This window comes from Gossypium raimondii, chromosome 12 (assembly GCF_025698545.1).
Source record: "Gossypium raimondii isolate GPD5lz chromosome 12, ASM2569854v1, whole genome shotgun sequence".
NCBI classification, from domain to species: Eukaryota; Viridiplantae; Streptophyta; class Magnoliopsida; order Malvales; family Malvaceae; genus Gossypium; species Gossypium raimondii.
Window position 1 is genome coordinate 13,551,865 of NC_068576.1, and position 72,089 is coordinate 13,623,953.

General features: G+C 34.7%; 3 protein-coding genes and 1 non-coding gene across 7 annotated transcripts; 3 read left to right on the forward strand and 1 right to left on the reverse strand.

Moving 5' to 3' along the window:
- Positions 1–15,869: 15,869 nt before the first annotated feature.
- LOC128035811 (small nucleolar RNA R71) lies at positions 15,870–15,975 on the forward strand. Its single transcript, XR_008192358.1, has one exon. It is a non-coding gene; the product is annotated as a small nucleolar RNA R71 (small nucleolar RNA).
- A 5,587-nt stretch (positions 15,976–21,562) lies between these two features.
- LOC105761995 (uncharacterized) lies at positions 21,563–22,808 on the reverse strand. The gene is made up of 2 exons (XM_012579921.2): positions 22,661–22,808; positions 21,563–21,891 (listed from the first exon to the last, which is right to left on the reverse strand). Exons 1-2 carry the CDS (start codon positions 22,806–22,808, stop codon positions 21,563–21,565), a joined length of 477 nt encoding a protein of 158 aa, XP_012435375.2.
- Positions 22,809–40,404: 17,596 nt separating this feature from the next.
- Positions 40,405–43,313, forward strand: LOC105763352 (zinc finger CCCH domain-containing protein 62). Of its 2 annotated transcripts, none has more exons than XM_052625112.1 (9): positions 40,405–40,641; positions 40,719–40,837; positions 40,944–41,061; positions 41,208–41,269; positions 41,368–41,419; positions 41,534–41,639; positions 41,874–41,972; positions 42,055–42,195; positions 42,281–42,586. In XM_052625112.1, the coding sequence occupies exons 1-9, from the start codon at positions 40,514–40,516 to the stop codon at positions 42,443–42,445; spliced, it is 990 nt and encodes a 329-aa protein (XP_052481072.1). In that variant the 5' UTR covers positions 40,405–40,513; the 3' UTR covers positions 42,446–42,586. The 2 variants fall into 2 exon arrangements, with proteins under 2 accessions (XP_052481072.1, XP_012437015.1); XM_012581561.2 differs by having other exon boundaries at positions 40,414–40,641; positions 42,055–42,169; positions 42,281–43,313.
- Positions 43,314–43,988: 675 nt separating this feature from the next.
- LOC105763351 (hypothetical protein) lies at positions 43,989–56,405 on the forward strand. Of its 3 annotated transcripts, none has more exons than XM_012581558.2 (25): positions 43,989–44,323; positions 44,432–44,595; positions 44,731–44,840; positions 45,675–45,840; positions 45,949–46,049; positions 46,551–46,623; positions 46,712–46,847; positions 46,962–47,122; positions 47,227–47,351; positions 47,432–47,561; positions 48,214–48,310; positions 48,514–48,565; positions 48,708–48,809; positions 48,897–49,043; positions 49,114–49,276; positions 49,381–49,623; positions 49,706–49,860; positions 50,552–50,680; positions 51,248–51,365; positions 51,475–51,670; positions 51,859–51,970; positions 52,056–52,210; positions 52,803–54,228; positions 54,541–54,735; positions 55,495–56,405. In XM_012581558.2, the coding sequence occupies exons 2-25, from the start codon at positions 44,460–44,462 to the stop codon at positions 55,969–55,971; spliced, it is 4,905 nt and encodes a 1,634-aa protein (XP_012437012.1). In that variant the 5' UTR covers positions 43,989–44,323; positions 44,432–44,459; the 3' UTR covers positions 55,972–56,405. The 3 variants fall into 3 exon arrangements, with proteins under 3 accessions (XP_012437012.1, XP_012437011.1, XP_012437014.1); XM_012581557.2 differs by having other exon boundaries at positions 44,436–44,595; XM_012581560.2 differs by having other exon boundaries at positions 43,990–44,323; positions 44,436–44,595; positions 47,432–47,531.
- Positions 56,406–72,089: the final 15,684 nt, after the last annotated feature.

Here is a 72,089-nt window from a genome sequence, read left to right on the forward strand (position 1 = left end):
ATGTGATTTAGTTGTATCACACTATATAGTTGATTCTTAGTAAATTAGTTACCTAAAACAACGATATTCTATATTAGTTAAGATAGATGATTCTTAGGAAATTAGTTACCTAAAATACTGATATTCTATATAGTTAAGATTTTGCATGTCCTAATTTATAGGAGCCTATCAAGGTTATATGTAGAGGATCTTATGTGCATATATAGGGATTTATCTTCACAAAAATAGCAAATGAAGCATTTTTCACAATTCTAACAAAACTTCATGATATCCAAGCTGGAGGTTCATAAGCCTTAGCCTTCCTCTCATTTTTCTTGAAATCATCTCTTCATGACGGAATTTGAACAAACATCCAATGATTCATCTACATTTGATCCCTCTCTCAATACTCCCGCAACCTTTCGGCCAACTTCTATTACCACTTATAAAATAAATGGCCACAACTACCTTCAATGGTCTCAATCAATGATGATGTTCATAAGCGGGCAGAGCAAAGATGAATATCTTACTAGCGTTATCCCAAAACCAAATTCAAACAATGCTATTTTTTTGAAACTTCTCAACCTGGTAATTCTGCTCCATTTAGTAAAGAACAATTAGAGCTTCTCCAGCAACTCATACAAAAGGCAAATAACCCTATACAAAGCTCCAATAATTTTGTACTACATGCAACCAAGTCATCTTCCTCGTCTTGGATTATAGACTCAGGTGCACCCAATCACATGACAGGTGACAGATCACTTCTCGCAACTTATTCATCTTGTAACAACTTTCAAACAATGAGTATTGCCAATGATACACACACCAAAGTGGTTGGAACAAGAACCATTTGTATCTCCAATACCCTCATTCTCAAATCAGTTTTCTTTGTGCCTGAACTTGACTGTAATATCATATCTGTTAGTAAACTAAACCGCGACCTAAAACTAAATTCCTTTCTAAATCTTGTATTTTCCAAGACTTGAGCTCGGGGAGGACAATTGGCAATGTTGATTTTCATTTGAGCCTCTATGTTCTAGATGTCAACACTCCTTCAATGCATTGTTAGTCATCAGTATTCATTGAGTTATAGTTTTAAGTTTGATAGTCATTCTAATAAGGAAAGAGAAATCATGATGTGGCACTTTCGTCTAGGTCATCCAACTTTTCTGTATTTAAAATGTTTGTTCCATCCTTATTCATCCATAAAAATCCCAATTTATTTTATTATGAAGTTTGTCAATTGGAAAAGCATACTCGAAACACTTATTCACCACGATCATACAATCCAACTCACATTTTTTCTCTCATTCATGGTAGAATTTGGGGGCCATTTTGTATTCCTAATATAACTGGTGCTCGATGGTTTTTATTGTTAGTTAATGATCATACTTGATTGTGTTAGACGTTTCTTATGAAAAAAAAATCTAAAACCAAACACATATTTCAAAATTTTCATGTCATGGTTCAAACCTAGTTGAAAGCCAATATCCAAATCCTAATAATTGGTAATACCAAAGAATTCTTCAACTCAAACCTTAGTCCTCATCTCCAATCTCATGGTGTTGTTCACCAAAGTACTTGTGTTGACGCACCACAAAAAAATGGTGTCATTGAACGTAAAAATCATCATGTTCTTGAGGTTTCCCGATCTTTACTTTTTCAAGCCAATGTTCCTAAAAAATTTTGGGGTGAAGCCATTCTCACGACAACATATCTTATCAACCGTATGCCTTCTCGGGTTTTCAAATTTTACTTGCTTTTGCAAACATTTTAGGGTCAATTTCCTACCTCATGTCTTGTATCACAAATTCCTTTCAAACTTTTCGGTTGCACTGCTTTTTTTCATGTCCATTCTCAATACCATGGTAAACTTGATGCTTGTGCACTTAAGTGTATCTTTCTTGGATATTCATGGCTACAAATGTTTCTTTCCCACTACCTGAAAGTTTTATAATACCATGGATGTTACTTTCTTTGAAGAAATTTATTTCTACTCCAATTCTACAATTAGGGGGAGAATAACACAAAAGAATCACAGAATTGGGATTGGCCATGACTCATTGAATCAAATTCTTAGAATCTTCATCTTTCCTCTATCTTATCTTCTCCCTCTAATACTCCAATTTTGCTTCTCGTTTTAGATTCAAGTTTAGACTTGATCCAACATGTCTCCATAAAATTCCATGCATGATCAATTGGAAACACAAAAATATACACATACTTTTTCATGCCCTTTTTAACTCAAATTCATCCAGTTTCGGTAAAATTCTTGTCGAAAAATATATAATAATTATAAAATAATTAAATTGCACTCAAATTATGAACATGTTGAATTTTAATTAATTTTATATCAAATTTTGATTAATCTTGATTATTTTCGATAGATTCGCACAAAGGGCGAAAAACGGCTCGACAGACACTGCTAGAAGCACAAAACCAATAAGCAATTTTGAACCATCAAGGCGAATTTATTTTTCAGCCTAAGACAGTCCAAATTATGTGGATTAATTCATAATATAATTAATTTTAATTTTAATCTAATTTAATTTGGGTTAAATAAATTATTGTTAATTAATTATGAAAAAGGGTCCAGTTGAGTTGAACCGAGAAAACTGATCCAACTGAGCACTAGGCAGCCCAAAATTGTCCCACATGCTGACCCAATCAGCTTGTTTGGTTGATTATTTGGCTTGAAAAATGGCTCTTGAAGACATTCAATTTGCATTCGAACCCCTCAACTATTCATGCCTCTCAAGATTTGCCCCTACCTAAAAATAGCATGTTTGAAATCTTCAAACATACCACATGTGTGGCCGGCCATGGGGGGAGTCTTTGACTGCTGATTTTGGCTATTTTTAGCAGCCTTCTCAACCAATAAATACCCCCTTGGCTGCTCACTTCAGACACATCTCAAACCTATTAATTTCTTCACTTCTCTGTCACTTTTTTCTCTTTATTCTCTTCCATTGTTCTTCATTTTCTTCCCCTATTCCTTTGCTGGTTTCACCTCTTAAAAAGAGTCATTCAACCACCATTTGGAGTAGCATTCAAGTGTTCGTGGAAGCCTCGATTCAACAAGAACAAGCAGAGAAGGAGGAGCAGAGCATACTAGTCAAGCCTCGAAAAAACACCGGATTTGCTTCTTGTTCCCTATCTTTTTAATTTTGTTGTTGTTATGATGAATATGTCTATAAATTTTTGTGATGTTGATATGTTTAATTTAATTAATATGGCTTAAATTTAATTCGTGTTAGGTTGATTGCATTTCGTCTACTTGAGTTATTAAAATTGTGTTTGTGTCGTTATAGGCCTTGGTAAGATATTTGATTAAGTAAAACCATGACTAAGTTATTCTTGCATTACAATTATAAGGTGACTAATGAATTAATTATTTAAATGGATTGAAATTGTAATTAATTGACACAATACTTAATCAGTGTATGTTTAATCATCTAAGGTAGCTGAGGGTTAAATTAGCAACGGTATCTAACGATACATTAGCCTTGCATAACTTGCAAGATTATTGTGATTAAACTATTTCAAGGTAGAAATACATTGTTACCTCACGTAATATGTTATGTGCTTATGAGATTGAATTAATTGTTTGAATTGACGAGAGATATGTATAAGAGATTATTTTAATTTCATAAGTATGTATCTACATTAACACATTTGCTTATTAAAATTTGTTTAATCGGTTGAATTGACATAGAGATATAGTCAAGAGATAAATGGATTTTGGTAGGTAAGTATGTTCATAAGTTAGCAAATTACCAAGTTGCCGTGAATTTATTTGTAACAACATAAACATGAGTTTAATAATTCTAAGTTAAGAAATGTAATTAATCTAGCACAATTATGTCATCTTGATTAAAATCATCTTTTGAAATCTTACATTGGAACTTTTATTTTATTTTTATTTATTTTACTTAGTTAAAATCCTAGTTTTTAATCACCTCCTCAAATCAAAATATTTTTCTTCACCAAAGTGTTTTTAAAATTGCATTCATAAATAATTCTTTTCACAGTCCCTGTGGGTACGATAACTCGACATTTACTTGTCACTTTATTACTTGTTGTGATTGTGTATACTTGCACATTTCTATCATTCCATCAATCTCTCATTGTTTATCATAAACATCTTCTACTTCCTGATGATGTTATAAAAGTTTATGGAAGAAGGAAAAATCTTGATTTCCCCGTACCAAATCAACAAGGTCAAGAAACTCTCCTGAGCCAAGTCGAACTTGAAAGAATACAAGATGAGACAGATTCTAATCCTTAGTCAAGTTCAAGTTGTAACACAAAGTTGGATCTTACTATTGTATAGAGAAAAGGTTCAGGTTGTGACCCGAAGTTGATATCGGATCTGGTGCCCTAAGTGTAGTATTTTCATCAATGTACAGTTGTAATTTTTTCGAACAGATTGGTTAATAAAATTTTTGATGAATTACATTAATACTTTGTATAATATTGTCATGTGGTTTTTGCACTCAAAGCAAAATAGAAGAAAATGTTCATTACTGGTTGTTTAATGTTTATACTAATACTAAGTGGAATTATGTGGTTAGATCGTAATACGGAAAGACAACTTATATTAGTAGATGAACCTAAACATGTCTTTAGTCTAATCGAAAATGAGCAAACTGATTGAAAGACTAATATGTTGTCTATCAAGTCCGATTGGGGAGATGCTTTGTCTTGAGCATCGGAGCGGATGACTCCCAGAAGATAGAGACATAGATCTGAGAAGAGATTTTTTGTTTTCACTTTAAAGAAAAGAAACCTGTTTCTAGTTCTATGTTTTGTTTCAATTCGTTCGAGCCCACACTCGAAACAGTTCATGTTACAAGAATAGCGAAGAAGATCATTTAGTTGAAAGCCGGAAACAACAAGGGTCTGCCTATCCAAAAACACAATTGCAAATTCAGTTTAGGGTTTATTGTTATAAATATCACAAACTCGGTCGGTTTTAAAAATTTTTATTTTCCGTTGTGTAAGAAAACCATCTTTGAACTGGATTTTTTCCAACAATTGGTATCAAAGTGTCTTGTTGTGCTATGTTTATAGTTCAAATCGAAACCAAAATTCTCTTTCTTCTTCATGTATGATTATATTTGATAATATATGAAATTCTTGTAATTGTATGCATGTTTAGGGGAATGTATGCGAATGAATGTATGATTATTTTATTATTATATATGATAAAGTATTTTTACCAAAATTGTGATTCCTAGAAAATTAAATGTAATTTATTATTTTCTAAGGCATGTATATTTTAGATCGTGGACTATCACCTCCACGTAGGGTTTATTTTATTATTTATTTAGAATAAAATATGTGAGCCGAAAATGAACATAGGTATTTTGTAATATTTTTCTCAGCGAAACCTGGAGAACCGAGATGTATATAGACCGATCGAGAAGAAGCAAACCCAATCCAGTCAAACAGACATGAAACTAACTGTGGCCTCGACATGTCTGCACCAGGTCTTAGAGTCAACACTAAAAGAAACAATATAAGTGTTGTGTGCTGCAAGTGTAACAGGTCAATTGTAATATTTGTAATGTTTCAATGGAACACCCAAATTTTCCAATGACTGAACCTAAGATGCTTTTGAGACTAAGTTAGTTCTAAAAAATTAGCATGTAATCAAAGAGGTTAGATAACTTCTCACTAAGTTTTATATTACGACAAATTATGGTTGAGATTAATTGTGCTAATTACTATCTAATGCTAAAGAGGACTAAATTGTAAAATAGGAAAAAATACAAAATTTGCAAATTAATAATAAACAATGATTGGTTGAATTCTATGTGGCTAATTAAGTTTTGGATTAGGGATTTAAACCACTTAAAATTCTAAATTGGTTCGATTTTACCTCTTAGTCTCTATTTTACCAACTTAGACAAATTAGTCCAGTTTATCTTTCAACCTCACCAACTAATTCGGGACTATCGAATTTGTGCTAAATAAGATCTCCTCGTAGTCTTACTTATCTAAATTTTCTTTAGGAGGTCAATCTTAAGTTTTGAAGTTTATTTGATTTAGTCCAATTTTTGCATCCCTGAACCTAAAATTAACTAGCCAACATTTACCAACCACCTAATATTTAGCTACTCATGGTCATTTTCAAAAAAGCAATCATCCAACATGCAAGCAACATAATCATCAAAGTGAAACACAAGAAAAAGTTGAGAAAAGCTTTGGCCTTTCTTGAAAGAGCTTGAAGTAACAACAATGGCAACAATAGTGGTGAAAATAAACTCAAAAGTTAAGATTTTTATAAGAAAAATTAGAAGAAAACTAAGCTCTATTAGGGCTAAAGATTAAACTAAAAATAAAATAAAGTTTGAAGGACTAAAAAGAAAATAGGATAACTAACTAACTAACTAACTAACTAACGAACTACTGATTTAACTTAACAAAAATTAGAAAAAGTCTAAATCCTAGGAAAATGAAGAAGACAACTCAAAAAAACTAAGCTAAAAGGATGTTAAAAAATGATAAAGTGAAAAGTCTCCCCTCTCTTTAGCCAAAAAGAGGCTTTTCATCTGACTACAACCTAATTTTTGTGACCAAAATACCCCTAAGCGTCTAATTTTGATTGGTGTTGAGGTTGGACAAGGACGACCCTTGCAGTCATGTTTTGTCTCTACTCGACACTAGTATTGCGATACCCATGCTTTGGTATTGCGATACCCACGTTAGTCTTGCATTGAGGGGTTCTTGGGTATCTCGACATCATGATACCCATCTTCATTTCGGCATTGCCAGAGGTATCACGACTTCCATTCTTCGATATCGTGATACCCCCTCTTGAATGGTATTCTCTTCATGCTCAGGCCATTATCGACTCCCTACAACACTCAATCAACTTGTTAAGTTTCTTATGGTGCATTTAGCCAACTCGAGTCTCAAAATAACATAAAACTAATAAAAAATGATTTATTAGTGATAAAAATAAAACTTAACAAAACCATATAAAAGACACCTAAATTGCTCAAGAATGAGCTCTTCAAGTATAGTGGAGAGTGTAATTTGACGTATCACATTACGACAGATCAAAAATCGACAATTGTCTAATAGCAGGAGGCTGCTGGTGGTCCGACGGTGATGATCAACGGCAAGGGGCCGCCGATGCCGAAGGTTGTCCGACGATGTCAAGAATGCCTTTTTAAATAGAAACCTAATCGAGGAAGTCTATATGGATATACCTTCTAGCTTTGAGACTAAGGATACACAAGTGAAGGTTTGCAAGCTGAGAAAAGCATTACATTGACTTAAACATCCCCCTAGAGCATGGTTTGAAAAATTCACTAAGGTCCTTAAACATGATAGATACTCCTAAGCACATGTAGATTATACTCTATTTGTTAAACACTTAACAGATGGGAGAATCATGGTTTTGATAGTGGACATTGATGACATAGTTCTCATAGGACATCATGAAGGATAAATGAGAAGGCTTAAGATGCAATTGTCCAAGGAATTCTTGAATAAAGACTTAGGTTTTTTGAAATATTTACTGGGAATGGAAGTGGCATAAAGTATTCAAGGAATCTCAGTCTCTCAATGCAAGTATGTTCTAGACCTCTTATGTGAGATCGACATGATTGAGTGTAAACATGTTGAAACTCCTATGGACCATAATACCAAACTAATGCCTCGAACTAATGAGTTGGTAGCCAATAAGGGGTGATATCAATGCTTGGTGGGCAAGCTAATTTATCTAACTCATACATGTCCAAATATAAGTTTTGTTGTCAGCATTTTTAGTCAATTTCTCAGCTACCCATCAGTAGATCACTTGGAGGTAGTGAATCGTATCCTAAGATATTTGAAGAAGGATTTTGGGAAAGGACTTATGTTTAGAAAAACAACCAATCAAATAGAAGAAGTTTATACTAATGCTGATTCAGAACCTCTTTGTGACAGAAAATCTACATCAAGATATTACTCATTTATTTGGGGAAATCTAGTGACATGGCATAGTAGAAAACAACCAATGGTAGCACGTAACCGTGACGAGGCTGAGTTTCATGCATTAGCCTTGGGCATCTGTGAAGGATTTTGGTTACAATATCTGCTGAATGAACTTAAGATTGGAACTTCGGATCCTATCAGGATCATGTGTAACAACCAGTCAGCAATTGCAATTGCTAAAACTCCAGTCCATCATGATCAGACTAAGCATGTGGATATTGACAGACAATTCATCAAGAGAAAATTGAAAGAAAAAGAATCTCACCAAACTATGTTCCATCTAGGAAAAAAATTAGCAGATATCTTAACTAAAGCTCTATTTTAGCTCAATCTCATTGGGCTAAGTACTATACTTGGTTTGGAGAACATATATCGCTTAGCTTGAGGGGGAGTGTAGAAAATCAATCTAGGCATGTGATTAGTTGTATCACACTGTATACCTGATTCTTAGGAGATTAGTTACCTAAAATAATGATATTCTATACAAGTTAAGATAGCTGATTCTTAGAATATTAATTACCTAAAATATTGATATTTTATATTAGTTAAGACAACTGATTCTCAAGAAATTAGTTACCTAAAATATTGATATTCTATATTAGTTAAGATTTTGTATTTTCTAATTTATAGGAGTCTATCAAGGCTATATGTAGAGATTTTATGTGTATATATAGGATTCACTTCACACAAATAAAAAAAAGAATCATTTTCACAATTCTCACAAAACTTCATAAAATTTTAAAATAAAAAATAAAATTTTAAAAATTATAAATCATTAAAGTTATTAAAAAATAAACAATATATTTTTATATATTTTATAATTTTAAAAATAATGAAATGCTCACATTGTTGGATTTGGTGCCTTAAGTGTAGTATATTCATTTGTATACTTGTATTTTTTTTCGAAAAGATTGGTTTGATAAAATTATTCATGCTTTAAATTAATACCCTTTGTATATTGTCATCAATTGTTTTTGCATACAAAGCAAAATATATTGTCTAATGCCTAACTAATACTAAGCGATATTACGTGGTCGATCGTAATACGAAAAGATAACTTATATTAGTAGATGAACCTAAACATGTCCCTAGTCTAACCAAAAATGAGCAAACCGATTGAAAGACTAATATGTCTTCTATTAAGTCCAATTAGGGAAATTCTTTGTCTTAAGCATCGGAGCAGATGACTCCCAGAAGGTAGAGATATAGATGTGACTAACGGGACTGAAAGTACATTAGACAAGACCTGAATAGAATAGATCCAGAATCCGTTTATGAATTTATTCACTTGTGAAGTTCATAGTATGATATACCTTAATCCTGAGTGGATGATGGACTATGTATGCGTGACTCGTATTTTTTTATGTAAGTAAAAGCCTAAGTTTAAAAAGATAAGAATCGAAAGCTAGTGTATTGGGTATACGAATTTTGTGGTATGTAGCATCATTCACAATATTGGAATTCATAGCCCAATACATGGTAAATGATATCTTCTCATTGGTATTACATGATAAATTAAAAGTAAACATGGTCACAAGTCATTTGTTTTTTATGATGAATTTATCCCAAAGAGATTAAGGATATCTTATAAGTGTAACGAACTTATGACAAAGTCATTGGACAAGCATTGATCGAGTAGCTTTCGTAATGGTATGTAGTTGGGGAGAGCTTAGTCACGATACTATAGTGGAATGACTTCGTGACTAAATGAGTTTATAACTAATAAGCGAAAAGCTGGAACTTAATTATAAATCATTTGACCCCTAACCACATTTGTCCAATCGGTCCCTCTACTAGCTCGTTGAAACAAAAAATGAATTGCATGTTGAATCAAATGAACATAAATTGATAGAAATGATCAAGTTAGACAAATATGTTACATAAGGAACTGAATGTGATTTCTCACTAAGTGTAGAAAAGACCTGAGAATTAATTTAAGGTTTTTGAATTATTAATTAAGTAAATAACTGAAGTTCGAAAATGGAATTAAATTAATTGGTTGTTGTGAATCCATTAAATGTAGAAATTAAATATATTTTCTCATAGATTCTTTTATGGTAAAGTTGCCATATCTTTAACGAAATTAGAATTGGGTTGAGACAATTATTTAATTAGAAAATTGATTTATTTAAATTTATTTAATAAATAATATTTACTTTGAGAAATAGAAAAACATGTGTTGGGTTGGATTAAATTATAAAGTGCTGAGTTAAAAGTTCAAGAAGCACATATAATTGGACCTGATATAGGAGAGATCCAAAACCCCTTTATAACAAGTATGATGGGTGGCAACCCTAGTAAAATAATTAGGGTTAACTTCCCCTCTCTCTTTTAATTCAACAAGGAGATTATTTTTATTTGTATTCTATTGATTCAACTAGGGTTTCACTTTTTCTCCCTATAAATAAATAACACTGGTAGGGTTAAAAACACAAAAATTTGAGATATTGTTATTCTGCCTAAAAGTAATAATTTATTTCTAAGAATAAATTCTATTTTCTGAGAATAAAAATTCTATCGTGTCTATAAGAGAGAGATTTACTTTCTTACTGAAAGTAAGAAAATTATTTCTAATTTTGTGTTTGATTCGAAATTATTCGAGCCCACACTCGAGGTAGTTTGTTGTATGAGAATAGTGAAAAAAGCCATTCGGTTGAAAGTCGAGAACGTCTAGGATTTGTCTCACTCAAAGTAGAGGTACTATTTTGGGAAAATTCCTATTTCTATAAATATTACAAACCGACTCAGTTTTTAAAAATTTTATTTTTTTCGTTGTGCAAGAAAACCGTTTTCGAATCAGATTTTTTCTAACAATTGGTATCAAAGCCAGATTGTGCTATGTTTATAGTATAATCTGATACCGAAATTTTCTCTCGTTGTCATGTTTGATTAATTTTTTTGATAAGATGTGACATTCTTATAAGTGTTAGTATGTTTTGGGTTATGTATGTGAATGAATAAATTTTTATTATTTTCTTATTTACATGATAAAGTAATTTTGCCAAAATTGTAATTCCTAGAAATTAGATTGTAATTATTTTTTATTTTTTTGGGATATGTAATTAGATCGTGGACTATCATCGCCATCTAGGAATTATTTTATTTATTTATATTAGAATAATTCATGTGAACCGGAAACAAACATAAATATTATGTAACCGAGTTTTTTGACAAATCTCGGAGAACCAATATGCATCTAAGGCTGATCGAGACAATGCAAACCCAATCTAGCCAACTGAAAAAAGGCCAATAGTGGTCTGATAGAGAAGGCTGGTGGTTGTCTGACAATGGTGATCGGTGGTAATGGTCAACGAAAGTGGTCGCTCATGGCCGACGGTGGTCGAGGGCAGCCCGATGGTGGCAACAACGACGATCCATTGACGATGAATTCAGTTGTGATGTAAATGGAAGTCCATGGTGGCCATAGTAGTTCAATAATAGACCCCTTTGATGTTTTAAAAGTCTTTAGTGGTTTTGGGGGAAAACCCCAGAAATCATGATATTTGGCTTTCAACCAGAAGACCCAAAGTATGCTTTGGGGTAAACATTGTGATTTTATTTTATTTTTACTTTTTCTAAGATGGAATCATGAAAACTTTGGTTTGTTAAATTCATTTAATTTTATGCTTTTCTATGATAGCATGATGATATTGTTGGAAAAACGAGTTTGGAAAATGCAGCGGAAAATAAATTTAGGGAAAAACCAGAGTTTTAAATTTTTTTCCAAAACAAGATCTTGGTTGTGATATCTAAAGTAATAAACACTTAATCAAAATTGTACGTTTTTGATTCGTCTAGGATGAGCGCTTCGACCTAGTAGTCTTCTCCACTATCCTTAAGCTCATGTCTACCAAGTGTGGGCTCGCTTTGAATCAGAAAACTTTTCACAAAAATTGCCAGTTGGGTAATTTTGTAATTTCTCTAAACTTTTGGGTCAAGTTGTAAATTAGAAAAATATATCTAGAAATTTTCTGGAATAATCTCTTTAGAGAATTTTTTCTCTACAACTTTCTCTTGAATTCAAGTGTGTAAATAATGACCTATTGCTCGCTTTATATAGGGAGAGTTTAGAGAGTTCAAGTATGATTAAACTTAATCACTTCGATTTTCCAAATTAATTTTTCAAAAAAATTCTGTAATCAAATTCTCTAGTTGAACAATTCTTACGAGCACTTAATTTAATTTCACATCGAATAAATTGACTCAATTAAATTATTCTCAAAGTCGTAGAATTTTTTTCTGATTCAAATGCAGTCTGATTGAGCTTTTGTTGAGCTAGCGGAGGGACCAATTAGCAGATATAATTAGGCTCTAGTGATTGCAATTATGTCCAGAAGTATAGTTCCGATAATTCGCAATTACTTAATCATAGAGTCCATATAGAAGAAGTACCATGATTTAAAACTACTTATTGTATACTCTTTACAAAAGCAATTCATCCAACTGCTTTGTACAATGACCTTGTCATGTGTGTGTTACCCTCATATGATATCCTTGATTCCTTTGAGTTAAATCCGTTCACTCAATACAATTCTATTTTATATCATTGTCACCATTATGTTTTCTTAATGATTAATATGATCACTGTCAACAAATTGCTGTGATAAATTGGTCGGTCGAGAATAAGCAACCCGTGGCCACGTTCCATATTTATCAATCCACACAATGCCAATGAGAGGATATCATTAAATCTTTAATTGAGCTATGAATTCCACTATTGCTAGTAAAGCCATGCCATACACAAGTCATGTATCCAACATACTTGCTATGGGTTCGATAATCTTTAGAGCATAAGCCTCCACTTATATCAAAGCACATGAGTTGCATACGCATGGTTAGTGACTAACTCAGGATTTAGGTAAATCACACCATGAACGTCACAAGTGAATTAATTCACAAACGGATTTAGAATGAATTCATCTTGGGTCCAGTCTAATGTATCATTCTACCAATGAATATATCTATGTCTCTACTCGTGGAATCAACTGCTCCGATAGGCAAGACTAGCTATCTCCCCAATTGGAAATGTAGACGACATAATAATCCTTCTTAGTATTTGAATTAAATTCTCACTTTGATTCTTTTACGGGATTACAGACTCATTTAGATTATCTACTGAAGTAAGTTGTCTTTCTCGCAATGTAAACATTCTTTACAGTGCCACTTATCTTCAGTTTGAACTTTAGACAATCAATGAGCTAATATTTGCTTGTCACAATTTCGCTATGCATGCAAAATATAAAAGACATAATAGTAAAATGTCAACTTAAATTTATTTATTCATCGTTCAAATAAATAGAAAAAATTACATCTTTACTACAATATGGGCACATTTCCCAACATATATTTGACTATAAAAGTATGTTCATGCATATATATGATAAGCATGCCATATAGTTTAGGAAAAGAATGCCACATGTACTTTTCATGCATTTATTAATCATTCATGATTGAAACTAGACATTAAAAACCTTACATGTTTTTAAAAGATAGAGTGGAAGAAGGTCCTAAACAAGACCTACGGCTTCCATTAATGGTCTCTTGTGATGACATGATAATTTAACTACCCAACGATAAGATTGTCTTGTGAATTTCACTGAGGAGATTTCCTACAAGAAAGAAGAATTATCTTGTAATTGTATGATAGTTGGTCGGTTATATGGTAAGTTTTATTGTCTCGAAGTTATTCAATTGAGGTGCAAGTATACATAATCGTTGACAAGTAATAAAATAGTGAGTAATAGTTATCGTCTCTACAGGGATAGTTTATGCAAATCAAGTATTGCAAAATTAATACTTGGAAAATTGGTCGGTGGTGAAATAAATTAAAGTGTGATGGATTTATGATTATACTAAAACTAACCTAAGTATGCATAAAATTAAAATAAACACAAAAAAAGCATGCACATTTTAAGAGTAATCACAATGGCATGCATGTGTTAGAATAATTTTCCTTCCTAACATAGAATCATTTAAACAAGGTTAAAAGATGTTACGGAGATTTCGTGGCATATTGATAATTTACTAACCCTGATTTTACGAGTGTATCAGCCTCTCTCAAAGGCCTAAGCTTAGCCTTTTGGTCTCCTTGCATGTTTCTATGTCAAGTTCGACTTCAAGATTACCTTTCCAGGAATCGTCTAAGAAATCACTCGTATTAAATATTTAAGTTTATCTACCATATGTCTATGTGCAATCAAATTAGTATTTTGATAAGCATAAATTATATTATGTGAGGTAACAATAATATTTCTATACTAAAACAGTTTAATCACATTAATTTTAGGGTTATCCAAGGTAATAAAGTTCTTTCGATATTATTACTAGTTTGACCTAATTTCATCAGAAAAAGATCAAACTTGCATCATTCATATATTGTTTCAATTAATTAAAATATTGTTCTGATTTAATAATCAATTCAATTGCATCCCTACATTTATAATGCATGAATAACATGTTCATGATTTTATCTGAATGAATAAATAGATCAAATGCATAGAACATCTTTAACAACATTAAATAATCTAAGCTACAAAATTTAAATAATTCTAACACCAACAAAATTAAGCAATCATGGTTATATTAAAAGCAAAAAACTCAGTTGCAATCATGTCTCTTGAATTGAACAAAAGCAGAAATGCTAAGCCGGTTCTGGTGGTTCTCAGAGGCACAACTCACTTTGCTCCTCCTGCTTTCTTTTCTTCTTCCCGTGACTACCAAGCTTAAAAGCTCATAATATTTCTGAACGGTGCTACTCTCAAAGCCTCGCAAACACTCTTTGAAGAATGGAAAATGGAAAGTGAAAGAAGAGGGAAAAGAGAGAAGATATGATGAGTGAGTGATGAATGAAATGGAGAGCAAATGCCTCTCTATTTATACTAGTGAGGAGCCCCTTGAGTTTGTGATTTTTAGCATGATAATCCCCCTTTTTTCTCTCATGCATGGTTTGCTCTTATATTAATCAAGTTAGGTGGATGATTTTACTAAATTTAGCTAGCTCATGTATGATTCATGGAAAGGAGTTGAACTGTCACATGGGAAAATTTTTATGGCAGATTTGTTATATTTTACCAAGTTTTTGGTGCCTAAATTAATTATTTTTATGGACGGTTGGACTTCCTAAAACCTAATTGGGCCATTTCCTTCTTAATGGACGGTTTGGGCTTCAAATTTGGCAACAGACTTGTCCACTTCAGAGAGCCATTTAGGAGTTGGGTCAAATTGAATTTAAAAGTCCAATAGGTTAATTTATAACATCCCATGTTGATCAGCCATTTAGCCACGTCTGCATGGCCTTTGTTGCAGGAATGCTATAACATTGAGCATCAAATAGGTGAGCATCAAAACTAACTTTTCTTCCATTGCACAAAACAACTTCAAATTGGCAAAAATATGTCAAAGTAGAATGTAAAAAAGTCAGATTACAAATTTATCTTTAATTTTTTCGTACTTTAAAAATTTATAACGAGACTACAAAATTTGCTATCAAAATACTCATAATTTCCCATGTAATGTTTTAACTCTTAATTCAATGAGAAATTTTCAAAGAAATGACTATCACTATAGTATACACAAGAAATATTCTCAAACTGGCTTGGCTGCTGACTTGTCAAATTACCATTGAAACCATTAGTAGTAACGTCCTTAATAATATAAGACATAAAAGATACCTGGGCTGCTAAAGAAGTAAGTGTGTCCACTCCATGTACTCTTGCCACTTTTTTTCCTGTGGTTGCTCGATTAAATGGCCATTGAAATTATTGTTAGAAATCCTTTCAGGAATTTCGTAAGCTTCATTGTAAGATTTTAAAAGAAGGGCTCTATTTGTAGAGGCATCCACCATCATTCTAGTATGAGCATTAAAACCAATATAGAAAGTCTCCATTTGAATGCAATAAGGAATGTCACAATGAGGGAACTTTTGTAATAAATCATTGAACCGCTCCCATGCCTCATATAAAGATTCTTCATCAAATTGCTAAAATGAAGTGATTTATTTCAGAGCTTGGCATTTAAAAAGAGAGGAACGTATTTCATTACGAAACATTCAGTCAACTCTTGTCATGTAGTTACGAAACCGGATGGTAGAGAGTTCAACCATGCTCGTGTTCTATCTCTTAAAGAGTATGAAAACAATTTTAGTCTGAAGGTGTCCTCAGCCACCCCGGCTAATTTAAATAAGTCACTCACTTCCACGAATGGTCGAAGATGAAGATGCGAATCCTCAATAGGCATCCCACTAAATTGATCCAGAGTTTGCAACATTTGGAACATGATTAGTTTTAGTTTGAATTGTGGTGCCTCAATTTCGGGTCTCAGAATACCCAGATTGAGCTCATTGAATAGAGGAACGACATATTGTCGAATAGCGCAGTTTCTGTCATTGGCAACAATGATCAAATTTTGAGCATTATAAGCAAATGCTCCTCCTTGAACATGTTGTAGAGGATCCATTATAACATGAATAGTAACAAAAACTATTAAAGTAAAAACAAATGAAAATTGAACCAAATTGTAAGATAATTAATTTCACAAATAATTGACTAAAATAATAGTCCCAGACAACAGTGCCAAAAACTTTTCTCAAAATTATTAGATTGATGTGCAAGTATACACAATTATTGACAAGTAATAAAGTAGTGAGTAATAGTTATCGTCTCCACAAGGATTATTTATGCAAGTCAAGTATTGCAAAATTAATACTTGGCAAATTGGTTGGTGGTGAAATGAATTAAAGTGTGATAGATTTCTGGTTATACTAAAACTAATCTAAGTATGCTTAAAATTAAAAAAAAAACACAAAAAAATAAGTATGCACATTTTAAGAGTAATCACAATAGCATGCATGTGTTAGAATAATCTTCCTTGCTAACTTAGAATTATTTAAACAAGGTTAAAAGATGTTACGGTGATTTCGTGGCATACTGATAATTTACTAACCTTGACTTTACGAGTGCATCAGCTTCTCTCTAAGGCCTAAGCTTAACCTTTTGGTCTCCTTGCATATTTCTATGTCAAGTCTAACTTCAAGATTACCTTTCCAAGCACCGTCTAAGAAATCACACTTATTAAATTATTAAGTTTTTCTATCATATGTCTATGTTCAATCAATTTTGTACTTTGATAAGTAGAAATTAGATTATGTGAGGTAACAATAATATTTCTAAACTGAAACAGTTTAATCACATTAATTTTAGGGTTATGCAAGGTAATAAAGTTCTTTCGATATTATTACTAGTTTGACCTAATTTCATCATAAAAAGATCAAACATGCATCATTCATATATTGTTTCAATTAATTACAATATTGTTCGATTTAATAATCAATTAAATTGCATCCCTATACAAATAACATTTTCATGATTTTATCTAATTAAATAAATAGATCAAATGCACAGAACATCTTTAACAACATTAAATAATATAAGGTATGGAATTTAAATCATTCGAACACCAACAAAATTAAGCAATCATGATTATATTAAAAGTAGAAAACTCAGTTGCAATCATGTTTCTTGAATTGAACAAAAAAAAAGATTAAAGGGAAAAGAAATGCTAAGCCGTTTTCAGTGGTTCTTGGAGGCACAACTCACTTTGCTTCTCCTTCATTCTTTGCTTCTTGTGATGACTGCCAAGCTTAAAAGCTTCTAATATGGCAGAATGGGGCTGCTCTCAAAGCCTTGTAAACACTTTTGGAAGAATGGAAAATTGGAAGTGAAAGAAGATAGAAAAGGGAGAAGAGATGGTGAGTGATGTATGAATGAAATGGAGAGCAAATGTCTCTCTATTTATACTAGTGATGAGCCAATTGAGTTTTCTTTTTTTAGCATGATAATCCCTATTTTTTCTATCATGCATGGTTGATCGATTATGTTAAGGAAGGAAGGTGGATGACTTTGCTAAATTTAGCTAGTTCATGTTTGATTCATAGGAAGGAGTTGAACAGTCACATGGGAAAATTATTGTGGCTGATTTGTGATATTTTAACAAGTCTTGGGTGCCTAAATTAATTATTTTTATGAACGTTTTGGGCTTCAAATTTGGCAGCAAGCTAGTTCACTTCAGTGACCCATTTAGGAGTTGGATCAAATTGAATTTAAGAGTCCAATAAGTTAATTTAGGACGTCTCATGCTGATAAGCCATCAAACCACGTCTGCATGGTCTCTACTGCTGGAATGCTACAGCATTGAGCATCGAATAGGTGAGGTTCAAGACTAACTTTTCTTCTATTGCACCAAACTACGTCAAATTGGAACAAAATATGTCAAATTAGCATGTAAATAAGTAAGATTACAATTTTATCTTTAATTTTGTCTTACTTTAAAAATTTATAATAAAACTACAAAATTTGCTATCAAAATATTGAAAATTTGCATGAATTATTATTCGAAGGTGCATTAACTATCTATATAATTTTGAGTTATCAAACCCCAAAACTTAATTCATTGCTAATATTAAGTAATGATATATGCTAACTTACAATATATCTCAACGAGTCACTTTTGCAAAAATCCCTTCAAAAGAAATCAATCCTTCTCATAGTTATGTGTTTAGAAAAATTATTCTCAAGAATAGAAAATTTTAAAACATGCAACTTAAGTACATATAACACTCAATTATTTTCAAATTTTAGTATGCTAACAAAAACATGTACTAAATACCTTCCCTTAACAAATGTATACTTCGTACTTCCCTATAACACCCCTAACCCATATCCATCACCGAAACAGGGTTACAGAGTATTACAAAACTTTACGAATTAAATACGGGCATTCCCCAACATTTGTTACACATATTAAGAATCAATCATATAACACACATACTGTCCCTTAGATGGACCCTCGAGGCCCAATATTCACCACCTTAGAAGTGAATCGAGACTAAACCAGATACTCAAGGAATTTTTCCAACAATCTCAAAAATTTTCTTAGAAGCAGGGGACACACGCCCGTGTGGCCCACACGGCCAAGAGACATGCCCTTGTCTTAGGCCGTGTGGGTATTTAATATAAGGCACACGGTCGTGTCCTTACCCGTGTAACTCTCTGATTTGGGTCACACGACCAACCATACGCCCATGTGCTAGGCTGTGTGCAAGGTGCAGGGCTCACACGGCCAAGCCACACCCCCGTGTGCTAGGCTGTGTGTACAAACCTGGGTATTCTATTTTAAAATTCAAGGTGTAGGGGACACACGGCCAGACTTCACGCCCATTTTCCAGGACGTGTTTGACACACGGCTGAGACACACGCACGTGTCTCTGCCCGTGTGGACGAAAATAAGCCATTTTAAAGCCACTTTTCTCACCCATTTTGACATTAACTTGCACTCAACATTCACATACACGAATATATCCCAACCAAGCAATGAAGACAAGCTAAAACATGTTCTTAACATGTCATAAAATCACAAATATTTCATTTACTTATACCTACCTATTTAACTCATTTCATTGATTTATCAAATTCTACTACTAATTACATACATACAAATATTTAAGATTCACAACAACAATTCAAAGTATTTCATTGACAAACCAACCATATACATATCATATAAATAAAACTTTACAATGCAAAAACTACTACAATAAACTAGATACTCGTAGCTTGATGTGTTGATCAAATCTTCCGACTACACGTTAATCTACAAGAACATTAAATAACACGAGTAAGCTTAATGTAGCTTAGTAACTTCAATAGGTTAAATATTGATCTTACCAAAATTAATATAATAAATTAAATTAAATTGTAATTAAATCATATATTTTCCCTATCAAATACAATATAATCAATAAACACACTTCCTTCAGATCAATATCAATAATAATCTATAACTTTTTCAATTCAATCACATAAGTCTCTTGCCAACTATGGTCTTACACATGCATTGTCATGGCCCTGCCATGATCTTACTTTTGTAGTGCTATAACCCAGTTATGGTCTTATCATCAGAATGTCATAGCCTAGCTATGGTCTTACATATTTATCTATACTGCCATGGTACAACCATGGTCTTACATTCAAGGTGCCATACCCAGTTATGGTCTTTTCATTAAAATGTCATAGCCTAGCTATGGTCTTACATTTAAACATTGCCATGTTCCAACCATGGTCTTATCCGTCAATTCATTCTTTGCCACGGATGATTGTACTCAATCTTGCGTTCTACTCGTTTTAAACATTCAATTCAATTTTCACACTTCTAAAATAATCTTAATTTCAAAAAAAATATGAATAAATATATTATACCATTCCTAAATTAACAAATAATCATGAAAGTTTAACCATATGAACTTACCTGGGTTGGATTGTAAAATTGGTAGTAGTTCAGAGACTACTCGACTAATTTCTCTTTTTCTCGTTGATCTACGAACTCTTGATCTAGAATGTAAAATTTTTCATTCATTAGCATATATTTCAATTTCAGTCTATTTCACAATTTATACCCTTCAAATTTTGAAATTACACAATTACCCTAACTTTTACAATTTTTGTAATTTAGTCCCTTACCAATTAACTCATCAAATGAGCTAATTTTTCTTAATTAACACTTTATCTAAATATTATAAGCTATTAAACAACATTTAATAAATAAAATTTAATACCAAACCCTAAGATTTAATCTTTTTCACAGTTTGGTCCTAAAGTTATTTTCTATTGAATTTACTTGATAAAATCTTCATATAACAAAATTAAAACTTCAAATCCATGTTAATTCATCATAAAATCCAACACTCATCAATGGTAACTTTCAAAATTACTCATAGAATAAAAAAACTAATGAATTAGATAGTTGGACCTAATAAAAACAAAAAAAATTACAAGAAAAAAGAAAGAATTGAACTCACATGATGCAAAAATATGAAAAACCAGCTTAGAGGACCTTCAATGGAATTTTTGGACTGAAAATTAGAAGAAAAATAGCCTAGAAAATTTAGAATTCAATTTACTTAAGTTAATTTTACAAAATTTATAATTTTGCCCTTTAATCACATGATTTTTTTTCCTTTTCTGCTTATGCCGCCTCATGCCTTTATTTTAGGCGTAATTGCTCCTTATGTCCTTGTTCATTAATTAAGCCATTTAATCACTATTTCTTTAATTAGCAAGTTTTGCACATTTTTCAATTTAGTCCCTTTTAGTTAATTAACTATCAAAAAGTTAAAATTTTCTAACGAAAATTTAATACTACCTTAATGACACTCCGTAAATATTTATAAAAATATTTACAGTTTGATTTATAAAATCGAGGTCTCGATACCTTGTCTTCAAAACCAATTAATCTAACAAATATTTCTAAAGCATAATTCACTAATTCATAAGCCTTCATAAATTCACAATCAACTCATAAACACTATAGAATAAAATTTACAAGCTCACTTGTCGGATTTAGTGGTCTCGAACCACTGTTTTCGACACCACTAAAATTTGGGTTGTTACAACTCTCCTCCCTTAACCACTGAAAATTTGTTACGTGAGATTAAGTTCGGATACTGTGATCTCATCGATTCTTCTGTTTCCCAACTAGCCTTCTCCGAACCATGACGGTGCCATAATACTTTAACTAATGATACTCATTTATTCCGTTGTTTTTAAACTTGTCGAGCCAAAATTCTTACCGGTTCTTCCGAGTACGTCATATCCGGTTGTAGCTCAATTTCACTATGAGTAATTACATGTGATGGATCTGATATGTACCGTCTCAACATCGATACGTGAAACACGTTATGAATTTTCTCAAGTTCCGGAGGCAAAGCTAATCTATAAGCTACAAGGCCAATTCTTTCAATAACTTCATACGGTCCAATAAATCTTGGACTCAGTTTCCCTTTCCTACTGAATCGTAGTACTTTTTTCCAAGGAGAGACTTTTAAAAGCACTCGATCACCAACCGCAAATTCTATATCTATTCTTTTCAAGTCTGCATATGATTTCTCACAGTCAGAAGTAGCCTTCAAACTATCTTGGATGATTCAAACTTTATCTTCAGTTTCTCGGCTTAAGTCGACTCCCACTAACTTGGATTCACTCAATTTCGACCAATACAATGGTGTCTTACATTTCCTCCCACAAAGAGCTTCAAACGGTGCCATTTTGAGACTGGATTGATAACTGTTGTTATATGAAAATTTCCCAACGGTAAATACTTTTCCCAGCTACCACCAAACTCGAGTATACAACATCTTAACATATCTTCCAAAATCTAAATTACTCGTTCTGCCTGCCCGTCAGTCTGAAGATGAAATGCTGTGCTAAAATTTAATTTTGTACCCAAGGCTTCTTGTAATTTACTCTAAAATCTCGATGTAAACCTCGGATCCTGATATGAAATAATAGATGTGGGAACCCCATGTAACTTCACAATCTCTGATATATACAATTCCGCTAACTTTTCAATCGAAAAGTCTGTTCTGACTGGGATAAAATGTGCCGATTTAGTAAATCTATAAAGAATCACCCAGATTGAATCTTTCTTTCTCAGAGCCACAGGTAATCCAGATACAAAATCCATCGTGACATGCTCCCATTTCCACTCAGGAATCATGACAGGTTGTAACAAACCGTTGGTATTTGATGCTCTACTTTGACTTGTTGACAAATCAAACAGTTTGCCACAAACTCACAAATCTCTCGTTTCATACCCGGCCACCAATACATTCTTTTCAAATCACAATACATTTTCGTACTACCCGGATGAATGGAATACATGCTACTATGAGCTTCAGAAAGAACTTCATTTTTCAAATCTGAATTATTCGGAACACAAATTCTATTGCGATAACGCAACATACCATTATCATCAATGGTATACTCTGAACTCAACTTGTCCCGAACCATTTATCGTTTTAACACCAATTTTAGATCATTATCTTGCAACTCCTGAATTCGTTGAAGGAACATAGGTTTCGTTCTCAATTCTGCTAATACAGAACCGTCTTCATTATGAGACAAATGAGCGTTCATCACTTGAAGTGCAAACAATGACGACTTTTGACTAAGTGCATTTGCAACCACAGCAGCCTTCCCCGGGTGGTAGTCAATAACCATGCATAATCTTTTAGTATCTCTAACCACCGTCTCAGTCTCAAATTCATCTCTTTCTGAGTCATCAAGTATTTCAAACTTTTGTGATCCATAAACACATAACATTTCTCACCGTATAAATAGTGTCTCTAGATTCTCAAAGCAAACATAATTGCAGCCAACTCAAGATCATGTGCAGGATAATTCTTCTCATGCGGTTTTAACTTTCGAGAAGCATAGGCCACTACTTTTCCCGATTACATCAGTACACAACCCAATCCATTTAAAGACGCATCACTGTAAACAACATACGGTACACCCGATTCTAGCCGAGGTAAAACCGGAGCTTCTGTTAGCATTTTCTTCAATTGATCAAAACTCTGTTGATACTCATCAGACCAAAAAAATTCTACGTTTTTCTGTAGTAATCAAGTCATCGGTGAAGCAATCATCAAAAATTTCTTGAAAAATCAGTGGTAATATCCTGCTAAACCTAGAAAACTTTGCACTTCTGTTATATTCTTTGGAGTTTTTCAATTCATCACTGTAGATACTTTACTCGGCTCCACTAGAATCCCTTCGGTTGATACAATATGACCCAGGAATCCAACCTCATGTAGCCAAAATTTATATTTATTAAACTTTACATACAATTATTTTTCTCTCAAAATCTGTAACATAGTTCTCAAGTGTTGTACATGCTCGGATTCTGTCTTGGAATATATCAGTATATCATCAATAAACACAACCACAAATTTATCCAAATAAGGTTGAAAAATTTGATTCATTAGATCCATAAAAGCAGCAGGAGCATTGGTCAAACCAAATGACATTACTAGAAACTCATAGTGACCATACCAAGTTCTGAAAGCATTTTTCAGCACATCACACTCTTTAACCTTCAACTAATAATACCCAGATCTGAGAAAGCATTTTTCAGCACATCACACTCTTTAACCTTCAACTGATAATACCCAGATCTGAGATCTATCTTCAAAAATACTGCAGCACCTTTTAGTTGGTCAAACAAATCGTCAATACGAGGTAAAGGATATTTATTTTTAATCATGACGTTGTGCAACTGTCTATAGTCTATACACAGTCTCAAATAACCACTTTTCTTTTTCACAAATAAGACAGGTTCACCCCAAAGAGACATACTCGGTCTGATGAACCCTTTGTCCAATAAATCTTGCAACTGTGTCTTTAACTCCTTTAACTCAGCTGGTACCATACGGTATGCTGTTATCCATATTGGTGCTGTTCCCGAAATTACATCAATTAGAAATTCAACTTCACGATCAGGTGGTAAACCGAACAACTCTTCAGGAAACACATCAGTAAACTCATTAACAACTGGTAACTATTCTATGTTTGATTTAGAATCCCGGGATCAAGAATGTAGGCTAAAAATGCCTCATTACCTTTCCGCATTAGTTTTTGAGCTAAAAAAGCTAAAATAATTCTAACAATTTCCTTTGAATTTTCAGGCTCAACAGTAATTATTTCACCTGTCTGACATTCAGATCAATCTGTTTTTCCTTACAATTTAATATAGCATCATACTTTGTCAACCAATCCATTCCCAAAATAACATCAAATTCCTGAAAAGGTAGCACAATCAAATCAGCAGGGAATTCACAGCCTTTTCCTTTCAATGGACAATTTTGACACACTAAATTAACTATCACACTTTGGCCAAATGGATTAGTGACTTGAATATCATAATTATTAAACTCAGCAGGCATTTTCTTTTTTGTTAGTACTGTAGTGCAAATATAAGAATGCATGGATCTAGGGTCAATCAATGCATACACAATAGCATCAAAAAGATAGAATGTGCCAGCTATTACGTCCGGAGCCGTAGCTTCCTCCCTCGCTCGGATAGCATAAGTACGTGTAGGTGCCCTAGCCTCTGACCGGGAAGCAGAATCTCTCATACCCAAACGAGTAGTCCCAGCTGCACTGTTTTGGCCCGAACGTTTACTTCTTTGACAAGTGGCCGTCTATTTCTCTTTCTGCTCTTCTTCCTCTCTTTGCAACTGAGGGCAATCTCGAATAAAATGATTGGTGGCCCCACATTTTTAACAAGCTCCTGCCTTGCCTTTACTTCATCGAAGTGATTTTTCCTACAATATTTACATTTGGGCGTAGGAACATTTTACATACTACCCACACTAGCCGTAGGTCTAATAGTAATCCCGTAATCTTGTTGAGTTGTCTTATTCTTATTTGATCGTTTCGGCATTGGAGTGGCTCGACTAAAATCATATCTAGTCTTTTTAGCCGGAATTGTTGGAAATGACTTGGAGGAACTTCTCTTGTAAGATTCTTTATTCCTTCTATCTCTTTGTATTTTTCTGTTATATGCCTCTTCCAACTTCTGAGCACGATCTGACAAAACGACAAATTCTTGTATTTCTATGCCCCCAATCATCATTCTGATTTTATCATTCAGTCCTTCCTAAAACTGAATACACATTTCTTCTTTGGATTGTATAATTTCTTGGGCATATCTACTAAGGTATACAAATTCCTTCTCGTATTCAGGTACCAATCGTTTTCCTTGTCGTAAGTCAAGAAATTCCCTCTTCTTTTTAGCCAAATATCTCTTGCCAACATATTTCTTTTTAAATTCACTATGGAACAATTCCCAAGTGATTTTCTCTTACGGCACCACGACCACTATAGTCATCGACCAATTATAAGCTTCTTCTTTTAGTAGTGACACAGCACATCCCAGATAATCTTCTGAAGAACAAGCTAATTCCTCAAAAACTCTTATTGTGTTCTGAAGCTAGTACTCAGCTTTGACAGGAACATCATCTGACCTTCCTCGGAATTCTTCGGCGCCATATTTTCTAAGCTTTTCGATCGGAGTACGTTTGCTAGATTCAATCACCGAAGGAGGTGGAGGTGCTACCGGAGGCACTTCGGACGGTGCAGTAGGGGGAGGAGGTTATTGAGCCTGATTTCTTTCCTGCATAAATTCATTAAACCATTGATTCATAAACCTAAAGAACATATTTTTAAGATCTTGTTCTTGAACTGGAGAAATTGGGACGTTATTACTTGTCCCGTGCTCAGATGCCTGTACTCTACTATTGACCTCATCATGTTTAGCATGCTCAGATCTATCTAACATCTTTACAATCTATAAGAAAAACAAGAGTTAGATCAGATCATACACATCACATTATCACAGATTTATATGGCATATATTTCTAGACATTTTACACATTACTATCATTCCGAGAATCGACTAAGTCGAAGCTCGGATACAAATAAATGTAACACCCCTAACCCTTATCTGTCACCAAAATGGGGTTACAGAGCATTGCCAAACTTTATGAATTAAATACAGGCATTTCCCGACCTTTGTTACACATATTAAAAATCAATCATATAACACTCATATTGTCCCTTTGATGGACCCTCGAGACCCAATATTCACCTTACAAATGAATCGGGACTAAATTGGGTACTCAGGGAATTTTTCCCAAAATCTCAAAACTTTTCTTAAAAGTAGGGGACACACGCCCTTGTGGCTAGTTGTGTGGCTCACACGGCCCGGAGACACACCCGTGTGGCCAGCCGTGTGAGCCGGCCGTGTAGCTCACATGGCTAGGAGACACGCCTGTGTCTTAGGCCGTGTGGGCATTTGATATGAGGCACATGGCCGTGTCCCAACCCGTGTCCTTACCCGTGCAACTCTCTAACTTGGGTCACACTGCCAACCACACGCCCATGTGCTAGGTCGTGTGTAAGGTGCAGGGGTCACACGGCTAATCCACACGCCCGTGTGCTAGGCCGTGTGTACAAACTTGGGTATTCTGTTATAAAATTCAAGGTGTAAGGGACACACGACCAGACTACGCGCCCATTTTCCAGGACGTGTTTCACACACGACTGAGACACACGCCCGTGTCTCTGCCTGTGTGGATGAAAATAAGCCATTTAAGGCCACTTTTCTCACCCATTTTGACATTAACCTGCACTCAACATTCACATACACCAATATATCCTAACCAAGCAACCAATACAAGCTAAAACATGTTCTCAACATGACATAAAATCACAAATATTTCATTTACTTATACCTACCTATTTAACTCATTTCATTGATTTATCAAATTCTACTACTAATAACATACATACAAACATTTAAGATTCACAACCACAATTCAAACTATTTCACTGGCAAACCAACCCTATTCATGCCATATAAACCAAAATTTACAATGCAAAAACTACTACAATAAACTAGATAGTGTAGCTTGATGTGTTGATCAAATATTCCGACTACACGTTAATCTACAAGAACATTAAACAACACGAGTAAGCATAATGTTGCTTAGTAAGTTCAATAGGTTAAACATTGATCTTACCGAACTTAATATAATAAATTAAATTAAATTGTAAATAAATCATACATTTTTCCCTGTCAAGTAGAACATAATCAATAATCACACTTCCTTCATATCAATATCAATAATAATCTATAAATCTTTCAATTCAATCACAAAAGTCTCTTACCATTTCTTATTTAATTGAAGAACGACTTACAGATATGAGTACATCGTTCTTTTTGTGCCATAGTCCAACTATTGGCTTACACATACATTGCCATGGCCCTACCATGGTCTTACATTTGTAGTGCCATAACCCAGTTATGGTCTAATCATCAGAATGCCATTGCCCAACTATGGTCTTACACATGTATCTATATTGCCATTGTCCAACAATGGTCTTACGTTCAAGGTGCCATAACCCAGTTATGGTCTTTTCATTAAAATGCCATAGCCCAGCTATGTTTTTCCATTTAAACATTGCCATGGTCTAACCATGGTCTTATCCATCAATTCATTCTTTGCCACGGAACGATCATACTCAATCCTGCGTTCTACTCATTTTAAACATTCAATTCAATATACATACTTTTACAATAATCTTAATTTCAAAAACAAAATATGAATAAATATATTATACCATTCCTAAATTAAAAAATAATTATGAAAGTTTAACCATATGAACTTACCTGGGTTGGATTGTAAAATTAGTAGTAGTTTAGAGACTACTCGACTAATTTCCCTTTTTCTCGTTGATCTACGAGCTCTTGATCTAGAATGTAAAATTTTTCATTCATTAGCATATATTTCAATTTTAGTCCACTTCACAATTTATACCCTTCAAATTTTAAAATTACACAATTACCCCAACTTTTACAATTTTTACAATTTAGTCCTCATTAATTAACTCATCAAATGAGCTAATTTTTCTCAATTAACAATGTATCTAAATATTATAAGCTATTAAAAATCCTTTAATAAAAAAATTTAATATCAAACCCTAAGATTTAATCTTTTTACAACTTAGTCCTAAAATCAATTTCTATTGAAATTACTTGATAAAATCTTCATATAACAAAATTAACACTTCAAATCCATGTTAATTCATCATAAACATCCTGAACGCATCAATGGTAACTTTCAAAATTACTCATAGAATAAAAAACTAATGAATTAGATAGTTGGACCCAATTGTAAAAGTCTTAAAACACAAAAATTACAAGAAAAGAGCAAGAGTTGATCTCACATGATGCAAAAATATGAAAAACCAGCTTATAAGATCTTCAATGGCATTTCTGGACTGAAAATTAGAAGAAGAATAACCTAGAAAAGTTTAGGATTCAATTTATTTAAGTTAATTTCAAAAAATTTACAAATTTTCCCTTTAATCACATGATTTTTGTTTTCTTTTTTGCTTATGCTGCCTCATGCCTTTATTTTCGGCATAATTGCTCATTAAGTCCTCCTTTGTTCATTAATTAATCCATTTAATCACTATTTCTTTAATTAGAAAATTTTGTACCTTTTTCAATTTAGTCCTTTTAGTTAATTAACTATCCAAACGTTAAAATTTTCTAACAAAACTTTAATTCTACCTTAATGAAACTCCAAAAATATTTATAAAAATATTTATAGCTCGGTTTATAAAATTATGGTCCCGATACCTCGTTTTTAAAACCAATTAATCTAACAAATATTTCTTAAGCATAATTCACTAATTCATAAGTCTTTCTAAATTCACAATCGACTCATAAACACTATATAAGAAATTTTACGAGCTCATTTGTCTGATTTAGTGGTCTCGAACCACTGTTTTTGACACCACTAAAAATTAGGCTGTTACATTCCCAATCAAATTTTATTTCCCTTGATGGAACTAAGTAACAGCCCTAATGTTTAATTACCCCTTCATATGTTGAACTAAGTAATTCCTCTCCACTAATGTAGTTAGCAAAGAAATCTAAACCAATAGGTCTTTAAAATGGTTGTAATGTGGCTTAGGTCAAGGTAGGAAAAAGAATAGATAATTTTTAGGCTAAAACCTTAGTCTCAGCTTGACTCCAACCTTCCAAATACAACTATCCCAAGCAACACCAACTTACTTTAAGTTTGAGTACACATGATCTCTGTACATCTTTTTTCAACAACATATTTTTTTAAGCAATCACAGATGCTTTCTTAAGCATACAACTCAACACTTTATTCTTGAGCATTCCAGTACTTCTCTCTAACCCTTCCAAACTTAATCACAAAGAATATTCTAGATGAACTGAGTCTATGATTAGGGACAAGTTGAGATAAATATTAAAGGAAGGATGGCTAATTAATATAAGATTTAAAAGAAAAATCTGGCCATATAGCTCAAAGTAGGGTTTCAAGGGATAATTATTTACTAAGGTTAGCTTGAAAAGTTCAAACGACCCCTAAAAAATTGTCTAAATCATTTTCAAATTACCATGCCTCCTAAGATTTCATCTCAAGGAATCCACTAAGGTAATTCTAAAGGCTTAAACTTTCATGCATGATTAGTTTTTCTAAGGAATTAAATTCTCATGGTTTTGACTTATACAGAATTACTAAGTTTAGCATTTTTGACATAATTAAGATAGCATTAAAATAATTGAAATAATAGAATTTTATAGATACTAAAGCTAAAATAATTAAGAAAAATTAAAAACTTGAGCAATTTTTTACTTAAACATAACTTTGTGGAAAATATTAATTTTTATAAAAAAATCCCTTAAAAAATTATTTCCAGTCCTCCACTAAAGAGAAACATGTCCTCATTGTTTAAAACACATAATAGAAGGGAAAAATAAAATAAGTGAATGAAAATTATGCACCAAGTAGGATATTAGGAAAGGGATGTGAGTCAAATTTGACTACTTAAATACCAATCTTTCCTTAACAGATCCAATCTTAGACATGCACATTTCCATTACCACACTTCTCATTTTTTCGGGAATTTAAAAATAAAATGCAAGTTTGCTCAATTTATTCATTATTGCAACTTAATATTTATTGAACTAAAAATGTAAAATAACAGTAGAGAAAAAATGAAATGGATGGAAACTGAAAATAATGACAGAGAAAAGTTAAGAAAAATCCCTCAATTTTATTTGGAATCGTCACTAATTGAAACGGTGTCAAAGGGCCATTTGTCATACCAACCATACTTATCTAAGAAGTAATCATACTCTTTCCCAGCAAATCTATCCAACATCTGATTAAGGAAAGAAAGCCGAAAATGGTCTTTCCTAGTGGCTTTACTTAACTTCCTGTAATTCATGCAAATCCTCTAACTTATGACTCGAATATCTGAAACAATTCATCTGATACCCTTCTTGTGCCTTTCCAAAACCACAAGTGACTCTTCTTCTTGATTCTTGGTGAACTCAATTAAAATAATGACAAGTAAAGTTGAAGATAGACCGAAATAATCATATTTGAAATGAGGAGGAAAAATCTTTAGTTCCAATTCAACTAGCTCTTAAATCAACACTTTTGGTTATGTGTACTTCCGAGGTGATAACTTTAATGATTCGAGTGGAAATTTGTAACACCAGATTCCCAATTAACTTGGAAACTTGAAATAATTGGTGGACTAAAACGAAAGAGACTGCAAGTTGGCAGCTTGTATTAGAAGAAAGGGGAAAGCAAAAAACTAAATTGGACATGTTTGAGAACCAAATTTGGTTCGGTTAGAAAGGAACCAATCGATTTAATTGTGGGTCACATAATGATTGTGAAGCCACAGTTCTAATGAGGTTGGTAATAGCACAAGAAGGGTTATAAATAGCTAGAAATGGTTTCCCAGGGTTGAATTTTCTTCCCAACTTTTCTCCATTTTCTTTTCTTCACCTTCTTTGATAGCCTGAAGAAGGAATAAACATGGAAGGTTCTGTATGGAGAAAACTTAATAAGGGTGGAGATGGAAAACTAGGGAAACGAGCAAGTAGATAAGGTTTTTAACCCTTTTGTGTATGTAGAATAAAGTTATGGACATCAAAACCATTTTAAAGGTTCTGCATGTTTCTGGAAAAGTGGGTTTAAGCTAAGAATATTGAGTATAACTGATCTATCATAATTTGATGTGGAAAATTAGGCTTTCTTGGTATACTTAAGGAGCTTATTCTCAAGCAAAGTAGTGTATTTTCGTAATTTTTAAATTTTAAGTTAGTAAGTGTAAATATCTCATTTTTAGTCATTTTGTGATACAACTTGGCCAATAGTGCCATCAGGGGCTCTAACGTGAGGTTGAGTGGTGTAGGGGCGTGTTGGAGGTTGAAAACAAGCAAAAATGACACTAAAGGAAAGGGAATCACCATATCAAAACCTTGGAATCGCGATACCTCTAACAAACTTGAAGATTGGAGACCATCCTTTAGTGGCATCTCGATATCCACCCTTCAAGAAGACTCCCAAGTTTAAAAAAGATTAGGGTATCGTGATATCCTCTTCTTGGTATCGTGATATCGATAATGTGAGGAGAGAATTAGAAAAAAATTGTAGTGTTTGTCCACCTAACACACTAATTACACGAGGCCCGTGCAGGGGTAGTTTTGGCAACAAAAATTCATTAGCCATTAGCCTAAAACAACCAATTTTGGCTGAAGAGGGAGGAGACACACATTAGTTTAGTTTTTAACTTTAGTTTTCTCTAGGTTTTCTTTTAGTTTTTCCACAACTTTTTTAGGGTTTATAGTTTCTCTTCTCCTTTCTTAGTTTTACAATTTGTTTTACTGCATTTCCTTCTTATTCTTAGTGTTCTTGTAGTTAGTTAAGTTAGTTATCATTGTAACTTAGGATTATTTGCATCTTTAGTTCTTGTACCTTGGTTGTAAGACATTTTTAGATTTAGTTTAATGTATTTTAGTTTCTTTTACGTTGTAGTTGTTAAAGTTTGTTCCTTTTATGCTTATTGCTTTAGATTTTCTTGTTGAATGCTTTTCTTTACATGCCTTTTACATTTTCTTGCATAAATATCTCAACTTTTATATTTTTCTTAGGCTTTACTTTAACGACTTCTTTGCTTTTCATTTCTATGGTAGTTAGTTGTATTTTCAGCATGAGTAGCTAAACCTTTAAGGGGGTTGGTTGATGGAGATGTGATGAGCTAATTTTTGGATAAAGGACCAAATTGTAATAAATTGGATTAGTTTGAATGAACCTAAAAACTTAAGATTGATGCCCCTAGGGGAACATCTAGACAAGTGAGACCGAGAGGTAATCTTGTTGTGCACCAATTCGTTAGTCCCGGTTTACCTGATGAGACCGAGAGATAAACTGACCTAATTTGTCTAATTTGGAAAAATTGTGATCGAGAGATAAAATTGAGCCACTTTAGTAATTTAAGCAATTTAAGTCCCTCTTTCGAAAATCGACAAACCACATCGAAGTTAACCACCCACTATTAGTCATTTATTGATTAATTTTGTAGTTTTGTACTCTTTATAATTTGGTCCCTAAAGTAGCGTATTTAATTTCTGTGCAACATTTTCTTGTTATAATTTTTTGTACTATAAAATCATACCAGTAGCTGCTTAGACTCTAAAGTGCAAGCTATTTGTTGCTCAATCGCCGTCTCCTTTGGGTTCGACATATTGGAATAGTTGTTCCATTGGAACTATAAATGTTACAAATGACACTATCCGCTTGCAGTTAAAGCTTGCGTTTCAAAATATTTTTCCAAAATCATTTGTTTTAATCCGCATGCGTCGAGTAGTCAAAGTTGTCGGCACCATTTTCGGTGAGACGGTGCAAGATTGAGAAATTTTTAGTTGTGTACCTTTACATAGAGATAAGTAGCAAATGTAGGTTTTATAGATACGACTTTGTTTTTATTTGCCTTTATATCATTTTCAATTTTTAATTAATTTACTACACTCTCTTGTGCCTCTAGGAGGCGTTATATGACTCGGACTGGTAATGGTGTCATACCATTTGAGCTGGAACTGAAACATATCATCACACATTCAAGGAGGGCGCAACATCCAAGAGATACCCAACCTCCACAAAGAGATTAACCCATAAAAAATCCACGAGTAGATATTCAACCACCACCAAACCCATCTATGGAGCAACATACTTTGTACGACTACGCGTTGTCCAATCTTGATGTTGTTCGAGGTAGCATTAATTGCTCGTTGATTAATGTTAATAAATTCGAAATCAAACCGACAATGGTCCAAATAATACAATCAAACCTTCAATTTTAAGGGTTAATGAATGAGAATCCGTATTAACATTTTAAGAGATTGTTCCCTTTCTCTTCGATTGTTCCCTTTCTCTTTTACTGATGATGCATTTATGCGGTTTGATTCACAGCAGGTAGATTCCACCAACACTTGGGATGAGCTAGCGAGCAAATTCTTGGCGAAATACTTTCTCTCGAGCAAGACAATGAAGCTTTGTATGGATATTACAAATTTTCGGCAAATGAGGCGTGGGAGCGCTTTAAACTCATGTTACATAAGTGCCCATATCATGGCTTGCAAGATTGGCTGCAATTTCAAGTTTTTTATAATAGGCTTGATGGAAATTTGCACTCTGGTCTTGACAAAGCGTCTACACGGGCGTTCATGTCAAAGAGTTACACTAAAGCTTTCCAACTCATCGAGCACATGGTAATAAATTCTTACATGTGGTCGGTTAATTAGTTCACATATAGAGCCAAACAATCGATCGTGAATGCGGTTAATAGCGATGGCAAGTATCAACAAGTTCTCAAAAGGCTCCATCAATTGGAGATGAGTTCAACCACAACGCAAGTCCAAAATCATCCAATTCTAACTCATTCTAATGCAACACATGATGATGAAGGCATTATGTGGGGAAATACTAATGAGAGCAGCCAAATGGAGGTTAACTATATGTGGAATAAATGATATAATCCATACTCCAACACCTATAACTAAGGAGGTCCTGCTAATTAAGGAGTCCAAAATCTTAATCCTCCTAGACCCAATACATCTTATCAACCTTTATTACCATTTAGGGCACCTCAAGATCCAAAAAAATAACTAGCCTTTAATAGTGACCCTCCGATGTCGATTAGGGTAAGCAAGGTAGAGGAAGGCTTGCATGTGGTGCAAGTAGATGTGCATCAAATTCATGGTCAATTAGAAAAAATCGTAAAATTATTGCAAAACCATGCACCTTCTAGAATCCCTATTAATATCGAGCCAGACCCAAAGATGGAAGGAAGAAAAACATGCCAAGACAATTACCCTTAGATCTGAGGCTATGGGATGAGAGCACCCACACTTCTAGTGTTGGAGATAAGGTGGGAGAGAAGGAAGGAACTGAAAGTGAGCCCACACAAACTGAACCAAAGGATAGAATCGTTCCAATACAACAACTAAATCCAATCCCCATACCCTTTTCGATTAGACTAGAAAAGAAGAAGAAGCGAGACAATGAGGAGTTTTAGACTTTCTTAAGATATTTAAGGATTTGAATGTAAACCTCCCATTTCTTGAGGTCCTAGAAAAAGTGCTGAAATATGCCAAGTTCCTTGGAAAAGTGATGTCTAGGAGAAAAAAGATTGGAGGAGAAGAGTGATTCACTCTTAATGCTGAATACAACGCTGTAGTATCTAGAAGAGTTCCCCCCAAGCTCAAGGACCCTAATAGCTTCATCATCCAAATATAAATAGGATGAGTGAGTTTCAGGAAAGCCTTGTGTGATTTAAGAGCAAGCATTAACCTCATGTTATTGCCAATTTATAAGAGGTTAGGTCTATGGGATCTTAGGGAAATGATGGTGACTTTCCAATTAGCCGACCGATCTTTGGTACGTCCTAAGAAAGTCCTTGAGGACATTTTAGTGAGGTTTAGGCAATTATTTTTCCCGTTGACTTCATCATGCTGGATTGCGAGGAGGATCTTAAAATTCCTATCCTTTCAGGGAGAACTTTCTTGGCCACATCTAGAGCTACCATAAATGTAGGAAAGGGTGAGTTGACCATGGACATTGAGGGAGAGACCAAAATTTTCAAATGCGTAGAGCCCAAGCCTAAGTCTAAGGAGGTGTTGCCATCACAAGGTATGAGTAACAGGTGGTTGAGACAAAATCTTTTCTTGCTAACAAATTCATAGTTTTTTAGAATGGTGTAATTTTGTAGGTGTTCATTTGACATGCAAGAGGATCTGGAAGTGAACAAGGATGAAGTAGCCAATACAATTCTTAGAAGTCAACAATTGAACATGGAATAAGAGGTGCATCTAGGTGTCGAGGATACCAATGAAGCATCACTACGGGGGTGTAATTGGTCACCCTGAATTGCATTTTTCTTTTGCAGCATGTGGCAATTGAACCAAAAAATTTGTAAAAATTTGGATTATTGAGCATGGACTCCACATATTTTCTATATTTAGATTAGGATTTTAATTTATGTTGATTTAATTTTGAACTTGGTAGGTCAGATTTTTTAGAGTTGAGAGAAAATTTGAAAAATTTGTAAGTATTTTGGGGTTTTGTTCAATGAAATTGTGATATCCAAGGGGGCATCGCAATTTCTTAAATATTTTTTATTGGGGGCCAAAAATTTTTCTAGGCATCACGATATCGAACCCCTGGTATCGCGTTACCTTTGGAATTAAAAAAATTCAAAAATTTTGGTTTTATATGGTGGTATCACGATACTGATGACTGGGTATCACTATACCTCAGATAGAATGGGAATTGGAAGGGCCCAAAAATAGAGGATATTGTGATACCCACCCCTGGGTATCGCGATACCCATGTCAAGTCAGTTGATACCCTAACCGAGTATCACAATATCCCTTATTTTGGAAGGCTTAAAAAGCCTTCCAACACCCCTATTCCCTTCCCTTTCTTCCCAAAGTTTCAAATTGAAATCCCTAAAAACACTCCCCCTCTCTCTTTTCTCTCAATCTCACTTTTAATCTCCTCTATTTTCTTTATGATTCCCTTTTTCCCTCTACTTTGTTTTGGTTCATTTCCTTCTTTTGCAACTTTTATTATCTTATATAGTTTGGAAGACATAGAGCTTTGTGGAATCCACTGACTTTGCCATCACAACAAATTCAATTTAAGTTTTCTTTTCTTTTATTTTTATTTCTCGTTTCTTAGTTTTTGTTATTTTTGCTTTATTTATTTTTCTTTAGTTAGAATTTCTTGTTATCTTGATAGTTAGATTTATTTATGCTTTTGTTATTTTTAGTTTAGATTGTTACTTGGTGCTTGTGGCAAGTTGGTTAGTTTAATATTGTTTATTTAAAATTGTGAAAGTTATAAAAGGGCCCCCGAAACAACAAAAATCGGTCTCGATCCTAAACCACCTCAAGTCTATTTTCGGACTTTAATGGTGTTAAATTTGCCCAAAAAAAGGTTGTAGGCTTCTATCAGGCGATTCAAGGATTGTCGTTCATCCCTGAACGTGGTTTTGATCCGGGCTCTTCATTTAACAATGAAATTTGGGCTAATATCTGCTTTCACTGGTGGGAAATTATTTGCATGCTTCCTAAGAAGCCTATTGTAGGCCTATTGTAGTACCCATTAGAGTTTTACTCCAATTTTAAAATTTCTAAATGTGATCGGGTGTATATTAGGTATGCTAGTTTATATATTTCCCCCGAGGCCACTTGCGAATATTATGGCATCCTTTGTGATGAGGAGGACGATCTATCATCCCTCGATTTAACTCATTTTACTAACATAGACATGGACGCAATTTTGAACTACCTTACGGAAGGTTAGAGGTGAGTGGAAGCAGGAAGCTTCATTGGGGCGACCTTTCTCATTTAAAAAAAAAATAGTGTTCCCCTTTGCAAAAATTTGGATGCAATTTTTATGTACTCGTCTCAGCCCAACACACGACACTAATAACTGTAACATTTTTAGAGCAACCCTATTGTACTCTATTTTATAACATAAAAAAATTTGTGTAGGTATATGGATAAATCAACAATTGAACTATTGCATTGCAGGTGGAAAGGTGGGTACTTATTTTTCGAATTTGGTCACCGATCTCTATTGTAAGGCTGGAGTAGACATCACATCCACCGAGTAGACTCATCGTCCTACTCATAGCAGCATTAGTGATTCCTTGCTCCACCAATTCCAAAAGCTTCATAGGAAGTAGATTCAAGACTGGAATCAACGACATAAAAACACAATGGACGTGTGTCTGAGTAGCAAAAAAAACTAAGCACTAAGAACAAGACTAAGGATGAGCCTACATAGTGGCAACGTAAGCTAGGTCGACACGTACGATCCAACACTTGTATGTTAGAGGAAATTAAGCCATTTGTGGATACATTTATGGCAAGTCAGGGAGTAGAGGTCATACAATGGCCTAACAGGTCAAGTGATTCATCTGAGGAAGATGAAGATGAGGAGGAAAAAACTAATCTGCCATAATTCGGTGTAGTAAATTAAACTACTTTTTGCATTTGTGGAGCTTTAATACGAGCATTTTTGTTGGAATTTAGTTAAGATTTCTTACATTTATTTAAATTCAATAAAATGTGTTGTTTGTGTCTTTTATTTACCTTAGGGGTCGAACGAGGCCTAAGGGTGAGCTAATATACTTTGTGAGTGTGTAGGAGACCATTATAAGGCGTATTAACTCGATACTCATCGCTAGGTTGCAACATAAAACATGGGATTTCACAACGTAAGGAGTAGAATAAGAAAATTCCAAGACCCCATTTAATGTCGCGACACAGCCTGGGAATGTCGTGACATACCCCTGAAGGTAACTTAAAGTTGAGCATACTGCTATCGATGTCGCGACATAGGACATGGTGTGTCACGACATCACCTCTGGACTGGAAATTAATACGAGCCAAGAGTGCTTTTGTCCACACGTTCCAATTTTAAGCTCAAGAATGTCAACTAAACTAGGGTTATGGACGATGACCATTCTAAGTCTATAAATAGTCTCAACAAACACATGTTATAGACACCTTTTTCATATTGTAAAATTTTCTCTTTAGAATTAGCCTTTAGTTTTCTTTTTTCTTAGGTTTTAAATTTCTGTTCTTGTTATCTTACTTTTGGGGTGAAATCAGATTCTGAAATTATTCTCAAACTCAGTGAGGATTCTACGCTTAAATTTAAAACAATTAGGCTTCTTCTAAACTCTATTCTTGAAATTGTTCTTTATGTTCACTCTTTCGTTCAAGTTTATATTGTTTACTAGATCCAAGAGGAACTGATCCTCCTATGGGGGGATTAGCGAGTGGAGGTATGAATAATTAGCTATTTTGTAGGTATTTCTTAATGCATTAGCTGTTCAGGAGAGGAAAAATCTAAAACCCTAGGCCTGACAACCCTAGGAAGTCATCAAGGTGGGAATTAACTAAAATTTTGTATGGCTTATCCGTGAACACCTTAACCCTGAATCGGTCTGGACTGCGAGATTGATAGATAAGTATTTTTTACTGAATTAGTATTCCAGTGAACGCATTGGAAGATCCTGCTAGGTATTAAATAGTTGATTAAACAAGAAAACCCAAGTCGATAGTTTACTAAGATTACCAAAGCGAGCTAATCACCCATGCTCGAATTTGATATATATTTTCTTATTTGATTTCTTATTTTTCATTTATTTAATTTTTTATGTCCTTGCTTATTATTAGTTTAGTTTATTAAAACCCTTCTTTTAATCTTTCGTACTATAATTCGATTAAAAAATTATTTAGATCTATTTATGTTTAAGTTAGAATTAATTTAGTGCTTGCCTCCATTGGGTATGATCCTCAGAGTACTTACCTACTCTGTTGTAACTATATTACAACTTGACCCGTATATTAGCGGATACTGCATTTTCACATCTTTTGTGTAGGATTGCTACTCTAGACGTTGGTGTATTCGGAGGCGATCAGAAACCAATGCGTAGAGGAGTGATGAAGGCGAATGATTGCCTCTAGACGTACTAACATCCAGAGTGTGTATACTACACTAAAATAGAGAGATATGAGGTGGTATCCACAAGTATACGGATCGAGTTGTAATATAGATTTTACATTGAAGTAGGTGAGTACTCCGAGGATCATACCCAAGGGAGGCGAGTACTAAATCAATCTTAACCTAAACAGTTAAAGATCTAATTAATACTTTAAGTTAGTTGTAGTAAGAGAGTAAACTAAGAAATATGTTTAGGGATTGTAAAATAATAAAATAAAATAACATAAAAGGAAATTAAAGTTGCGAGAGAGATAAATAAAATAGTAAAGTTTGATTGTGTAAACTAAAATACCCCTACTTCATGTTTTATTCTCGTCACCGAGTTGATGTCGCTACACACCAGGACCTATGTTGCGACATAGCAACCATTATGCTCCTCTGTAGTCGTCATTAGGGGTATGTCGTGACATTGAAGGTAGTTTCTCACTTTCTCTATTCTGCTCTCTATCTTGCAACATTGAATCTCCTATATTGCGACATAACGTCCAGTATTAGCCAAAAATGCCTTCTAATGGTCTCCTTCACACTCACAAAATACGTTAGCTCTCCCTTAGGACTCCTTCAGCCCTTAAGGTTAATAAAAGACTTGATGTGTACATTTTATTGAATATAAGTAAAACTAAAGATACTTAACTAAAACATAATGAAAATGATTATATTCAAGCTTCTGAAATGTGAAAACTAGTTTAATCTGCTACGCCAAATTACGGTAGATCAAACTCCCCCACACTTACGTCATTGCTTGCCTTCAAGCAACATAAACAAAGATGACAAATAAAAGTGATGACCCTTGAGCAAGTATGATAAAAGCATTGACTTCAGAGCATATGACTTAGGCATTTCATGCTTATTAACAATTATATAAATTGATGTTGAATGGTGGTTAACTAATTTAAATAGAAGAAGCAAACTTAGCGAGCTTATTAACTTACAAAATCTTCCTAATCAATATTAGATCGATTGAACTGAAAAAACTGAATTAACCAAAAACGGAGATAATGGACTGTAATTGGGCCGAGAATGGTTTTTATAGTGTTGGGCTAATTTCGATATTCGGCTTTAAATTCCAACGCGACCTGACCTTACATGTGTCGACTCGGATTTCCTCAGATAAAATGGCTTCAAAAATTGTGAAGTTATAAAAATTGTGAAGTTATTAAAATTAAATTAGTAAGAAAATTTGATTCGAGTTTGCAGTCGTAAATTTCGCTCTTCCGTTTGACTTCAATCAAAATGTCTGATAAGAAAGGAAAAGCCAAACCTACTTTGATTTCTCTCTCTTCTTCCGAGGAAGAAGACGAAACAGAAGAAGAAGATGGTGACGATGATGATTATGAAGATAAAAGCTTTTCCAGTTCCAGGTTTTGTAATTCCTATTTCATTTTCAATTTATTCGGGTTTCCCCCCTTTAATATTGATTTAATTCTCATATCATCAGTGGAGATGAAACTGAGGAAGAGGAAGAGGAAGAGGAAGAGGAAGAGAACGATTCGGACGATAATGATCGGACCGAGAACGACGATTCTCTCTGCAATGGAGTTATCACTCTTCTCAAAGGTCATATTTGCCTTCTTCGAATTTATTAATTTTTTGTTTTTGAAAATAACAATTGTATTTGATCCGAAAAAAAGTCCTTACAATTTATGATCCTTGTATTCCATAGAAGGAGGTGACTTAGAAAGCTTGAGCTTGAAACAACTCAAAGCTTATTTGAGAAACCATGGCCTCCGAATCACAGGCACTAAGGCAGTGTGTCAACAGAGAATTCTTGAGCATTGGAGGTAATCTCTTCACATCTTTTTATCCATTTTTGTAGAAATTTCATACAATTTTCTGTTCCCACGATGCAATAGATCTCTCAAAACTTTGGAAAAATGAGTAGGTATTAATATCCTCATTTAACAACACATTCTTTTTTCTTTCTCAGAATAAAAGATGGGAGAGCTGAAGCCTTATATCCCAGGTCATCGTTTTTCATCAACTGTACTGGTAATTGCCTGTTATTGATTTGTTTTTTCTTTTCATTTGAATTATTATTTCGGCAATTTGAATGAGTAATACGAAGTTATTGTTACTTAATAATGTAGGTGATGTTTGTAAAGGAGATGTTGTTTTGTTTACTCAGAAGGTTTATAAGAAGTAATCCCTTATCTGAACTAACATTGCAGATTCTCCTTATCTTGTCTATTTCTCTTCTTACATTTCCTTGTCATTTTTGGGGCTATGTAAATCAAGGTTTGGTTTTTAAAACAGGTTCAATAAAATGACTAGGCGTGGAAAACTTCTGGGGAAGAGAACTATTGCAGGAAGGGTTGTGAAGGAAAGCTATGGCAAAGCCAAACAACAACACACATTTACGGTAATTCCAATGCACTATCTTATGTTAGGTAGGTAGAAGTCCTGTAAATGTTGCACATATTTGGTTTCTAAAACAAAGATATGTTCAAAACGGTTGATTTTGCCAATCTGAGTGATAGTTTGCAATAGGTGACAAATTGTTCCTTTCATGCGTTTTCTGTAATTTTTTTTTTCCCAATGAGTTGTTTGTGCACTTGATGATAGTATCCACCGGTTCCGTGTTTTTGATGTATAGGTTGAAGTATTATGGAGCAAGGGGAGTAAAAAATTGCCTCCATTATTTCCTTTGCTTGTAAAGGGTCGAAACCTTTATAATTTGAAAACTTACAGACGGGCAAGTATCTGGCTGGAAATTGACATTTTTAGCCATGATGGGCTTGGTTTATTTATGCTTTTCTTCTTTTGGTCTACATCAGCATTGGAGTGATGAGGCCGAAAGAAAACATGTACTTGCCGAGAAGCACAAACGAGGCAACGCAGCAAGACTGGTAAAAGCAATGAAAAGAACGAGGAAGTGGTCTACTGATGTTGGTATGTTGGAGAGCGAGATGGTGAAAGTAAACTATGTTTCTGTGAATTCCAATTCTCTTGACTATTGGGCTACTGGAATTTTACATCACATGTTTCTTCTTTTATAACTAGGTACAAAATGCCAAAAGCATTCACATCAATCAAGACCATCGAAAAAAAGAAAAACTACTGAACCAGACAGGGGAAAGATTAATAACCCACGAAGAAAAACCCCTATTCCAAGGTGTCCAAGTATGGGTAACAATTACCAAGTGTCTTCTCCAGTTGGAAAAGTGAAAAAGAAGCAAAACTCAAGGTTAAGAGTCTCTAATACCTCTTATAGTTATGAAAAGCCCGTTCATTTTGCTAAAGATACAGGTGCCTTTCATCATTCATATGCCGGTACTATCCTAAATCCATATCAACCTCAACGAAACTTTAACCACCAGAGTGCACCTCATGGGTTTTCCAGCTATAATATCGGATCTACTTCAACAATGGTAAGGTCATTGCCCTTTAGACCTTATGTAGATCCATGGACAATACCTGCTTCTCAAAACCAGCAGTTCAACTGACAAATACAGCCACCATCCCAACTCAAATCCTGGCTTTTGCAATAGATAAAGGAATTTGATCCAATCTCCAGATTTGATGAATGTTGACAGGCAGTTATAATACTGATCACTTTCTGCAGTGAAGGCGTGTAAATGGACGCAAAATTTCTTTTGACTCAATTTTCATTAGGATGCTACAGTGCACAAGCAACAGCTGGAAGTTACCTTCTCAGCATGAAAGATAAATAGGAAACGAACATCTTCTGCACTTTTCATTCTATGAAATGGTAATATGGTTGAACAATGCAATTCTTTGCATATATTTTGCGCACTTTTTATGGCCACAAATTTTTTTCTGTTGATATTTTAGTTTTACAGTGTAGATTAAATATGTGAAGATTTGCTTGACGGATGGTTGATCTAAACCGATCAACTATAACTCTTTGTAAGCAATATACTGATAATTTTGTTGTTTTATAGCAGTTAGGCCTTATTCATGCCAAAGATTAGGCATTGATAGCCACTGCTGATGGTGACCCATGGAGTTACCTGTTCCTGGATAAGACTACTGATGGCTGAGCTATATGCATGTCTGTGTTTCGAATTTTTTTTTTTGGTGTCATCTATTTGAATATAGACGTGAAAATATTATTAAATATGTCAAAATTGGGTAAATATATTTTTTGGTACTTGAATTTGGTTTTAAAGTTCATATTGTTGCTTAATGTTTTTTACTTCAATTAGGTACTTGAACTTGGCCCTAAAGTTCAGTTTGGTACGTAAAGTATATTTTGGTGCAATTAAGTACTTGAACTTGGCTTCTTGGTTCACATTGGTACTTGGCTTTTTGGTCCAAATTAATACTTTTTGTGAATGACTTATTTGAACCATGAAGCTAAGTTTAGGTACTAATTGGAATAAAAAAGCCAAGTTCAGGTACCTAATTGGATAAAAAAAGTTTAGATATCAGGTAAAGTTTAGGTACCTATTCGATAAAAAAACTCTTTAAGTGCCAATTTGTTCCTTTTAAGTCAAGTTTAGGTACTTAATTTTTAATTTTTTTTTTTTTAAAATTTTTTGTCATCTGTCAATGTGAGATTGGCATGTTGCCATGTCCGTTTGTATTAATAGTGTTAGATACCTTTAAAAAAAAAGTACCAAATTGAAATCGCAATTTTAAGGTTAGATACCAATTAAAGTTAAAAAGAGTACAAATTGCAAATTTCAGGTAACTTCATATATATTAACTAAAACAATTAATACAAATATGATATGTGTAACGTGACCCAAAAATTGCCCACCCCTCTTCCCGTCATTAACATCTTAAATATCTTTCCCAAGTTCACTTAGAAAGTTTTATATTATTAACTCGATAGTCCAAAATGGGCTAAATCGTAGTATACTAAAATAAAACCAGCAAATAAAAGGAGGCCCAAATATTTGTTCCCCCATTAAGGCCAACTCTCAGTTTCGCCATCACCAACCAGCCAGACCTGCCTATTTTTTTTTCTCTTAAATTTCACAGCTTATTTTTGTTATTTTGATTTTCTTTTCTACGCATTTCCCTTTCAAAAGAAATCTCGGGATGAATTGAACTTCTTTCGCATAGAAAACACAAGAGGTAAACAGATTAATTTTAAAATTTCCTTCGATTCTCAACGTGCAGTTCAGATCGGATCTAGGTCTCCGCTCTCTTCCCAATTCTGATTTTCCTTTTTCTGTGTGAGAGATAGAGAGAGAGTTGAAAAGAAGAATCAATGGAGTGGACGACTTTGCAACACTTGGATCTACGCCATGTCGCACGAGGCATTTACAAACCGTTGCAGCCACACGCTGCAGCATTTCATCCTACTCAGGCTCTCGTTTCCGCTGCCATCGGCACTTACATCATCGGTAATGACGACTAAAGTTCAACTTTTGTCTTTTTAAAAAAAAGGAATTTGGATGGGTTTTGGATAACTTTTAGAGCTGAGCAGTTAAATCTGCTTTAAAAGGATTAAAACATGTTTGGATCTTTTTTGGTTGCAGAATTTGATGCTTTAACTGGAAGTAAGCTAGCTACTATAGACATTGGTTCGCCGGTGGTTCGGATGGCTTATAGTCCTACAAGTGGTCACTCTGTGATTGCCATTCTTGAGGTTGGTTCCGCAATTTTAAAGTTAGCTTCGATCATTACCACAAAAAAGAACAAAAAAGAAATTGCATTCAATTATCATGAGAATAGAATTACTGCTTATTAAGATTAGTATTAGTACAATTGTTAATCAATTGATGTAGAGGGTAGAGCATATAAGATTGGTATTAGTTCAATCTTATGATTTTACTGCCATTAGACAGGTTTCTTTGTAAATATTCTAGTATGAGGAGATAGTTTGAATCTTATTTTTTTGTTCCTAAGAATGTCGAGGCATTTTAAGGTAGGGTGTGTTCTTTCAATGTGTGGCGTTGATCTTTTAGATAGCTTCCTAAAATTAATTTCCTTTTCAGTTTTCAATTATTCACAAAATATGTTGTGGTAAGATGGTTTATTGGAACCAATCTATGCTAGTGGTATTCTAGGGGTCATATATTTTGTGTGGTCGTTCCCAAGTTGGAGAAAGTGGTGACAAGCAGTCATTCTAGATATATAGATTGTCTAACCCATGTAATGAGGAAAAATTTTGTTGTTCCTTTTCATTATTCTGATATTATAATTTATAATTAGATCCCAGTTGCTTTTTTTGATGTTATCCTTAAGGTCCCTGCCATGGCGGACTTTACCCCTTTTATTTTTACTTGAGCCTTATTGGATTACATTTTAAAGAAAGAAATACCACCTCCTCTGACATTTTGATTTAATGCAATAATGGTATGATTGTTGCCTTTAAGCTCCTTTTTTTACATGAAAGAGTCGCTTATATTAGTTCCCCTCTATATGAAGTTCCCTAATGCAAATTATAACCCTTTATCTTTCTGAAAATGTCATGTTGCAGGATTGTACAATACGTTCTTGTGACTTTGATGCTGAACAAACTTGTGTTTTACATTCACCTGAAAAGAAGACGGAACACATTTCGTCTGAAACAGAAGTTCATCTTGCTTTGACTCCTCTCCAACCTGTTGTATTTTTTGGTTTTCACAAGAGAATGAGTGTAACAGGTTACTTAGCTCCATGTGTTTTCTAGCAGAATTATTTTGTACTTGCATCATCATATTATACTAGGGATTTTAATAATGTTTCTAATATTTTTACTGTCATATGTGAAGTTGTTGGGACCATTGAAGGTGGGAGACCCCCTACAAAAATAAAGACAGACTTGAAGAAACCTGTTGTGAATCTTGCTTGTCATCCTCGACTACCTGTCCTGGTACATTTGTCATTTTCCAGCTATAGGTTTTATTCTTATGATTTTTATTATCTTTTGTTTCTTTCTGATGTTGTAAATGAAATTAGTTGTTCCAGGTAGTTAATAGTTGTTCGAAGTTTCAGTGCTTCGGAATTTACTAGGATAAGCATGAAACTTGAAATTTGAATCTGTTCTTGGTTTTTGGCTGGATCATTTAATGCACTTGAGATATGTGATATAGCAGTGAAGTGGAGATGCTCAAAGTGCTTGTTTAATTTAATTCTGATGGAATGATTGTTGAAATGAATCTTTTCTTCTTGGCTGGAACTGGATTTCCAAAATATCATCTTCTCTTCTGACATACATGACTAACTCGATAGCAGTTGCAATGCAATCTGATCTACTTACATCTTTTATCAGCCATTATACGGCTAAATGATCATTTTCATTCTTATGATTAAGAATGTACTGAATAGTTGTCTGTTTTCTTGTTCCTGTCCCTTCTGTTTTGGGGGAGAAAAGTATGTAGCATATGCAGAAGGTTTGATTCGGGCGTACAACATTCATACATATGCTGTTCATTATACACTACAACGTAAGTTGAGGAAAAAATTATTCTCCTTTTGTATTTTATTATATATCATGCTTAAATATCATATGCTTTCCTGTCTTGTTCCCTTCAGTTGATAATACCATTAAGCTAGTTGGTGCTGGTGCATTTGCCTTTCATCCAACACTGGAATGGATTTTTGTTGGTGATAGACGTGGTACACTTCTTGCCTGGGATGTATCAACAGAAAGACCTATTATGATTGGAATGTAAGCTTGTTTTTTCTAACTTTTTATCTTTTCCTTCTTTTCAAGCCTGTATTATGTGTGTTGATATTAGAAGAAGGCACTTATTTGTTGAAATGTTCTGTTTTTGCCACACAGCACACAGGTGGGTACTCAACCTATCACATCATTAGCTTGGCTTCCAATGTTGCGTTTACTCGTCATTCTTTCCAAGGATGGAACTTTACAAGTTTGGAAAACACGATTGCTAGTTAATCCAAATAAACCTCCAACACAAGTAAATTTTTTTGAGCCGGCTTGTAAGTACAAACACACTCTCTGGGAATGAAGGAGGATGAGATACATACATTTTTTTCTTAAATGGAAATCACATACTCAAGAGCCGTTGGTGTTTTCTTTGCAGCAATTGAATCATTGGACATACCACGCATTCTGTCTCAGCAGGGTGGGGAAGCAGTTTATCCCTTGCCTCATATCAGAGCTTTGGAAGTTCATCCAAAATTGAACTTAGCGGCTCTGCTTTTTGCAGTTAAGAGCGCTCACCTATGTCATTGCATTATAAACTATTTGTTAATTTATGATGTATAAATAAGCATTTCCCATGACAGAATATGAGTGGCGGTGACAACATGAAGAACAGGGCTTCTTACACTAGGGAAGGAAGGAAACAACTCTTTGCAGTTTTGCAAAGTGCCAGGGGATCTTCAGGTGGACATTTAATGGATCATCTGTCTACATGTGCGTTGTTACATATGAAGGAAATAATCTGTTTTAAAATAATTTATGCCAGTTTAATTTCTGAATATACCTGAATATCAAGTGTTAACGGTCTTAAGATATATTATTGGAGCAGTTTCTTTCAATATAGGATGGTGCGATTTCTTTCAGAGCATGGTCTTGTTTAAAGTTATACCTCATTGATGTGATCGAAGCAGAACTGAATGTTTTGTTCTCTTCAGCACTGCTTCTACAGAATCTAAACTCATATTCTCTAAACTCTTGAGAAACTGCTCAGTTTTTATTTGATAATGTTGTATGCATTTGCTAAGACCAAAAATAAGTAAAGCTGTCAATGCCTTCTATGTTTTCTCTCTACATTATGTTATTTTTTCTGTATATCACAGTAAGAACATTCTTTTTGGTGATATCCTGTATTACCGAGACTCTTCATTTTTCCTCAAGGATCCGTTTGAGACACCTGTATCCTATACATATTTGGACATGGTTATGACTGTATGATTTTCCATAAATTTTGTAAAACTTGCAAAAAAATTTAGCACGCCTTTGTCGGGACATCCATATCTAACACTCACCTCATAGTCTGTGTAACATATGTGATGTGCTGCTTAACTTTTTGAGTATATTTGCTGAAAGTAGATATCATGTGCAGCATCTGTCCTAAAGGAGAAGCTTTCATCTATGGGTTCCTCTGGAATTTTGGCTGATCATCAGCTTCAAGCACAACTGCAAGAACAACATATTAAGGGGTAGGTTAAGTCTGGAGTGCAGATAAATGTATTTAGTTTGGAGGTTGTAATGTTTAATTATTTTGGTTTAGTGGTCGTACATTTATAACTGTTACATACTATCATGGATAAATTTTTACATTGATATGATTCAACTCAATCATACAATCTATTTTTATGTAATCATGTATCATTGTTGACCATTTATATATTTTTCATGGCAGCCAAAGTGATCTTGCAATTTCAGACATTGCACGGAAGGCATTCCTCTATAGTGTATGCTCCTCCTTTGAACTTTATTCATTTCAAATTAAGTTATTTTTATATATTAATTTCTAAAATGTATGTTAACTTCAGTTTCAAGAATGCTGAACTGTTTCATTTTCTTTTAACTCATTACCTTTCTTTATTATTGCAGCATTTCATGGAAGGTCATGCTAAAACTGCCCCAATATCTAGGCTGCCTCTCATCTCTATTGTGGATGCTAAAAATAAACTGAAGGACATTCCTGTTTGCCAGGTACATTGGTTTGTGATTTTGATTATGCATTAATATCTATGTTGCCTCTGTTTACTATTTGGCTGATATGACTCACTTTATTGGCAGCCATTTCATTTGGAGCTCAATTTCTTCAATAAGGAGAACCGTGTTCTTCATTACCCTGTCAGGGCTTTTTATGTAGATGGTGTTAACCTCATGGCTTATAATCTTTCTTCTGGAGGAGATAGTATTTACAAGAAACTTTTCACATCGGTAAATGCTTAAAAAGATGTTTTTTAATGCTGACAAGGTTTTGGTTCTTAACAATATAATTTTCTTTCAGATCCCAGGAAATGTGGAATATTATCCTAAATATATGGTTTATGGTAAGAAGAGGCATCTATTTCTCATTGTTTACGAGTTTAGTGGCACTACAAATGAAGTGGTCCTTTATTGGGAACATACCGATATAAAGTTAGCTAACAACAAGGGAAGCACAATCAAAGGTATATCTGTCAAAAATATGTTTGTCTTGCTTGTTTTACCAGCTCGTTTCTCACATATTATGCCTCAAGAATTTATTTATGCTATTCTCCTTTTCAAATTGTAGGTTGTGATGCTGCATTTATTGGCCCCAATGAAAATCAATTTGCTATTCTTGATGAAGATAAGTCTGGACTGGCTCTGTATATTCTTCCAGGAGCAGCTTTACAAGAAGCTGATGGAAAAAATGCTGCAGTTGAACCAAATTTTTTACCTGATCAACCTGTGGATGGAAACCCTAATTCTATTCAGGGTCCTATGCCATTTTTGTTCGACACTGAAATTGATCGAATATTTTGCACTCCTATAGGTGGTTGGGCACATATGATACTTCATGTTAGATATCACCATTTGTAAGACATGATACTGATAAGTATCTTCTGTGGTTTCAGAGTCCACTTTGATGTTTGCATGTAACGGGAAGCAGATTGGGTTGGCTAAGTTAGTTCAAGGTTACATTCTTCCATCTTCTGATGGTCACTATATATCAACAAAAACAGAGGGGAAAAAGTTTATAAGGTTAAAAGCAAATGAGATTGTGCTTCAGGTGAGTTATTCAACTCTTTAAGGATGACTTTTGTTCATTTCATGAAAGCTTTTTAGATAATATGATAAAACTCATGAAACTACATGGAAGTTATATATATATAAACTAAAAGAAAAAAGAAAGGATTTAATTTGCTAGCTGTCCCTTCTAATTTTTCCTGTTGCAGACCTTGTGGTGTCACCTGTCCTTTTTGTTTGGTTCCTCCATAAACTTGCAAAGGCCTCTGCCTTTTCTTTTCTTTAATTCATCACTAAATTTTAAAGAAATCTCTATTTAGCATGTGAATCATGCCAGATCCATGAAGGATTTATATCATGAATGTATTAGGGGAAAAATACATATAACACCTGGAGCTCCTTGGGTCAACTGACCACCTTATATAAGATCCTAACACTGCTTTATTTACTCAAGCCTTCATGTAATCTAATAGCATTGATGACTGAGATCTGCTGAATTGTGGATTTGACTGCTTATAAAACACATGCATTTTTGTGCAAAAGGAATTGCATCTAGGAACTGAATGCATACATATATGTACATTTACAAACTAATACATATCTATCGCACCTTTATCTATGTATACCTTTATTCTGTGCACAAATTTATGCATCAACTATCTAGCTTGACTGCTTTTTTCTTGAAAATAATACGGGTTTGGAATTTTAACCCTGTAGTTTTCCAATATCTGCAGGTACATTGGCAAGAAACTCCAAGAGGCTATGTTGCAGGAGTGTTAACCACTCACAGGGTGCTTATGGTTTCAGCAGACCTTGATGTACTTGCAAGCAGTTCTTTTAAATTTGACGAAGGAAATCCTTCAATATCCTGAATATGTAATGCAGCATAAATCTTATCACAAATACATGCATGCATACATGAATACATATACATGTGTAAAAAATAACTCTCTCCTTGGATGCTTGTAAAAGTATATGCATGTTATAGGCCTTTTAATGTTCTACCTGATATATAGCAACTGACAATCTCTTGTTTCCCTTATCATACTACCAGAAAGTCAATTTTATGAATCAGTTCCTCTTTCTATGATTCTCATTGGAACAATACCTGCTTCTACTAGGAGTAATTGCTGATATCTGTATAATCTTAGCATTTTTTTATTCTTTTTGATTTGCATTAGTTTCTTTTACCGGTTTTGCTTCTTCATACCATTTTCCCCATGGAATTACGCTCTGGTTTTACCCATTCCAACAATATTTGTCGGGACGTGTTCAGTATAAATTCAATCCCATTTATGTGTTAAGGAATGAAAATCTTTTATCAATGATATGTGGTTAGTCTTGTATATATTTGCATGCATCCTTGTACTAATACATAATTTATATAGTCAAGATTAATAAATTTGTTTTACTTCTTAACTCATGAGCACTTTAGATCCCTTTTGTGGGTTGGACCTACACTTCTTTTTTCTACTGCAACTGCAGTTTGTATTTTAGGATGGGATGGGAAAGTGAGGACTGTACTCTCCATTAGCATGCCAAATGCAGGTTTGCATTCTTGTTCCCAATTGATTTTTACACCATTGTATTGTATCAAATGCAACCTGGTGCGGCATGATTATATTGTGGAGTTACTGAGATGATTTCTATCCTGCAGCTCTAGTTGGGGCTCTAAATGATCGGTTGTTGCTAGCTAATCCTACAGATATAAATCCTAGACAAAAGAAGGGGGTTGAGATTAAGAGCTGCCTTGTTGGGCTTCTTGAACCTCTTCTTATTGGTTTTGCTACCATGCAACAAAACTTTGACCAGAAGCTTGACCTTTCTGAAATACTGTACCAAATAACATCAAGGTTTTCCTTTCCCTTTGCATATTTTTCATGTTTTTTGCCTAATGTTACTCATCTAATTGAAATCTTGCTCATGTTTGATGTGTAGAACTTAGCATTTTTTGTTATTATTATCTTTTCATTAGCTATAGCAAAGTGGATTTATGCATGAAACTTGGCATCTGACTTCTATATTTTTTTACCTTATTAAGGTTTGACAGCTTACGTATCACTCCTCGATCTCTTGATATTCTTGCTGGTGGTCCCCCTGTTTGTGGAGATCTTGCAGTATCATTATCCCAAGCAGGTCCACAGTTCACTCAGGTAGATGAACAATTGTGTATTATGTTTACATTTTATTAACCTTTTACTTTTGGTTCTGAACTTTGCTATAATAAAACAATTTTAGGTGATGCGGGGACTCTATGCAATCAAAGCACTTCGTTTTTCTACTGCTCTATCTGTTTTAAAAGATGAATTTGTGCGCTCTAGAGATTATCCAAAATGCCCACCAACCTCTCATTTGTTCCACCGGTTCCGCCAATTGGGATATGCCTGTATCAAGTAAGCGATCACAGCCATTGACTTCTTCCTTTCTCAGTGCTGAGGTTCTTGATTTTGTAAATGAACTTGTCAATAATAATTTTTTAGAAGGTTGAGGATATAACAGACTCTTTCATAAATGAAGTGAATGTGTTGGTTACTTTTCAGAAGATTCAATTTGTAATATATCATGCTCGATATTTTTCTGCTGATCTCTGGTTCACAGTTCAGATCATTACATTTTGATTGTTTGCAGTGTGTGCTGAACTTAAATTAGTATTCATACCAATCTTTCGTTTATGCAATTTTGGGATATATGACTCCAGTTTTTGCTGTGGTTATGTACCTCTAGTGCCTATTTGGATCTGTCTTATAGTTAAGGATGCTGTTTAAGTTCTTTACCAAAAGTTCAAAACACATAAAATGATGTTAATGCATTTTGAGTTTAAGCATCTATGTTTAGAATTATTATCACAAATCATGTTACTTTATTAAGAGCATTATACAGTAATCTTCTGAGCTTCTATCCATTAACATTGTTCAGCCTTTATGACTGACTTGTCATTATATGGTCCCATTTTTTCTTTGATGAGACTAAAATTTTGAACTGCAGGTATGGTCAGTTTGACAGTGCGAAGGAAACTTTTGAAGTCATAGCAGACTATGAAAGCATGCTAGACCTGTTTATATGCCACCTCAACCCCAGTGCAATGCGGCGTCTTGCTCAGAGGCTTGAGGAAGAAGGCGCTGATTCAGAATTGAGGCGATATTGTGAAAGGATTTTAAGAGTCCGCTCAAGTGGTTGGACACAAGGCATTTTTGCCAACTTCGCTGCTGAAAGTATGGTTCCCAAGGGACCTGAATGGGGTGGTGGAAACTGGGAAATCAAGACCCCTACGAACTTTAAGAGTATACCTCAATGGGAGCTTGCTGCAGAAGTTATGCCATACATGAAGACTGATGATGGTGCCATTCCATCAATTATCACAGATCATATTGGTGTTTACCTTGGTTCAATCAAAGGAAGAGGAAACATTATTGAAGTAAAGGAAGGTAGCTTGGTTATACCTGCAGCAGGTGACCATAAGCCAAATGGAGTCCATACTTCTGTGGCTAAATCTACAGATAGTTCTATGGGAGTTACAAGTGGTGAAACCAAGGCTGGTTCTTTGATGGGTCTGGAAACTTTAATCAAACCCAATCACAGTTCCACTGCTGCTGATGAACAGGCTAAAGCTGCTGAAGAATTCAAGAAAACAATGTATGGCACAGCTGATAGTGGTAGCAGCAGTGATGAAGAAGGAGTGTCAAAAATGAAGAAGTTACAGATCAGAATACGAGAAAAGCCAACGTCAGGAACTGTGGATGTTAATAAGATTAAAGAAGCGACAAAGCGACTTGGTGATGGCTTGGGCCTACCTATAGCCAGGACAAAATCATGGACTGGTCAGGATCTTGGTCAGAGTCAACAGCAACCTTATCCTGCTACCAGTGCTTCTCTGACTAATCCCACAGTTTCTGCCCCTGGAGATCTCTTCGGCACTGATTCATGGGTACAACCTGCATTGGTATCAGAATCAGCTCCTGCGACCAAAGGTGTTGGAACTGCTGCTGGACCTATACCAGAAGACTTTTTCCAGAACACAATACCATCCCTCCAGGTTGCAGCTGCTTTGCCTCCTCCTGGATCTTATCTTTCAAAGTTGGATCAAACTCCTCAAAAGGTTGAAGTTGGTGGAAAGGTACCACCTGACCATGTAAATGCACCTGCGGCTGATATTGGTCTCCCCGGTGGTGGGGTTCCTCCTCAGTCCGCTGAACAACCTATTCCTCCTGAGTCTCTTGCACTTCCTGGTGGCGGTATTCCTCCACAATACTCAGCTCCAGCTGCTGGTTTGCCACAGCCTCAAGTTCAGCCTGCTCAAATGCCACTATCCACGCAACCTCTTGACCTTAGTGCTCTTGGAGTTCCAAACTCTGCAGAGTCTGAAAAACCTACTTCCTCTGCACCCACTCCAACATCTGTGCGTCCTGGACAGGTGAATATGTGCATTATGTTATTTCTTCTTCTCCCCTCCTCTTCAATCCTGATTGTGGGATGCACTTGCATTTTGTAGTTAACAAACATAGCTGCATGTGTCCAATAACTTCAAGTTGCTTAACTTATTGCCCTGGGGAAAAACAAAATCATTTCTAACAGTATTTGGAATAAAGGTTGTTTTAACTGATTGGCTTTGTAGTAATAATCTGTCCTTGTGACTTGGAAGCTACTAATTCTGTCATTCTCTGGAGATATGTTTATTATGTAGCTTTCTAAATCCTTCCATTTACAATATTTTCTCTCTTAATAGGTTCCACGTGGGGCAGCAGCTCCCATATGTTTTAAGACTGGACTTGCTCACCTTGAGCAGAATCAACTTCCAGATTCATTATCCTGTTTTGATGAAGCTTTTCTGGCACTGGCTAAGGATAACTCTCGTGGAGCTGATATTAAAGCTCAAGCTACCATCTGTGCTCAATACAAGATAGCTGTAACGCTTCTTCAGGTATGTCATCATTTTTGGGGCACTAAATGAATTACAACTTGGGTCAAGCATCTGAGGAAATTTAACGAGCATTTGTCTTTTAGATCGAGTTGTGCTAAAGACTGAAGACAGAGAATGGATTGATGATAATATTTTATGATTTTTCGAACATTGAGCTCTTGATCATCCTGCGTGAGCTTTTTATTTTGGTCTTATGCTCAGTAGTCAAGCTAGTCTACTGTTTTTACAAGCTAAGAGCTTAAGATTCTTTCAAGTTTTGAAAATATTAATTTAGGTTCAATGTTCTTTCTCATCTTTGATTGATCTTATTCTGTTCTTGCTTTTGAATTTTACATGCCAATAGCATGATAAGGATATTTTTGCTTAGGCTCATTGTTGCTAGCAGTTTTTATTGATTCTCATCAATTTAACTCCAGTCTTTGTATTGCATTCATGGTTCTAGAGATCATATAATGAGCTGATCTGTAATATTTATGGAACAAGAATGAATGTAGTCTGGGTATGTGGACCACATTATTCATAATATGTAGTTCAGTTTGGATCCTTTACAAATTGGGTGGTTTATGCTAATCTTTGATACTTTGACAATTCGTAAATTCAAAAGTTAGCATCTAAATGGTTTTGGTGGATAGGCTAAGCTCACTAATTGCGTTTACTTTAATCTCATTTGAAAGTCCCAAGCCTTCACCTTTATGCTATAGTTTGGAACATAAAATTGTTCTTTATGACTGAATATATGTTCCTTTGGCTCTCCTGCAGGAAATTACAAGGCTGCAGAAAGTCCAAGGCCCAAGAGCACTCAGCGCAAAAGATGAGATGGCTAGACTATCTAGACATCTAGGTTCTTTGCCTCTGCAGGCAAAGCACCGAATAAATTGCATTCGCACTGCCATAAAACGAAATATGGATGTTCAGAACTATGCTTACGCGAAGCAGATGCTTGAACTTCTCCTATCTAAGGCACCTCCAGGTAAGCAAGAGGAATTGAGGAGCCTGATTGACATTTGTGTTCAGAGGGGTTTAACCAACAAGTCTATCGATCCACTAGAGGATCCCTCTCAGTTCTGTGCTGCCACGCTCAGCCGTCTGTCTACTATTGGATATGATGTTTGTGATCTTTGTGGGGCCAAATTTTCCGCTCTCTCTGCTCCTGGATGCATCATCTGTGGCATGGGAAGTATTAAAAGATCAGATGCACTTGGGGGGGCAGGACCAGTTCCTTCTCCATTTGGCTGAGATCACAATCTACCATTTCTCTAATCTTGCAAGCTCTCCTGGTCAGGTAGGCTTTCTCCCATTCTAAGCTACAGGCCTCTGCCTACAGAAATCTCCATTTTGGGACACTGATATTTCATTTCAAAGTTGAGTTCCTTCACCATCAAGAATCTAGCAGGTTCCGCGAGGTATATGTATAATTTCTCTTTTCATTTGTTTGTATATCATTCTTTTTTCTGAGTAACCCACTACCCTACTTTTTTTTCCTATATATCGCCTTAAGCCTCAGGCTCAGCCCCATTTGTTTGTTGTGTGACTTGGGACCTTCCTCTTTTGTAATATAGGGTTTTACGTTGAATTTTTCATTAGTTAGGAACTAATCTCGGTTTGTATTTTACATTGGTGATAGATATATGCCTTTTTTTTAGCAAGCAAAATTTTTGGTTGGTGTTTTAGTTGGAGATGGTTTCAACCTTGGCTTCATTTGGATTGTATTAGTGTCTTTTCAACCATTGGAAAAATTAGCTATTTCATTTCAATTATTTCATAGGCGGGGGGGGACGTTTGTCCTTTTCTTTTTTTTTTTTGAACGAATGGTGTGGTAGTGGTGCTAAATGCCTATAGTGTGCTTGGTAAAAGTAGGAGAGAAAGCAAACCTATGAAATGAATGATTGTTTCATTGGGCTTAATTTGGGAAAAATGGTTGGAACATCCATCAATCATCACCATCAAATCAAGTTTCACATCGCCTGCTTGCTGATGTCTTGTCACTAAAATGCACTGGGGGCCATCTTTTCTGTCTAATCAGTTAACTATAAAACATGCTTTTGTAGGATTCTTTTATCAACTTTTGATCGACGGCTGAAATGCCATTTGTATTAGTGTGTTTATATTTTGAAATATACGAGGGAGTAACATACATTCAATGAATTGGGCAATACATAAAGTCTAGTGGCTTTGGCCATCTAGCCCGCTACTTTATTTGCTATGCAAAAAAGGTATTATATCATGAATATAATGGATGGTTGCATCAATTTTTCAAGGGATGGTAGCCTTTATCCTCCCACCCATGAATATGGATCAGATCCTCGGAGTCGGATTCAAAAAACATGCATTTTCGCTTCCATCCTCATCGCCTGATGCCATGACCAATGAAGATGTAAAAATGCGATCACTAAAACCGTTCATAATTTCCCATTGGGGCCACCATTTGAGTTTTGGGATCAAAGAAGCATCTATGTGAACTTTGCTCCTTCATTTGGAGGTACAACCCAAGAAGATGAGGTGCTAATTCTTGAGTGATTATTCATTGAATTGGGTAAGATTCTTCTTTACTAAACAAAAGAAACTCATCCCGAGTGAGCTTAGCATGCAACCATATGTAAGAAGGATCAGTATTCCTTCAAAGATCTCCGAGTATTTGGCCTTTTAAATTTCTCCAGCAAATCTTTGTAATTCGGCTAAGATTATCACTCTGGTTTGAATTAATGAGAATATGGGAACCTGCCTTTCACCAATATGCCAACGATCCGAATCCTTGTGATGATGAGGCGTAACCAAACTTTGAAACTTTCTGAATATCATCTGCTAAAGGACAAATGAATAAATATTTTCAGTGATCTAATCTTCTCACCCTAAAACCCTAAACCTCATTTAAGACATTTTGGAACATACCCCTATGTCTTTGAGCAAGATTCTCTTTAGATGCAGTGGAGTTACTGCACATTCGTCATATGAAAATTTTGAATTTTGGTTGACATCAGCGATCTCTTGTCCATTCATCATCATTTTGCATATGTTAAATAACGGTATATCCAGATTCACATCTGATGGATACATGGATGAGTTGAAACTCATTAAATTAATTTCATTAAAGCTGTCAATTTTCAACTTTAAAAGATTAGTTGACTTGTGATGTATTTCTTGATGGGATCCAAACATTTTTAGGTTGTTTGACTAATATAATTGCTATGAGAGAGTTTTTCTTACAAGACTAATTTCTTGTTTCTTTCTCAATAGAACTTTTGCTTCAATTCTTTAAGATTGTGGAGGAGGTTTATCATAACTCCAGCTTGCCTAATTCAAGTCAATCGAGAGGTTTAATTAAAGGCCAATATAGTTCTTTGTTGGTGTAAGTTCACCAATGAGGCTAGGCTATCTATCCAACTATTCGTCACCAACACCATCTTCTTTTCATCAATCCATTTATCATCCTTTGTTTCTTTTTTTCTTTTTATGTTTTCCAATTCTTTAGTTCTTTATTTTTCTATTGTTTTATCATCTAATTCTTGTTGGAAATTTTCATATTTGAATTCAAGAACTTTGGTCTAGAAACTACTATTGTAAGAAGTTACTTAGGTTGCAAGAAAAAATCATAAACTTCAAGTTGATTGTTTAGCTCTTAAACTTCATTCCAGAGCTTCTGCATCAATATCCTTCTTCTATTGTTTATGTAATGTTCCGATTTTAGTCGGTGTTGAAAAATTCAGTTTCGAAGCCGGATTTCTTAAAATGAGTTAATTTGAAATTTTTAATCAAGGAATTTAAGTGTCATGTATGAAATTCTAGAATCGATTTGCTATATGATTAAATTAGATAAATTGTTATCTGTAGAACATGGACTAAATTATAAAATGATTAAACTAGAGAAATTTGATTAAGTAATTGGGTAAGCACTTAAGTAGTAATTTTGCGAAGGTCTATAATGCAATTAGCCACCGTTGGAGCTTAGCTTAATGGACAAACATGATCTTGTCATTGAAATCCACTAAGATAAGTGAAATTAAATGATGGCCTTTCACTTTTTTTATTAATTAAGTTAATTAATTTAAGGGTAAACTACTAAAATAGTCACTTTTGTTTGGCTCAAGTTACATTTTAGTCACTTATGTTTGAAATGTTACGTTTTAGTCACTTATGTTATCATGTTGTAACATTTTAGTCATTTGAGTGTTAGTTTACATTAATCTGTAACGATGAAACCGATGTGTACGTTAAATCATCATTTCAAACAAAAATTCTAGGTTAATTTATACAATCGGTCCCCATATTTTTTCGTTTGGAGCAATTTAATTTTTTTTCTTTTATGTTTTTTTAACTTTCTTTCTTTTCCATTCTCTTATGCTTCTCCCTTTGTTTTCCTCCCTTCTCCATTTCTTTCAACGTAGTTTTTCTATGTTTTATTTTTTTGAACAATTTAATTTTTTTCGAGTGAGACGAGCTTGTGGACTAGTTACAAATGGAAAGCATAGAAAAACTATGTTAAAAGAAATGAAGAAGGGAGGAAAATAGAGGGAGAAGCATAAGAGAATGGGAAAAAAATGTTAGAAGAACATAAAAGAAAAAAAATTAAATTGTTGAAAATGAAAAAATATAGGGACCCATTGTAGAATTTAACCTAAAATTTTCATTTGAAATGATGATTTAATGTGCCACATCAACTTACCGTTACACCATTATCGATAATTAACGACTCAGTGACTAAATGTTACAACACAATAACGTAAGTGACTAAAACGTAATATTTCAAACATAAGTGACTAAAATGTAACCTAAGGCAAACAAAAGTGACTATTTTAGTAGTTTACCCTTAATTTAATTAATCTCATGTGTATATATATATGTTTAAATGGGAGAGAGAAGATGATATTCATCTTCGATTATTCCTCTCAAAACCGTCCATAAGAAATGAGGAAAAAAAAAGGGTTTTTCTTCTCCATAACCGACCACCAAAAGCTAGAGGTAAGTAAGCTTTTATTGATAAATTTTCATGGATTTTTATCTAAGGAAGCTTGGTGTAGTCAACACATTAGTTAGTTTTTGTAATTTTGGAAGTTAGTTTGAATTGCCATTGTTAAATACATAGAAAAATTGACCTTTAGATTCTGAAATATCTAGTTGATTAAGCTTAGTTAATGCGAGAATTATGTTGGAAAATGAAGTTGGTTAATTTAGAGTAAGGCAAGATTAAGTTAAAGCATTAAGGTCATTACTGAGTTTTTAAGGACCTAAGTGTAAGAGATGAGAACCTTGGTATTTAATGATGTTTATTGATAGTTTGAGGTCACTAGAGTATAGATACGAAGTCGAATTTATATTTGATCGGGTAGATTGTGAGTTACGAGATTTGGGGATATTAGGGTTCTAAGGGACCTAATTGTGTGATGTGCATTCATGTTTGAATATGGATATGTTCTTGTTGAATGTGATACTAATACTATTTTTGTAATTGAATTATCGTACATAGCAAAAGATGACGACGAGATGTCAAGACACAAAGGAAAGGTGAATGCTGTCAATGAGTAGTATTTTTCGATTTGTACTTTCATAATTTGTTTTCACTACATAATTTATTAATCAGCTAAATTTATAAAATTATTGATGATGAATAAAGATATAAAATGTATGTTGTACTTGATCACTTTGAAATGTTTGGTATATGTTCAAAGTATATATATGTTTGTGATGGTGATATCATGATGTCAATTATGTTAGAGTATGATTCAGTGATAATTGATAATAAAAAATGCTTTATTAACGGTGTTGGATAGAATTACGGGTATAGTTGGCAGGTCATAGGGTATATTATATCGGAGGGAGCTTTAGCGCTAAACGTGTATTATTATTTGATAGTTCTCTAATACCTTGGGGGTCGAGAACATATCTCTTGCTCAAATACCCTGGGGGTACGAGCGTATATTGATGTGGTTGTAGGTATCAATGCATTTATGTCCGGTCAACACTTATGTGTGTATTTATTTGTGTTGGTGGATTGATCTGTGTATTCATCCTTGAGTCTGAATCAATTAATAGGGGTTTAATTGTGAAAAATAAAATGTGAAATAGATATTTTACAGACCCAATTTCTGCCCGGCCCACTAACAAAAAGAACCCAATACCCACAAACCCAATAACCCACCTAAACACTAACCCATACCAGCAGACCCAATTACAAGGCCCAGTGGCCCAAAATTTTAAAATCATTTGAAACCCTAATCCCCTAACCCTAGCCGCCTCTTCGATCTTTACGCTACTACTGCCGCCATCACCTACCCTCTCACACCGCCATTTGTTTAGCCCACTTGCACCACTGCTCCACTGCAAAACAAAGGAGAACACGCAAGCAAAGAAGGACAAAAGCAGAGAAACAATAATAAAATAAATTGTGTAAAATGGCTATATTCTTTCCTTTTTTAAAATTAGCCTATATTTTATTTTCATTCACAATCTGGTCCACTTTGAAATGCAAGTGTTTTGGAGGGTGGGGATTATTTCCATTTTGGTCTCCTCTTTCATGCGTGTCACAATTTAGTCTTTTAGTCTTTTTTATTTGAAATTCGCTCAGTATTTTTATTTTACTTGATTTAGTCCCTTTTAGTATTATTATTATTATTATTATTAATTATTGCTAGTTTTATTTTCCTTAAACCTATTCGTCACTGCTTTGATTAGTATGTTAACTTGTTTCATTATTATTATAGCTTTCTTTTTATAATATATGTACATATACCTATGAATATTTTTATATATATATGCATACATAATTATATACATATATATACCTTATAATATTAATGCGTACATACTTTTATTTATTAAATATTTTTATACTCTATATTTTTATACACTTGTATATATACAAACATCTATGTTTCAATTCATATAAATATATGTACGTATACATAGTTATGTGCTTTATGTACCTATTATAATTTGTTTACATGTTTATATATATCTATACATATTTTTATATTTCGTGATAGTTATATGTACACATATACATGTAAATACTTATATTTTATGCCTCATAATATATATATTTTCATATTTTCATATTTTATGATTTTCATCTATTTTCCTTTATTGTTATTGTAATTTTCATGTGTATTTGTTTATTTATTTATATGTCTATTTTTTTATGTTTTAGTTTTTTTATTATTTTATTTTTATTTGTTATGATATATGCACAATTAATTTAGTTTATTATTTGTTTTGTTTTTTTTTTATTCACACAATCATGTTCAATATTCCATTATGCATATAAATATCATATTTCAAAAGGAAAATATTTCTAAATGAGGCAATGTTTTATGTTTGGAAGTTCGAGAAAACATGCCCTAAGGTGTTGGGTGTCGATTTTCTCGTTCAACCAAATAGCTTAATATCCTTTTAAAATTTTAAAATAAGGCAATGTTTTGCGTTTGGAAATTCGAGAAAACATGCCCTAAGGTGCTGGGTGTTGATTTTTCTCGTTCAACCAAATGGCATAATATCCTTTTAAAATTTTTAAAATAAGGCAATGTTTTACGTTTGGAAATTCGAAAAAAACATGCCCTAAGGTGCTGGGTGTCGATTTTTCTCGTTCAACCAAATAACTAAAGATCCTCTTGAATTTAAATTCATGCCATTCGAGTTTTTAGGATCGTATTTTAAATTTCTTTGAAGTTTTCAGTTTTTCGACACTAAGACATTAAGTAATCAACTAGGTACCAATTTTGGGCGTATCGAGGGTGCTAATCCTTCCTCGTGCGTAACCGACTCCCGAACCCATTTTTCTGAATTTCGTGGACCAAACTTGTTGTTTTAATAAAATTAAATTGTTTATTAAAAACAACCATCTTTTCAAGGTGACCCAATCACACCTCATCAAAAAGGATTGGTGGCGACTCCCGTTTTCGTTTTCATTTTCAAAACCCAAGTCGACTCCGTTTTTCATCCAAAAAATGGTGTCAACAGCTTGGCGACTCCGCTGGGGACCCAAAATAAGTGAGTCGAGCCACGAGTTGATTACTTTTTGTTTTTTTGTCGAAAATTGAAAATTTGATTTAAATATACAATCGTCTCATTGCATTTCATTTGTTTTGAGTTATAGTTTTCATCATGTTTAGTATTTTAAATTTTTATATCTTTCTACACATTGCATTACATGACCGTTGGTCACACCTTTTAAGTGGGAGTGAGAAGCTACTCCTTCGTGAGGTTTTCACCTCCGTGCAGGATAGTGGATCGCTTTCGGGATACATCCGTACCTATGTCTTCGTGAGATTTTCATCTCCGTGCAGCCATAGAGAAATGTATTCCCCTGAGCCGAACTCGGTCTGTATGAGCCTATCATGGGTGAAGATCGAGGAATCTGCTGGTTCGGGTACCTTATCTTTAGAACCAACTCTCATATAGTGGACTTAGGAACTTAACCTAGGTAGAGCCACTCCAATCCCTAGTATTTACCTGTTTAGGTACTTTTTGTTTTCCGTGCTTGCTTATGTTTTGTTCTAACCCCTCTTGTTGTGTTTTGATTATGATTGCATTACATTGCATTTGCATCTTAGGAAAGAGATATTGATTCAAGTTCGATTACTAAATTAGAAAGCTTGTCATGGAATACAAATTCTTTGATAAAGTGTAAAACAATACGGCTGCCTGAATATATTCTGAGAAACACAAGAAGGGCGATGGAAGAGTTCATGACCTTGTTTCGTGGCCTGAGGAGTCAAGGCGATTGTCTAAGAGCCTTCGACGCTCCAACTCCCTTAAAGAAGCTGATGAGCCTTATGAAGATGGGCAGATGATGGATCGCGACCAAGATCAAGAAAATGAGCTAGCAATGGCATCTATTGAAAATTGGCGAGATTACCTCAAAATGCGAATGAAGAAAAAATACCGTTGTTTTTTGGAATATGATGGTGAGGCTGTACATGTATCCATTTTATGTAAGGGAATTTACTTTCTAGAAAAGTTTTCTAAATGTAATTGAATCAGAATCAACTTATCTTTAGGCATTCATTTCATGCATTTGCATTACATTGCATTACATGCATTAAAATCCATTGAAAGAGTCTAAACAAGTAAATTTATTTCAGCTAACCTGGAAAACCAACCAACCAAACACCCTTACGATATCCAAGCAAAGACTAGAGAAATGGAACGAAGGTTGGAAAAATTGGAGCGAATGCAGATTCAGATGCAGGAGCAATTGGCTGAATTTCAACAGGAGATAAGAGATCAGATGCTAGAATTACGGAGAACTATGATAAACCAGTTCAACCGATTACTAGCTGGAAAGTCCAAAGAAGTGAAAGACTCGGTGGTTTACTTTGGGGTTGATAATGAGGATTTTGTCTGTTCCTTAGATTGTACTCCGTCAAGTGTCCAGGTCCAGCCAGATGGGCGTCCACAAGGAGCACCTTTTACTATCGGATCCCAATATTATCAAACTGGTACATCGACACCAGTGATTGCCTGACAGGCTTGGGATCCAATTTGAGGAATGATTTAGCTAATCCTGTTGCTAATCTAGCCGAAATAAAGAAGATGAGGGTAGAGTACCCAGATACTATAAAGGCCCCAAGGAAGAAGGGGAATAAAAGGGATAATGTAGGCGGATATAACAAGGGCCACTCAAAACCAATCACTATGGGCAGGCCAAAGACGGAGACCACCAGCTATCAGAGCCCTTTAAAGCAAGAATCTTGAGTGAAACAAGTCACTGAGAACCTCCAGTTCACGCCAATTTCGATGTCATATAAGGAGCTGTATCAAAGCTTGTTCGATGCGCATGTTGTTGCTCCTCATTACTTAAAACCCATACAACCCCCATATCCTAAATGGTATGACATGAACGCACAATGTGACTACCATGCGAGAATTACGGGGCATTCAATAGAGAATTGCATTGCCTTCAAGAAGCTAGTCGAAAAATTCATCAACATGGGTATTGTCAAGTTGGGTGATTCATCTAGTGCAAAAAACCATCTACCCAGTCATGTTGACAGCGGGATAAATGAGATGTATGAAGCAATGTTGGCAAGTGTTCACACCAATGGCATACATGAAGACAAAAAGGAAAATGGACCTTGTTAGATATCCGTCCTTATAACCCTGGAGTGTTCTAAACAATTAGACTGCAGAAGAAATCCCTGTAGTTATCAGGGCTTATTTAGAGTAATGTTCAGAACATTTTTGTTGTTTTTAGCCTAAAGCGATAGAAATTCCTTTGTGAAATAGGCTAATGTCTGAACGTTATTATTCTAATAAAATACATCTTTGCATTCCTTTTTGAGCTAATATTCTTTCATTCTTTTTGAATAATTATTTCTGCTTCTTTCATTCTTTTGAATTTTCTTCCAAACCATCATTCATTCATTTATTCATAATTATATGTTACAAATAATTATTCATGAATCTATACATTCTTTTGTATATTCTTTGGTACTTGCTATGGGTCCCCGGATATCAATTACGTGAATGACTGCTACAGACCCAGATTTTCCTTTTGAGCGAGGCATGTGTTCAGAGGGATCTCAATGCTTTGAAAATGACAAAGATTGTAGTTTATCTCCTAACTTGTTAAGGATGGTTGAACAAGAGGATAGACAGATCCTACCTCACAAGGAATCATCAGAAATTGTGAGCTTGGCGAGGATTAGAATTGACCTGATCGCAGAGACGAAGCAACACCTTGTTGAGGCACCTCTAGATTTCGAAGAGATCTTTGTAGGATCATACCAGGATATGCCTGGGTTAAATGCCGATAATGAAATCTGCACAACAGCACGATGTCAGAAATTTACAGTATGAACGATGTAATTCTTTACCGGGGCAATGCCTTTCTCGTGGAGTCAGCATAGTTTTGCCCATTTGAAGTTGAATTTTCGTCTCTTCAAGTTGTTGTTGGGTCCATCCTGATTAAAGAGGAAGATCCAAAGTTTTTTGTCGAAGTTGCATCCCAAAAGGCTCAGATCAAAAAAGTGAAGAAAAAGAAAAAATCAAAATCAAAGTCAAAATGAAAATGAAAATGAAAATGAAAATGAAAATGAAAATGAAAAAATCAAAAATCAAAATAAAAAAAACAAAAAGAAGAAAGAAGAAAAAAATTAAAATCAAGATCAAAATGAAAATGAAACTGAGAAGAAGAAAGAAGAATGAAAAAAGAGAAATCTAGATGAAAAAATCAGAATGAAAAAGAAAAAGAAAAATAAAAGGAGAGGCCAAAGCGAAAACCCGCAAATGGCGCTTTGTGACCAAATGAGGTTTTGAGTTGAAAACCCGAAAAGGGCAATTCAAATTTTGAGCACAATGGGGCATGGACATCACCATTATCGAATACTTCTAATGGGCATTGCTTCATTTTGAGAGGCTACTTCATAAGCCAAAGTCATCGTATACCGATACAGAATTTTAGAGAAGAGGGTATTGGAGAATGCATTGAGCTTAAACAATAGCACGATAGTTGAGGTCTCAAATTAACTCAGAAGTGGACACCACGACTCGTCACTGAAGTGCCTAGAGTTGAACATTGAAAATTGAAGGAAAATGATTGAGACTTACAAGGATTGGCATGAGAAATTACTATTTGCCTTCCTTGCTTGTCGAACATCTGTACCGGGGCAATACCTTTCTCTTTGGTTTGCGGGGTTTAGGTAGTTTTACCTATTGAAATCCTTTCTCTCCAGGTATTATTTGAGCTAGAATTGGATGAAGCAGAATGGATCCAATCGCGATGCGATCAGTTGAACCTAGAAAAAAGGTTAAAAGCTATTCTTCATGGTCGGATGTACCGGAAACAAGTGATACGAGCCCATAATGAACAGTGTCATATCAGAGAATTCCACGAGAGGGTTGGATGTCGAAAAAGATCATTCCTCTCTAAAAATGATTCCAGAGGGAAATAAATGCCAAACCGGGAATGTCCTTATGTTGTAAAGAAGACCATTTTCAGAGGAGCACTGATCCTGAGTGAGATTGCCAATCCTATAAACTCGGATCCAATTGAGAAACACTTCGTTTAAAGAAGAAGGAAGGACCAAGGTGAGAACCTGCAAAGGGTACTTTGAGTCAAACAAAAAAATGATGAAAAATGAAAAAAATGAAAAAGTAAAAATGGAAAGGCTAAGGGGAAAACCCGCAAAGGGCGCCTTAGGCCAAAGGGGATTTGAGTTGAAAACCTGAAAAGGGCGGCTCAAATATTTGTTCAGAATGGGGCATGAGGCGATCAGAGCGATTCAAATTTTGATCATATTGGGGCATGTGGTGATCTTGCTATGCCTGAATCAACAGGAAAGGATAGACGACGTCTTGGGGCATCGACAGAGCACTGTAGATCTCCTAAACACATGTCCAACTCAAAATGGTCTTCAGAAAGTTTGTACAGAGAAGTTCAAGTAGCGATATCTGGAGCACCCAATCCTCACATTATTTGTTGTTCTTGGAATATTTTTTCTTTCCAAGATATACATCCCCAATTAATTTCTTCGTCATCCTTCTTTACAATTTTTGGTAATTTATTCCTTTTGAGCTATGCTCAGAACCAATTTTATTCTTATCCATTGTTATGACCCTTTTTGCAAAGCATGTTGCATTAGAATAATGATTAATGGACTAATAATACTTTCACAATGGAAGTTTTGCATATTACTCTAGAAGTTTCTAAATAATATAGGAGCCTAAAGCAGTACTATTGTTTAGAACACACCAATTTTTAAAGGTTGGAAATTTGAGAAGGAATAGTCTAAATTTAGACTTTCTCTTTGGATTTTTGTTTTCAAGTGCACTGATTGAACAAAATGACAAGATGCCATGTCAATGGCAAAACTTAAACGAACAAACAAGCAATGATCATCAGGCAATAGGAAGAGGTTACCTCGGAGAAGAGAGCCTTCATTTGTGCATGAGCATTTGGTATGACACCTTGGGGATGAGGTAAAGGACCAAAGAGTTTCACATTCAATATCATTGAATTGCGATAGGAGAAGATTGAGAAAGGCCATACCTTTCTACCCTTGGGTTATAGTGGGAGATTGATGGTGCAAATTTTATGTCCCAGTGGATTGAACTTTGACGTTCACAGTGGGGGGCAATCAGATTAAGTGATTCTTTGGATATGCTAGCCGAGCAAGAAGGTGGTATAGCACGTCAGTAATAAAGCCTTAATATGCTTTTGTGTGATGATAACCTAAGCATTAAGGAATCATTTTCATGACATTTTGCATGTCATTCATACACATCTAGTTAGGAGCATTTTATTCGTTCTGATCATGTCATCCTAAACTCTAGGCACAATTAGGTTCATAAAATAGAACATACAGGTCTTATCTCCCTGAGGTTACAGTGGAGTAGACCGAAGACTTTCAGATCTTATCTCCCTGAGGTTACAGCGGAGCAGATCGAAGACATGATCTTATCTCTCTGAAGTTACAGTAGAGTAGATCGCATCAGGTCTTATCTCCCCGAGGTTCTGATGGAGTAGACCGAAGACTTTCAGATCTTATCTCCCTGAGGTTACAGCGGAGCAGATCGAAGACATGATCTTATCTCTCTGAAGTTACAGTAGAGTAGATCGCATCAGGTCTTATCTCCCTGAGGTTACAGTGGAGTAGACCGAAGAATTTCAGATCTTATCTCCCTGAGGTTACAGCGGAGCAGATCGAAGACATGGTCTTATCTCTCTGAAGTTATAGTAGAGTAGATCGCATCAGGTCTCATCTCTCTGAGGTTACAGTGGAGTAGACCGAAGACTTTCAGATCTTATCTCCCTGAGGTTACAGCGGAGCAGATCGAAGACATGATCTTATCTCCCGAGGTTACAGTGGAGTAGACCAAGCCTTCGGATCTTATCTCCACGAGGTTACAATGAGCGATCGAAGACATGAACTTATCTCTCTGAAGTTATAGTAGAGTAGATCGCATCAGGTCTCATCTCCCTGAGGTTACAGTGGAGTAGATCGAAGACTTTCAGATCTTATCTCCCTGAGGTTACAGCGGAGCAGATCGAAGACATGATCTTATCTCCCTGAGGTTACAGTGGAGTAGACCGAAGCCTTTCAGATCTTATCTCCCTGAGGTTACAGCGGAGTAGATCGAAGACATGATCTTATCTCTCTGAAGTTACAGTAGAGTAGATCGCATCAGGTCTTATCTCACTGAGGTTACAGTGGAGTAGACCAAGACTTTCGGATCTTATCTCCACGAGGTTACTGGCGGAGCGGATCAAGACATGATCTTATCTCTCGAAGTTACAGAGAGTAGATCGCATGAGGTCTTATCTCCCGAGGTTACAAAGTGGAGTAGACCAAGAATTTCAGATCTTATCTCCCGGTTACTGTTGAGCGATCGAAGACATGATCTTATCTCTCGGGTTATAGTAGAGTAGATCGCATCAGGTCTTATCTCCCTGAGGTTACAGTGGAGTAGACCGAAGACTTTCAGATCTTATTTCCCTGAGGTTACAGCGGAGCAGATCGAAGACATGATCTTATCTCCCTGAGGTTACAGTGGAGTAGACCGAAGCCTTTCAGATCTTATCTCCCTGAGGTTACAGCGGAGCAGATCGAAGACATGATCTTATCTCTCTGAAGTTACAGTAGAGTAGATCGCATCAGGTCTTATCTCACTGAGGTTACAGTGGAGTAGACCGAAGACTTTCAGATCTTATCTCCCTGAGGTTACAGCGGAGCAGATCGAAGACATGATCTTATCTCCCTGAGGTTACAGTGGAGTAGACCGAAGAATTGCAAATCTTATCTCCCTGAGGTTACAGCGGAGCAGATCGAAGACATAATCCTATCTCCCTGAAGTTACAGTGGAGCGGATTAAAATAAAGGATCTTATCTCTCTGAAGTTACAGTAGAGTAGATCGCATCAGGTCTTATTTCCCTGAGGTTACAGCGGAGTAGACCGAAGAATTGCAAATCTTATCTCCCTGAGGTTACAGCGGAGCAGATCGAAGACATAATCCTATCTCCCCGGGTTACAAGGAGCGGATTAAAATAAAGGACCTTATCTCTCTGAAGTTACAGTAGAGTAGATCGCATCAGGTCTTATCTCCCTGAGGTTACAGCGGAGTAGACCGAAGAATTTCAGATCTTATCTCCCTGAGGTTACAGCGGAGCAGATCAAAGACATAATCCTATCTCCCTGAAGTTACAGTGGAGCGGATTAAAATAAAGGATCTTATCTCTCTGAAGTTACAGTAGAGTAGATCACATCAGGTCTTATTTCCCTGAGGTTATAGCGGAGTAGACCGAAGAATTGCAGATCTTATCTCCCTGAGGTTACAGCGGAGCAGATTAAAGACATAATCCTATCTCCCTAAAGTTACAGTGGAGCGGATTAAAATAAAGAATCTTATCTCTCTGAAGTGGCAGTAGAGTAGATTACGTCCAAGTCAGATCTCCCTGAAGTTGCAGCGGAATGGATAGAAGCAACAAGGTACAGTGGACTGGAGTGAAGCTACTTGAAGAGAAGCGTCAAGAGAAGTCAAGACTCGGCGAAACCGGGCAAAAAATTGGTCTTTCTTAGTCTTTGCTCTGTTATCGTTACACGACAATGAGCAAAGAGGGCAGTATCTGAGACCCAATTTACGCTGACCCACTAACAAAAAGAACCCAATACCCACAAACCCAATAACCCACCTAAACACTAACCCATACCAAGAGACCCAATTACAAGGCCCAGTGGCCCAAAATTTTAAAATCATTTGAAACCCTAATCCCCTAACCCTAGCCGCCTCTTCGATCTTTTCGCTACTACATGCCGCCATCACCTACCCTCTTGCCACCGCCCTTTGTTTAGCCCACTTGCACCACCTGCCCACTGCAAAACAAAGGAGAACACGCAAGCAAAGAAGGACAAAACAGAGAAACAATAATAAAATAAATTGTGTAAAAATGGCTATATAAAGGCCATTCAAATGAATTGTAAGGGGTTCGGCCCCTCTTTCACTATTTCAAGAAATAAAAAAGGGCAAAGAAAACGGATTCAAGAAATTTTTCTTTTGGTATAAACTCTATTTTCTTTTATTTATATTTTCTCTTTATTTTCTTCCATCCAAACTGTTTGATTCTTTATTCTTATTTTTATTTTCTTTTATTTTTAAAAACATATATATATAAATATAATATATAGATTTTAAAATAAAAAATAATACCTTTTTTGAATTTTCCGCCACTGTATACGGTGGCCTGCATTGACGACGAGCTGGCGGCGACGCAGTGGCCAAGTTCGTCGGATTCAGGCGGTGTTGGAGAGGGGAGAGGATATTTTGAGAAGAAGAGTTTTTTTAATGAAAGTGAAAATGATTTTTTGGGGAAACCTTGACTTTATAGGCCCCCAAACGACGTCGTTTTGGGCAAGCCTCTTAGGTACCAAAACAGCGCTGCTTTAAAGCCGGCCAAAACCGACCCGACCTTTGAAGGATCCGCGTGTTTTCGACGGAAGGATAATTGTGTTTTCAGGCCTTCCGCCTTTAAATAATTTTGCAATCAAGTTCTTTCCTTTTTAAAATTCACCTATATTTTATTTTCATTCACAATCTGGTCCACTTTGAAATGCGGTGTTTTGGAGGGTGGGGATTATTTCCATTTTGGTCCCCTCTTCCGCTGCGTGTCACAATTTAGTCTTTTCAGTTTTTTTATTTGAAATTCGCTCAATATTTTTATTTTACTTGATTTAGTCCCTTTTTAGTATTATTATTATTATTATTATTAATTATTGCTAGTTTTATTTTCCTTAAACCTATTCGTCACTGCTTTGATTAGTATGTTAACTTGTTTCATTATTATTATAGCTTTCTTTTTATAATATATGTACATATACCTATGAATATTTTTATATATATATGCATACATAATTATATACATATATATACCTTATAATATTAATGCGTACATACTTTTATTTATTAAATATTTTTATACTCTATATTTTTATACACTTGTATATATACAAACATCTATGTTTCAATTCATATAAATATATGTACGTATACATAGTTATGTGCTTTATGTACCTATTATAATTTGTTTACATGTTTATATATATCTATACATATTTTTATATTTCGTGATAGTTATATGTACACATATACATGTAAATACTTATATTTTATGCCTCATAATATATATATTTTCATATTTTCATATTTTATGATTTTCATCTATTTTCCTTTATTGTTATTGTAATTTTCATGTGTATTTGTTTATTTATTTATATGTCTATTTTTTTTTATGTTTTAGTTTTTTTTATTATTTTATTTTTATTTGTTATGATATATGCACAATTAATTTAGTTTATTATTTGTTTTGTTTTTTTTTTATTCACACAATCATGTTCAATATTCCATTATGCATATAAATATCATATTT

What these genes read in the sequence shown, in the direction of transcription:
- LOC105761995 (XM_012579921.2), bottom strand. Translation starts at nt 22,808, where the DNA reads ATGGTTCGGGACAAGTTGAGTTCAGAGTATACCATTGATGATAATGGT. An exon ending in CATGTATTCCATTCATCCGG is followed by an intron (nt 21,892 to 22,660) that starts GTAGTACGAAAA and finishes AATCATATGCAG; the next exon opens with ACTTGAAAAGAATAGATATA.
- LOC105763352 (XM_012581561.2), top strand. Translation starts at nt 40,514, where the DNA reads ATGTCTGATAAGAAAGGAAAAGCCAAACCTACTTTGATTTCTCTCTCT. An exon ending in ACTCAGAAGGTTTATAAGAA is followed by an intron (nt 41,420 to 41,533) that starts GTAATCCCTTAT and finishes TTTTTAAAACAG; the next exon opens with GTTCAATAAAATGACTAGGC. An exon ending in GAAGTGGTCTACTGATGTTG is followed by an intron (nt 42,170 to 42,280) that starts GTATGTTGGAGA and finishes TTTTATAACTAG; the next exon opens with GTACAAAATGCCAAAAGCAT.
- LOC105763351 (XM_012581558.2), top strand. Translation starts at nt 44,460, where the DNA reads ATGGAGTGGACGACTTTGCAACACTTGGATCTACGCCATGTCGCACGA. An exon ending in CAAATGAGATTGTGCTTCAG is followed by an intron (nt 49,861 to 50,551) that starts GTGAGTTATTCA and finishes CAATATCTGCAG; the next exon opens with GTACATTGGCAAGAAACTCC. An exon ending in CAGGTCCACAGTTCACTCAG is followed by an intron (nt 51,971 to 52,055) that starts GTAGATGAACAA and finishes AAACAATTTTAG; the next exon opens with GTGATGCGGGGACTCTATGC.